The sequence below is a fragment of the Antennarius striatus genome, chromosome 5 (assembly GCF_040054535.1).
Source record: "Antennarius striatus isolate MH-2024 chromosome 5, ASM4005453v1, whole genome shotgun sequence".
Lineage (NCBI taxonomy): Eukaryota > Metazoa > Chordata > Actinopteri > Lophiiformes > Antennariidae > Antennarius > Antennarius striatus.
In genome coordinates this window covers 25,034,353-25,095,300 of record NC_090780.1, presented here as the reverse complement: position 1 = coordinate 25,095,300, position 60,948 = coordinate 25,034,353, and the positions used below count along the sequence as shown (strand labels likewise).

At 42.8% G+C, this 60,948-nt stretch overlaps 9 protein-coding genes across 9 annotated transcripts; 6 read left to right on the top strand and 3 right to left on the bottom strand.

The window, feature by feature from the left end:
• The first annotated feature begins 2,141 nt into the window (after positions 1-2,141).
• LOC137595638 (odorant receptor 131-2-like) lies at positions 2,142-3,409 on the top strand. The gene is made up of 2 exons (XM_068315852.1): positions 2,142-2,288; positions 2,657-3,409. The coding sequence occupies exons 1-2, from the start codon at positions 2,142-2,144 to the stop codon at positions 3,407-3,409; spliced, it is 900 nt and encodes a 299-aa protein (XP_068171953.1).
• A 4,045-nt stretch (positions 3,410-7,454) lies between these two features.
• Positions 7,455-12,677, top strand: LOC137595637 (odorant receptor 131-2-like). The gene is made up of 4 exons (XM_068315851.1): positions 7,455-7,871; positions 8,122-8,224; positions 10,888-11,036; positions 11,898-12,677. Exons 1-4 carry the CDS (start codon positions 7,455-7,457, stop codon positions 12,675-12,677), a joined length of 1,449 nt encoding a protein of 482 aa, XP_068171952.1.
• Positions 12,678-15,159: 2,482 nt separating this feature from the next.
• Positions 15,160-20,029, top strand: LOC137595636 (odorant receptor 131-2-like). Its single transcript, XM_068315850.1, has 4 exons — positions 15,160-15,229; positions 18,497-18,522; positions 18,783-18,938; positions 19,250-20,029. The coding sequence occupies exons 1-4, from the start codon at positions 15,160-15,162 to the stop codon at positions 20,027-20,029; spliced, it is 1,032 nt and encodes a 343-aa protein (XP_068171951.1).
• A 4,621-nt stretch (positions 20,030-24,650) lies between these two features.
• LOC137595635 (odorant receptor 131-2-like) lies at positions 24,651-25,977 on the bottom strand. The gene is made up of 2 exons (XM_068315849.1): positions 25,831-25,977; positions 24,651-25,430 (listed from the first exon to the last, which is right to left on the bottom strand). The coding sequence occupies exons 1-2, from the start codon at positions 25,975-25,977 to the stop codon at positions 24,651-24,653; spliced, it is 927 nt and encodes a 308-aa protein (XP_068171950.1).
• A 5,664-nt stretch (positions 25,978-31,641) lies between these two features.
• LOC137595634 (odorant receptor 131-2-like) lies at positions 31,642-36,681 on the top strand. The gene is made up of 4 exons (XM_068315848.1): positions 31,642-31,713; positions 31,764-31,922; positions 32,051-32,146; positions 35,902-36,681. The coding sequence occupies exons 1-4, from the start codon at positions 31,642-31,644 to the stop codon at positions 36,679-36,681; spliced, it is 1,107 nt and encodes a 368-aa protein (XP_068171949.1).
• A 6,668-nt stretch (positions 36,682-43,349) lies between these two features.
• On the bottom strand, positions 43,350-44,676 carry LOC137595633 (odorant receptor 131-2-like). Its single transcript, XM_068315847.1, has 2 exons — positions 44,530-44,676; positions 43,350-44,129 (listed from the first exon to the last, which is right to left on the bottom strand). The coding sequence occupies exons 1-2, from the start codon at positions 44,674-44,676 to the stop codon at positions 43,350-43,352; spliced, it is 927 nt and encodes a 308-aa protein (XP_068171948.1).
• Positions 44,677-47,721: 3,045 nt separating this feature from the next.
• Positions 47,722-49,909, top strand: LOC137595632 (odorant receptor 131-2-like). The gene is made up of 2 exons (XM_068315845.1): positions 47,722-47,739; positions 49,130-49,909. Exons 1-2 carry the CDS (start codon positions 47,722-47,724, stop codon positions 49,907-49,909), a joined length of 798 nt encoding a protein of 265 aa, XP_068171946.1.
• A 2,473-nt stretch (positions 49,910-52,382) lies between these two features.
• On the bottom strand, positions 52,383-53,709 carry LOC137595631 (odorant receptor 131-2-like). The gene is made up of 2 exons (XM_068315844.1): positions 53,563-53,709; positions 52,383-53,162 (listed from the first exon to the last, which is right to left on the bottom strand). Exons 1-2 carry the CDS (start codon positions 53,707-53,709, stop codon positions 52,383-52,385), a joined length of 927 nt encoding a protein of 308 aa, XP_068171945.1.
• A 3,047-nt stretch (positions 53,710-56,756) lies between these two features.
• On the top strand, positions 56,757-58,974 carry LOC137595630 (odorant receptor 131-2-like). Its single transcript, XM_068315843.1, has 2 exons — positions 56,757-56,774; positions 58,195-58,974. The coding sequence occupies exons 1-2, from the start codon at positions 56,757-56,759 to the stop codon at positions 58,972-58,974; spliced, it is 798 nt and encodes a 265-aa protein (XP_068171944.1).
• Positions 58,975-60,948: the final 1,974 nt, after the last annotated feature.

Sequence of the window (60,948 nt, the reverse complement as noted above, 5' to 3'; positions counted from 1 at the left end):
GAGCAGAAGACGAAATGGTGGAATCTGAAAAAGGAAGAGTGTTGCATGACTTTTAGGAAGGAGTTAAGACAGGCTCTGGGTGGTCAGGAGGTTCTTCCAGATGACTGGACAACTACAGCTAATGTGATCAGGGAGACAGGTAGGAGAGTACTTGGTGTGTCATCTGGACGGAAAGTAGATAAGGAGACTTGGTGGTGGAATGAGGAGGTAGAGGAGTGTATACAGAGAAAGAGGTTAGCCAAGAGGAAGTGGGACACTGAGAGGACTGAGGAGAGTAGACAGGAGTACAGGGAGATGCAGTGTAAGGTGAAGGTAGAGGTAGCAAAGGCCAAACAAGAAGCTTATGATGACTTGTATGCTAGGTTGGACAGTAAGGAGGGAGAGACGGATCTATACAGGTTGGGAAGACAGAGAGACAGAGATGGGAAGGACGTGCAGCAGGTTAGGGTGATTAAGGATAGGGACGGAAGTCTATTGACAGGTGCCAGTAGTGTGATGGGAAGATGGAAAGAGTACTTTGAAGAGTTGATGAACGTGGAAAATGAGAGAGAACAAAGACTAGAAGAGGTGACTGTTGTGGACCAGGAAGTAGCAAAGATTAGTCAGATTGAAGTGAGGAGGGCATTGAAGAGGATGAAGAGTGGAAAGGCAGTCGGTCCTGATGATATACCTGTAGAGGTTTGGAAGTGTCTAGGAGAGGTGGCAGTGGCAGAGTTCCTGACTGGGTTGTTCAACAGGATCTTAGTGAGAAGATGCCTGAGGAATGGAGGAGAAGTGTGCTGGTGCCCATTTTTAAGAACAAGGGAGATGTGCAGAGTTGTGGCAACTACAGAGGAATAAAGCTGATGAACCGTACAATGAAGTTATGGGAGAGAGTAGTGGAAGCTAGACTAAGGGCAGAAGTGAGCATTTGTGAGCAGCAGTATGGTTTCATGCCAAAAAAGAGTACTACAGATGCAGTATTTGCTTTGAGGATGTTGATAGAGAAGTACAGAGAAGGCCAGAGGGAGCTGCATTGTGTTTTTGTAGATCTGGAGAAAGCTGATGACAGGGTGTCCAGAGAGGAACTGTGGTATTGTATGAGGAAGTCTGGAGTGGCAGAGAAGTATGTTAGAGCGGTGCAGGACATGTATGAGGACTGTAAGACAGTGGTGAGGTGTGTGTAGGTGTGACAGAGGAGTTCAAGGTGGAGGTGGGACTGCATCAGGGATCAGCTCTGAGCCCCTTCTTGTTGCTATGGTGATGGACAGGCTGACAGACGAGGTTAGACAGGAATCTCCATGGACTATGATGTTTGCAGATGACATTGTGATCTGCAGTGAGAGCAGGGAACAGGTGGAGGAGAAGCTAGAGAGGTGGAGGTTTGTCCTGGAAAGGAGAGGAATGAAGGTTAGCCGCAGTAAGACAGAGTACATGTGTGTGAATGAGAGGGACCCAAGTGGAAGAGTGAGGTTACAGGGAGAAGAGATCAAGAAGGTGGAGGATTTGAAGTACTTAGGGTCAACAGTCCAGAGCAATGGAGAGTGTGGAAAAGAGGTGAAGAAGCGTGTCCAGGCAGGATGGAACGGGTGGAGGAAAGTGTCAGGTGTGATGTGTGATAGAAGAGTTTCAGCTAAAATGAAAGGAAAGGTGTACAAAACTGTGGTGAGACCAGCGATGTTGTTTGGTCTAGAGACAGTGTCCCTGAGGAAAAGACAGGAGACAGTGCTGGAGGTAGCAGAGATGAAGATGCTGAGGTTCTCTCTGGGAGTGACCAGGAAGGATAGGATCAGGAATGAGTACATCAGAGGGACAGCACATGTTAGAGGTTCTGGAGATAAAGTCAGAGAGGCCAGACTGAGATGGTTTGGACATGTCCAGAGGAGAGATAGTGAATATATTGGTAGAAGGATGCTGAGTTCTGAACTGCCAGGCAGGAGGCCTAGAGGAAGACCAAAGAGGAGGTTTATGGATGTAGTGAAAGAGGACATGAAGGTAGTTGGTGTGAGAGAAGAAGATGCAGAAGACAGGGTTAGATGGAGGACACTGATTCACTGTGGAGACCCTGAAGGGAAAAGCTGAAAGAAAAAGAAGAAGGTCAGTGTGACACTCATATCTATTATTATCAATATCTGTATTTTCTTGTGCTGTATGCTGCAGACATGAACATCACCGCCATTCCTAACTTTCCTGCTCGGTCTCCAGAACCTTTTTCCAAAGTTTTGACCAAGAGTCTTCTGGTTCTACTTCTTGGAGTCTCAATCACCTGCATCAATGCTAGCTTCATTCATGTCTTCAGCAAACACCAGGTCTGATTCTTTTTTAGTGTTGTGTTGCCACAAATAATGAAAATCTGGATGACGCGCTAACATCAGCTCAGTGTGTTGAAACGACATGGTGATAGATGATATCAGATAATAAGAGCTTAGAATGTTGAAACATGTAGGTGAATGTACGAGTTTATGGTGGATATTATTGGACATTAGCTCCATGTTTATGCTGTTCATACATGAGTCAGCTTGGAAACTGCCTCATGTTGCCAACATCTTTTCTTCTAATTTAACCCAACAGAATCCAAGTAAACAGCAAGCTGGGATATTGAAATTATTAGCATAATAGAGAATATATGGGAACTAACGTGAAAATGAAGAGTCTTTTCTGTTCTTTGTGTCTACAGATCTTCTACCTGAATCCACGATATATACTCTTCATCCACCTGGTTCTTAATGACATGATCCAAGTGATGCTGAGCGTCATCCTCTGCGTCATCAGCTACACAATCCACAAAATCAGTTTCTCCATCTGCTGCTTCATCATCTTGATCACTCTCTTTGCCACAGAGAACACTCCTCTGAATGTGGCGTGCATGGCGATAGAGTGCTACATCGCCGTCTGCTTACCTCTACGCCACAGCAGGATCTGCACCATCAAGAACACATTGATGCTGATTGGTCTGATATGGGTGACGAGCATGTCTGTGGTTCTTCCTGATCTGTTTGTAACCTTGGCAACGCGGCCTCTGGACTTCTTCCATTACAAGTATGTTTGTAACAGAGTAAATGCCTTCTCAAACCCCATCCTTGTCAAAAAGAGGAACATTATTTACTCTGTGTTTCTAGTCATTGTTTGGTTCACTATCTTTTACACGTACTTCAGAATTCTTTTCACTGCAAGAGCCGCTAGCAAAAGCAGTAAGAAGGCCAGAAACACCATCATCCTCCATGGTTTCCAGGTGTTGTTGTATATGGCCAAATATGTCGGGCCACAATTACAGGATGTCATACAGCAACACTTCCTGGTCAATTACTTTGATTCTCTGTTTGCTTTTTATATTATCGTGCACGTCCTGCCACGATCCATCAGTCCAATCATCTATGGCGTACGAGATGAGAACTTCAGGAAGTACCTGAAGAGAAACATATGTAAATGAAACTTTATGAAAAACAATTGCTAAATATTTCCCAAAGTGTGAACTCTGATTTATTGCGTGGTTACACAGATCTCAACAACCTGTGCAGGACTTTTTAATTCATTTTAATGATGTGATGAAGTTTAATTAACTTGTTTTTCTCTTTCTTTTATTGCTGTCTTCACAAATATGTTTTATGTCATTATGGTAGTTTACACTAACTTGCATCTTGCTTTGTGTTATGTAGAGTCCACTTAAAATAATCTTATTATCACCATTAATACTCCTGATCCTGGTTGGACATGATTTTTTTTAATAAAATGTATTCAACTGAAATCAAACCAAACCATCATTATTGTAACACTCAAGTCTTTGACATTTAGTTCAAGCTGACTTGTCTTCCTCTGACATGGTTCCATCAACTAGTCTTGGATTCCAGTGCAACCTCTTTGTCAGTCCCAGTCTGTGTCAATAGATACATAAAAAGTAATCCATGCAGTTGTTCTAAAATGGATTATTGCTGCTAAGTTTGTCGAGAAGAAAGGACAATTTTGGTGAAATTTGTAAGACGTTCTCCTGTGACAATTCACTTTTCTTTACAATGAAGTCGTGTTTGAAGTATAACCATACTGGGATCAACAAGCTCTTGTGACACTGCTCCATCTTGTTGAATAAGATTGAACAATGACATCACCAAACCCTAATTTTGAAGAACTAAATGTAGAATATTATTGATATTTCATATTATGGAGGTTTAAAAATTCATCCAAAATAATGAGCCAAGGTTGTCCAGATTCAAACCTATGTCTTGGTAGTGCGGATCATAGATTGAAACCAGGAAATTCTGATGGAGGCCTGCAGCAGTTCTGATGTACAACTTGTTGGTCTGACCTGAGTTTGGAGGAAAACAACTAATTAACTAGTTACCATCTAGTCACCATTCACCGGGTCCCTCTGAAGAGTTCTACCCCAATGGCTGATTTTAGAGATTCTTGGGGTACCAATGATCAGAAGTCTTTGGGCTGAAACCACCAACACCCTGTAGGTCAACAGCACCAATGGTGGTCGTAGTTAACCCGGGCCTCCACCGATCCGGTATGGAAATCATAGATTTGATTTGCATGTTTGATTTTGCAAAAGTTTTACGTCGGATGCCCTTCCTGACACAACCCTCTGTATTTATCCGGGCTTGGGACAGACACTGGCTTATGCACTCTTGCACAAGCCAGTGTCTTACTGTTTTTTCTGAAAATCGTCATTGACAATGAGAGATCGTGGATAACACGGGAGCTAAGCTAACGCAAACAAAAGAAACATGGGATTTTACCGGTAAGACCAAGTTTTTCTCTTGTATTCTCGTGTGTGTGTGTGTGTGTGTGTGTATATACACGAAGCTCTCCGATCACTTAGAAGAGCTAAAGCTACTTTCGTTCACCAAAAAACAGACAATTGCTCTGAATTAGTAATTAACGTGTAACTGGTTATGTGTTCGCTGTGATGCTGGGAATAGCCTCGAGTGGACACACACACACACACACACACACACTACTGAAGTGGACCTTACTAGTTAGCCAAATGCTAACTGAGTTCAACAGCTTGTGAGGAAGTTTCAGTGTGTAGCTCTGAGGTAGGACATTACCTCACAATGCTACTGTATCCTGAACAAACTCCCCCCTCGGCAATTGCCACACCCTCGGGCATGTCAACCAATCAATATTGTCAGTCACTCTGTCCAATCACGGAACGCCATTAGTGACACGTGGCCATTTTAGCAAAATCCGATTATTTTGATTTGGTCCGGGTCATGAATTCCTAAAAGTCCAAATATTTATTGATGCAGGAAGCGTTTATTTACCAGATTCTAGGAGTTGGTAGCGTTAGGGAGGACCACTATGTAGAGACCTGAAAAAGTGTGATTTTTATAGTAGGACCCCTGTTCTGATCCCTGAGAGAACACCTGCTCTGTCGATCACATCTGATGTTGGAAATGTAAAAACAGGCGGCACGGGGGTGCAGTGGGTAGCGCTGTCGCTGCACAGCAAGGCAGGTCCAGGTTCGCGTCCCGCTCCGTGCGGAGTTTGCACATTCTCCCCGTGTCTGCGTTGGTCCTATTTAGGTTCTCCGGATTCTTCTCACCTCCAAAAACATGCACTTCATGTCAATTGGACGATCCCAAATGGACTGTGGGTGTGAGTGTGTGTTTGTTTGGTTGTCTGCGTCTGTATGGATCCAAGTCGTACTGGCGTCGCGCCCTAAGTTTCCCCCACGTCACGCCGTAATGGATGGAAATATAAAATCAGGTCTCAGTATTAGTTTGTATTCCTAGTAAATATAAAAATTCCAGCAAAATGTGACCCACTGGTTGTTGGTACTGAGTGATCCAGGTCCCAGACCCAGCTGCCTCATCTTGATGACATCACATGGAGTGATGTCACTGAATGACTGATGATGAACTCCTGGGGACACAGACTGTCCTCTGATTGGTCATGTGCTCAGCACAGGGGTATAAAGAGACGCCCCCTACCCTGATGTGGAACACTGTAGTCAGGTGAGTACCGCCTCCTGTCATACCTGCACAGACTTCACGCTACACGAGATTCTGTGTGTCATACGTGTTCCTCACCTGTGTCCCAACGATGGCTGGACGTCTCTAAGCTGGAGAATGTTTTCTGTTCCTTTGTTGAAATGTAGGAATGCAGTTCTCTGTCTCTACATTGTGGGAGTTCAAACTACTTCAATCTAAAGGTGGATTAGTGTCTTATTTCACATTAATCTCCTGTTTGGTTTTATGTGTCTGCTCACCAATGAAATGTGTCCTTTACCTTTCAGACCTGTGCTCTGATCGTCCGTCTGAGGTGAGTTCTTTTCTAACTGTGAGGAAATGTTTTGTCTTTATTTCGATAAGCTTTATTTTTATGTTCAATTGAAATGATCATTGCTTATTTTAGCATGAATCAAATGTCAGAAGTATATATTCAGTTACATGATCCTGTATTTGTGACATTTTCTGATGCAACATGAAAGCATTTTCGTCCCCTATTGTCCAACTGCTGTGCTCATCTGTGTTGTGTCTACATTGTGGTTCTTCTGACTGAAAGTCTTCCTGGTTTGATCAGCTGTTGGAAGTGGAGATGAGGTGGTCATTATTTTAAAAGCTTTCTCTTTCTCTGCGGTGCACTAGTGTCACACTAGGAGTGTTATCATGCCTCATGCCCCCAGTCAGCTGAAATCGGCTCCAGCATCCTGCGACTAGATAATGGAAGGATGGAAGTTGTCTGTTAGAAGGTTTCTATTAAACAGAGTCCATTCCTGAGTAATTTAATATTAAGCTACCTAACGCTGGTTTTCCTGCAGGAGTTCCATGATCTGTCCCTTGTTGTGTCTGGATATGAGGGAGTTGTTCTGGGTATCCTTTAACTCACTTATATTCCTTTTCAAATGCAACACATACTAGGGGTCACATCCTGGACCTAATGCTTTCTATGGTGTTTCTTTCAATTGAATGTGTCTAAGCAGAAGAAAAGTGATCTTCAATAAGATGCACTCAGGTGTTTCATGCAGGTGGGGAGATACTGATGGATTGAAGCACAGATAGGAGCAGAGATGAGTGACGAGTCATGTGGTGTCTTTGATAGAACTCACCTGATACCTGTGAGCAGCTCTGGTTCAGATCCATTCTGAGGATCTTTAATTTTTTCTGTCAGTATCAGAAGGAGAATCAGTGCCCCTGAACATGAATGACGGAAATACTTTGATATAACCTCTCTGTTTTAAATAAGAAAATAAACTTAGAGGTTCTCATTAACCTAATTAAATGACACAATTTATTAAAGAAAACTAAAGAGGATGTTAACAGATTCATGTCGATGTACTCCTCCGAGAGCTGCCACCTTATCGTGGTGGGGGAGTTTGAGTGCCTGAATGATCCCAGGAGCTAGCTTGCCAGGGGCCTTATGCTCCTGCTGGGGTCTTCCTTGGCAAACAGGTCCTGGGTGACAGGCCAGACGAAGAGCAGCACAAAAACCCCTATGATGACAAAAAATCAAGCACCGTGACATCGCCCGGTATGGCGCAACCGCTGCCCCACCTTGGAGCCAAGCCCAGGGCTAGGGCTCTTATGCGAATGCCTGGTGGTCGGGCCTTTTCCTACGGGGCCCGGCCGGGGTCAGCCCGAAAGGACGACGTGGGCCCAACCTCTGGTGGGATGGGTGCAGTGTGGATTAGGTGGCAGTTGTCAGCATGGGGCTCAACGACCCAAACCCCAGACAAAGAGTCTGGGGATATTGTCGAGAAGTGGAAAGAATACTTTGAGGATCTCCTCAATCCCGCTACCATGTCTTATACAGAGGAAGCAGAGGCTGAGGTCTCAGAGGTGGAGTCATCCTTCCCCCAAGCTGAAGTCACCAAGGTGGTTGCCAAACTCCTCGGTGGCACGGCACCGGGGGTGGCTGAGATTTGCTCTAAGTACCTCAAGTCTCTGGATGTGCAGGGACTGTCATGGTTGACACGTCTCTGTAACATTGCATGACAGTAAGGGACAGTACCTCTGGATTGGCCCTCTTTTCAAAAAGGGGGAGCGGAGGTTGTGTTCCAGCTATAGGAGGATCACACTCCTCAGACTCCAGGGTACAGTCTATTCCAGGGTACTGGAGAGGAGGATTAGATCTATAGTCGAACCGCGGATTCAGGTGGAACAATGCGGTTTTCGTTCCTGTCGTGGAACACTTGACCAGCTCCACACTCTCCATCGAGTGCTGGAGGGTTCATGGGAGTGTGCCCAACCAGTCCACATGTGTTTTGTGGATCTGGAGAAGGTGTTCGATCATGACCCTCGTGGTATCTTGTGGGAAGTGTTTCGGGAGTATGGGGTTCGGGGCCCTTTGCAGAGGGCTGTCCGGTCCCTGTACGACCAAAGCCAGAGCTTGGTTCGCATTGCAAGACCTGTTCCAGGTGCATGTTGGACTCCGGCAGGGCTGCCCTCTATCACCGGTTCCGTTTTATAATCTTTATGGACAGAATCTGGGGGATCCAGAATCCTGAGGGAGTCCGGTTTGGGGACCAAAGGATCTCCGCTTTTTGCAGACAACATTGTCCTGTTGGCCTCATCAAACCTGGACCTTCAGCTGCACTGGGACGGTTTGCAACTGAGTGTGACGCGAGTGGGATGAGGATCAGTACCTCTAAATCCAAGGCCATGGTTCTCGACAGGAAAAGGGTGGTGTGCCCTCTTCAGGTCGGTGGAGAGTCTTTGCCTCAAGTGGAGGAGTTTAAGTATCTTGGGGTCTTGTTCAGGAGTGAGGGAAGGATGGAACGTGAGACTGACAGACGGATCGGTGCAGCTTCTGCAGTGATGGGGTCGCTGTAGGTCTGTGGTGGTGAAGAAGGAGCTGAGTCGCAAGACGAAGCTCTGGATTTACCGGTCAATCTAGGTTCCTACTCTCACCTACGGTCATGAGCTTTGGGTCATGACCGAAAGGACAAGATCCCGGATACAAGCGGCTGAAATGAGTTTCCTCCGTAGAGTGGGGGGGGGCGCAACCTTAGAGATAGGGTGAGGAGTTCAGTCACCAGGGAGGAGCTCGGAGTAGAGCCGTTGCTCCTCCGCCTCGAGCGGAGCCAGCTGAGGTGGCTCGGACATCTGTTCAGGATGCCTCCTGGACGCCTCCCTGGGGAGGTGTTCCAGGCATGTTCTACTGGGAGGAGACCTCATGGAAGACCTAGGACACACTGGAGGAACTATGTCTCTCGGCTGGCCTGGGAATGCCTCGGGCTCCCCCCGGAGGAGCTGGAGGAGGTGTCTGGGGAGAGGGAAGTATGGGCATCCCTCCTGAGACTGTTGCCCCCGCGACCCGACCGCGGATAAGCGGTAGATGATGGATAGATGAATGTCTATATACATTATTGACCGATATTTATTATTTTAACTGTTCTACCAACACCCTCATGTAAACGAAAACGTTTAACGAACGTTGTTTCAATTCACTTATTCAATCACATGTCTTTACTGTAGTTTTTTAAATTACTTGAATATAAAGTTTAATTTTCAGAGTAATATTGAGATCCATTATTACCGCAGACATGAACGCCACTGCCATTCCCAACTTTCCTGCTCGGTCTCCAGAACCTTTTTCCAAAGCTTTGTCCAAAAATCTTCTGGTTCTACTTCTTGGAGTCTCAATCACCTGCATCAATGCTAGCTTCATTCATGTCTTCAGCAAACACCAGGTCTGATTCTTCTTTAGTGTTGTGTTGCCACAAATAATGAACATCTGGATGACGAGCTAACATCAGCTCAGTGTGTTGAAACAACGTGGTGATAGATGATATCAGGTAATAACAGCTTAGAATGTTGAAACATGTAGGTGAATGTACGAGTTTATGGTTGATGTTATTGAACATTAGCTTCATGCTAGGTGGTTCTGTCATCTGGTCAGGATGTCTCCTGGACTCCTTCGTAGGGAGGTGTTCCAGGCATGTCCAACTCAGAGGAGGCTTGGAGGCAGACCCAGGACTTGCTAGAGAGATTATATATCTCAGTTGTTTTGGGAAGAACCTTGGCTCTCATTGTTTGCTTCTTATAGTTTCCCCTGCCTCACGCCCTAAGCGAGCTGGGATAGGCTTCAGCTCTCCGTGACCCGCGAGAGCAGATTAAGTGGTAAACAGAAAATAGATGGAAGGAAATGTAAAAAAGGGTCACAGTTTTGGTTTGTTTTCTGGGTACGTTTAAAAATCCCAGTAAAGTATGACCCACTGAGTGTTGGTACTGAGAGATACGTGCCCCAGATCCAGCTGCCTCATCTTGATGACATCACATGGGATGATGTCACTGAATTACTGATGATGAACTCCTGAGGATACAAACTCTCCTCTGATTGGAGATGTGTTCAGCAAAGGGGTATAAAGAGACGTCCCCACACCCTGATGTGGAACACTGTAGTCAGGTGAGTACCGCCTCCTGTCGTTTCCACAAGAAGTTTCCTGATCTTCTATCTTTTATTGTGTCTGGATATGAAGGAGTTCTTATCCGTGGTATTCTTTAACTCTTTTATATTCCTTTTGTAATGCATAACATAGAAGGGGGCCACACCCTGGACCTCATGCTTTCTATGGTGTTTCTTTCAGTTGAATGTGTATACAAGGCAGTGATCTTCAATAAGATGCACTCAGCTGTTTCATGCAAGCAAACACTGATGGATTGAAGCCCAGATGGGAGCGGAGACGAGTGACGAGTCATGTGGTGTCTTTGATAGAACCCACCTGATACCTGATAATCATTTCTGTATACATTATTGATCGATATTTATTATTTTATCTGCTAAATGTTCTATCAACATCCTCAAGTAACCACAATCATTTCAGGAACGTTGTTTTAATCCATTCTTTATTCAAACACATGTTGTTATTCTATTCAAACGACTTTAATGTATAGTTTAATGTTCAGAGTGATACTCGGTTCTATTATTTCCAATATCTGTATTTTCTTGTGTTTTATGTTGCAGACATGAACATCACCGCCATTCCAAAATTTCCTGTTCGGTCTCCAGAACCGTTGTCCAAAGTTTTGACCAAGAATCTTCTGGTTCTACTTCTTGGAGTCTCAATCACCTGCATCAATGCTAGCTTCATTCATGTCTTCAGCAAACACCAGGTTTGATTGTTTTGTCTTGATTTGCCCAATAATGAACATCTGGATGAGGCGCTACCATCAGCTCAGTACGTTGAAACAACATGGTGATAGATGATATTAGTTAATAACAGCTTAGAATGTTGAAAGATGTAGGTAGGTGAATGTATAAGGGGTGTCAAACTCAAAGGGCCAAAGGGTCCTTTAAGGGCCAGATGTAACTAATAAATGTAACTAAATGTAACTCAATGTAATGTAAAATAACTATGTAAATACTCCTTAATATTTTACATAACTTGAAATTAATTACTTATTTAAGTTAAACATTATAGTTGCGCAGAAAAATACAGGTTTGCTTGTTGTTCTTTTATAATATAAATCCTTTTGTCAGGTTCTGAAATCCACAAAACTCCATCAATCCAGGATCAAACTATCCAAGAGACTAAAGAAAAATAACATTTAACAGAAGTTTTTTACACATCCATTTTGTTCAAAATGGGTTTTTTTTCAGGTAAAATGGGTTTTATTACTGCATTATGAAAAATGTAGGTTTTGTCAAAGTATATTTTTGACCTATTTATTTTTAAACACTGACATTTCATGGGCCACATAAATTGATGTTGTGGGCCACATTTGGCCCCCAGGCCCCGACTTTGACATATGTGATTTATATTATCCAAAATTAGCTCAATTTTTCCAATTTTTTCCACAATAAGGCAGCCTTTACTTAATATGATCAGTTTGCGAACATTTTTTTTTCTTTTGATTTAACCCCGCATAATGCTAGTAGGCAGCACATTGCGAAGTAGGGATCGTTAGCATAATGAAGAATATATGGGAATTAAGGTGAAAATGAAGACTCTTTTCTGTTGTTTGTATCCACAGATCTTCTACCTGAATCCACGATATATACTCTTCATCCACCTGGTTCTTAATGACATGATCCAAGTGATGCTGACCGTCATCCTCTACGTCATCAGCTACACAATCCACAAAATCAAGTTCTCCATCTGCTGCTTCATCATCCTGATCACTCTCTTTGCCACAGAGAACACTCCTCTGAATGTGGCGTGCATGGCGATAGAGTGCTACATCGCCATACGCTTCCCTCTACGCCACAGCAGGATCTGCACCATCAAGAAAACATTGACACTGATTGGTCTGATATGGATGACGAGCATGTCTGTGGTTCTTCCTGATCTGTTTGTCACCTTGGCAACGCAGCCTCTGGACTTCTTCCATTCCCATTTTTCTTGCAACAGACACGCTGTCTTCCCGAACCCTGTCTTTGTCAAAAAGAGGTACATCATTCACTCTGTGTTTCTAGTCATTATTTGGTTCACTATCTTCTACACGTACTTCAGAATTCTGTTCACTGCAAGAGCCGCTAGTAAAGACAGTAAGAAGGCCAGAAACACCATCATCCTCCATGGTTTCCAGGTGTTGTTGTATATGGCCAAATATGTCGGTCCACATTTGCGGGATGTCATACAACAACACTTCCTGGTCAATATCATAGATTCAATGTTTGCCTTCTATATTATCGTGCACATCCTGCCACGATCCATCAGTCCAATCATCTACGGCGTACGAGATGAGACCTTCAGGAAGTACCTGAAGAAGTACATGTTGTGTAAATGCAGCTTTACGAAAAACAACAGCTAAATATTTCCCGTCAAATAGGGTTAAGTCACCTTAATATCTTCCACAGGACATTTTATTTTACTGATGTGATCAATTTGAATTCTTTGCTTCATTCTCAATTATATTTTCTTTGTATGTTACTTTAAACAAAATGTTGTATTCATCTTTGCCTGATGTAGATATCTGATTTATTAAATACTCTGATTTATTAAAATAAATACAAACCATCATTATCTTAACACTAAAGTCTTTGACTTTTTGTTCAAGCTGACTTTTCTCTCTCTGACATGGTTCCATCAACTAGTCTCAGATTGAAATGCAATCTTTTTTCACCTACAGCAGTAACAATGTAATCAGTCTCATTCCGTGTCCATGCATTCCAGGTAATCCATACGTTTGTAATCTATATATTTGTTTGAGGCTGGATTATTGCTACAAACTCTCAGGCTGCCACAGTAAATTCCTTTTTACTCTCGTTCACTTTTATCTAACAAGAGATCAGATTTTTTTCTCCTTTTCACAGCTCTGCTGTGACTCTTGACTTCCTGTAATCCCAATCGGCATTTCAACTCCGTGCCCCAACTGAACCTAACTCAGCACTTCATGATCACGTCTTGTGAATCGTGCAGAACTGCAGAAAAACAAAAAAGAGGCCTAAGGAATGATGCCTTTAGAGATCCAAAACATTAGATCTTTATCATGGATGCCACTGTTGGATTTCTTCTCAACCTATGTATGATTTGAATTGACAAATAAATATTTTGTACTTATGTACTTTGTAATTTCTTAATAAAGACTCTCTGCGACCGCTAAAGTATGGTGATTGACACCCATCATGGAATGACAGCAGCTGAAGTCATTGAGGAAACCTCTTCCTGGTTCTAATGACGTATCAACTTTAAGTAAAAACTTTGACAACAAAGAGAAATCGACGCTGAGGTCCACCTCATCTCCACATAGATGACACCTTGTTGTCAATGGTGATCACCTGATGATCATTTGTTTTTTCCTCTGCGTAATGAGCCAGATGAAATATCACGCCTCCAGACGACTCATCAAATTACAGTTTGTTCAAAGGTACAATTCTCTGCAGACAGACGATGCTGTGTTCATGCTAGATGCTACATAACAAACGGCCCCAGAGGGCCTGACCTTTACTGATGGGGTCCAATGAGACTAGTGCTAAGTGTGAGTTGTAAACTCACTGAGGAGTACTGGAAATGTCAGGAGGTCCCGAAAGTTTCATCTTGAAAGTATGACTAAGTTAACTGAAAGTTGGTGACATTCCCACCACCAGTATATCTCCCTTCCTTGACATCAGTTTTGGGTTTATTTACAAAAATAAACTTTGTAGACAAGAAAGGACAATTTCTGTGAAATTTGCAAGATATTCTCTTGTGAAAATTCACGTTTCTTTATAATGGTGATGTGTTTGAATTATTGCAATGCTGGGGTCACTGAGCTCTAGTGGCACTGCTCCATTTTGTTGAGTAAGACTCGATGACATCACCAAACCCTGACTGTGAAAGAATAATTTTAAAATATTGTTGATGTTTCATATTTATTTCAAAATTGAAGACATTGAAGTTCAAAAATTCATACAAAAAAATTGAGCCAAGGGGCCTGAAGATGCAGACCTATGTCTGGGTAGATCCTAGACCACAGCCAGGAAACTGTGGAGGAGGCCTGCAGCAGTTCTGACGTAAAACTTGTTGGTCTGACCCGAGTTTGGAGTAGCCTGAGCCGGAGTCCAATCCTGGAATTCAGGCCGGAGTATTAAGGTCTGAGCTCTGGTCGGGCCTTAATACCCGATTTTAAGCCCGAGCCCGAGTTCAAGCCAGAAATTCAATTATGTTTGAGTTGGGTCGAGCTTTAATACCCACGAGCTCGGGTCGGGCTGGATTTTTTAGGCCTTATCTTACCTCTAGTTTGGAGGCCAACAACTAACAGAACCATAGTCACCCTTCACTCGGTTCCTCAGAAGATTAATTTTTTTACTCAGGATGGCTGATTTTAGAGACTCTTGGGGAACCAATGACCAGACGTGTTTGGGCTAAAACCATGTAAAGCTTTTGTCAAACTTTAAACAGGTCAGAAGCCTGGCATGCTGGCATGGTGGGTGTGGATTAAAATAAATCAGGCAGTCGGATCCATGTCAGGTTGAACATAAAGATTATGTAAAGTAACCCTGATTCCTTGACCCTATGCCAAACTCTAATCCGTACAATTACACTATGTTGGGGAGGAATGGAGAACAACAGGTTGCGGTGGTTTCTTGATAAAAAGGATCTACGATGAATTTATTTCATTATCTTCCATGTGACACAGATATAAATATCAGCTTTTAGGAGAGATTGCTTCAAATGATGACTCAAGAGACTTGAGACAAGAGAATACCAACTGCAGGCCAGAAAGCAAGGGGAAACCTTCAGGCACAGAAAGTGAAGACCAGCTGGACTAAAAAGCCTCAGGCTAATCAGCCTGATGAGGCACATGTGTGGAGATGCAGCACAGGTGTGGAGACAAGGCTCTGCCCACAGGCTCGGACCTGCCTCCTGCCTCACCCCAACAGGGCAAGACAAAGAGAATCATAACAAACAAGGAGAAACTGTCAATTTGCCACTTTCTACATTCCAAACCTCATTTTTGATCATGAGCTCTGGGCAATAAAGGAACGAATATGATCACCTGTAAAAGTGTCTGAAATGAGTTTTCTCTACAAGATGGCGATGCACAACTTTAGAGGTAGTTAGAGATAGACATCTGGAAGAGGATGAAGGTAGAGCTGCTTCTCCTCTACATCAAGCGGAGTCAGGTTAGGTAATGTAACAGAATAAAAGATATCACTATAGGACAAATAACAGGTTCAGACAACAGCCCTAATTTTGGGGTTGAAAACCCCTTTAATTACCGGAGGTTCAATCATTCACTGCTAGTGGACACTACAAGAAATACAATATGCTTCATCTTATTATTTTTCCCTTCATGATAATGGGGCTGTCTCTTCCTAAACATTATAGGATGCGGGAAAGGCCACAATAAGGGGAAACATCATCTCCATAGGATCCAGGCTAAAGAAATAAAGGCTAGCAATAAAGCTAGAATTAGAAAAATATATAGAAAATAGAGAAAGAATACAAACAAGGGAAGGTTTTTTTAAATGTTAAAGGAAGTTAGATTAAAACTGAATGACACGCTAACATATAAAGCAGAAGGTGCTCTTAGGTTCATAAACAGAAATATTATGATATGGGAAATAAAGCTAGTAGACTTTTAGCATTCCAGTTGTGGAAAACCCAGTCCAGCCGTGTAATCCCTAGAATTATACACCCAAAGACTAATCAGATTGAGACACACCCAACAAAAATATCACGTGCTTTTGCAAAATATTATGAACACCCATACAAATGTCAGGAAGTGGAATCTAAAAAAGATAACATACAGGACTTTTTGAAACCTCTTAATATGATCAAATTAGCATCTGAAGAAATAAATGAACCAATTACATAAAATGAATTTAAAGCAACTATGATTGGATTAACAGGAGAATATTATAAAGTTTTTTGTGAATAACCTCTTCCCAATATTGAGTAAAGTATATAATTACATATCGGATTCAGGAGACACCCCCAAATTGTGGCCTGAAACCATTATAACAGTTACACATAAAAAGGGGAAAGATGCCTTACAATGTAATAGCTAACACCCCATAAGACTTTCATGCATAAATTACAAAATACTAACTTATATTTTGGCGACCAGAATGCAAAAAAATTATTAAAAAATTGATTAAACCAGATCAAACAGGTTTTATTTTAGGCTGCCATGGAATAAATAATGTTAGGGATGCTTTAAAATTGCATTCCACAACAACAAAAGATAAACAGCCCTCAATGCTTTTCAGCTTGGATGCTAAAAAGGCCTTTGATAAAGGCAACAAACACTGTTGGAAATGGGTTTTGGAGAAAAAATTTACCAATTGGTAATCACTGTTGTGATTGTTTTGAGGTAGACAGGCGTGAGACACGGAGATTCATTATCTCCCATCCTGTTTGCTCTCAGTATAGAGCCCTTAGCAGAGGCCATAGGGCAAAAAGCAGAAGTACAAGGCCTAACAGATGAAAAAGGGTCACCTCACAAAATTGCCCTTTTTGCTGCTGGTCCAAACAAGGATTTAGATATTTAGATATCACACTTCTTCCCACACAATCAGATAATGCTAATTATGACAAATTGATAACACAAATAAAAAATGACTCGACACGCTGGGGGATTCATCCTCTCTATCTCAATTCAGGAGGCAATAAAAATTAATTTGCTCCCCCAACTTATTTTTATATTCCAGTCTCTTCCGGTAAGTGTTCCAATCTACATCTTTAATATATTAAACAAAATAATTTCCAAGTTTATTTGGCAGAATAAAAAGCCAAGGATAAGAATTAAAACTTTTCTTTTGGGAAAATAAAGAGGAGGCCTCAACTAACTGCAGTAGTCCCATGGGTCACAAAGGATGGGGAAACGGTGGGGATGAAAGTAGAACAGAATACAAATAAGGATACAGCTTTGGCAATATTGCCTTAATATTAAATCTATCAATAAATATGAGATGATAACTATGAACTGGAAGGATGCGAAACCACCGACAGTAACTCAGTGGAGCTAAAGACTAAAACAAGTCTACACGGTGGAACAGATGACTGCAAGACTGCAAATGACGATGGACATATTTAATCGGAGATGAAACTGTGTTAAAAAATATCCAGGTGTTAATTAAATGATAACAGATGTAAAACAAAAAACCTGTTATATATCTGACCTCGCCCTGGAGAAGAAAAAAATGAAAAGTCGGTTCATAGACTAATGTGTGGGAATATTTTGAACGTCTGTCTGTTCATCGTTCAATACCTGAGGGCTCGGGTTGGGTCGGGCTGGATTTTTTTTGGACTTGGGCTCGGGCTTAAGATCTTGCCTCTAGACTCAGCCTCAAAATGTCAATACTGTATTTACTTTCGGGTCGGGCTTAGCTTTTGCTAACTTTTTTAATAAATTTATATTTATATATTATGTATCTCAAACGATCTGTGGATATTAAACTAAGGAATACCTTTATAAAATGAATAATTTAGGTAAAACAGAGAAGGCGCTGTATGGTAATTGCTGTTCAATTACTAAACAAGAGTGGAGGTAAGATCTTAAGCCCGAACCTGAGTCCAAGCCTGACTTTGGGCCGGGTTGGGCTCAAAATGTCAATGATAATGTTCAAGTCGGGCTTTAATACCCATAGGCTTGGGTCAGGCTGGATTTTTTAGGCCCGATCTTACCTCTTCTTAGTAAATATAAAAATCTTAGTAAAATTTGACCCACTCAGTGTTGGTACTGAGAGATCCCAGTGTCAGCTGCCTGATAGTCTTTTTCTTTATGGTTCATTGACAACATCACATGAAGTGATGTCACTGAATGACTGATGATGAACTCCTGGGGACACAGACTGTCCTCTGATTGGTCATGTGCTCAGCACAGGGGTATAAAGAGACGTCCCCTACCCTGATGTGGAACACTGTAGTCAGGTGAGTACCGCCTCCTGTCATACCTGCGCAGACTTCACGCTACACGAGCTTCTGTTTGTCATACGTGTTCCTCACCTGTGTCCCAACGATGGCTGGACGTCTCTAAGCTGGAGAATGTTTTCTGTTCCTTTGTAGGAATGCAGTTCTCCGTCTCCACATTGTTGGGGTTCAAACGACTTTAAGGTAAAGGTACATTAGTGTCTTAATTCACATTAATCTCCAGTTCAGTTTCACATGTCTACTCGCCAATGAAATGTGTCCTTTACCTTTCAGACCTGTGCTCTGATCGTCCGTCTGAGGTGAGTTCTTTTTTAGTTGCGAGGAAATGTTTTGTCTTTATTTTGATGAATGTTATTTTTCACACATTATTTTTTAAAATTGTTGTATATTTAACAAAAAATCAACTGCCTTTAGTACATATACATTAATTAATTCATTGTTTATTTAATCACATCTCACTGCTGTCATTTTTAAATTACTATAATATACAGTTTTGATTTGTGTTCAGAGTGATATTCATATCTTTTATGACCAATATCTGTATTTTCTTGTGCCTTAGGCTGCAGACATGAACACCACCGCCATTCCCAAATTCCCTGGTCGATTTCCAGAACCTTTGTCCAAAGCTTTCACCAAGAATCTTGTGGTTCTACTTCTTGGAGTCTCAATCACCTGCATCAATGCAAGATTCATTCAGGTCTTAAGCAAACACCAGGTCTGATTATTCTTTAGTGTTGTGTTGCCTAAAATACTGAATATGTGGATGACTCAATGCTGAAACAAAATGGTGCGAGATGAAAGTATCTAACTTTAACCCACAATATTTGAACATGAACAACATCCCATTTTGGGATCATAAAGTGTATATATATATATATATATATATATATATATATATATATATATATATATATATATATATATATCTGAGCTGACAATGGCTCCATATTTCCAAGTTGTTAACATGAAACAGCCTTCAGTTGTCTTCTGAAAAGAAAGACTCTTCTCGGTTCTTTGTATCCACAGATCTTCTACTTGAATCCACGATATATACTCTTCATCCACCTCGTTGTTAACGACATGATCCAAGTGATGCTGAGCCTTATCCTCTTCGTGATGAGCGCCAACCTCCACAAAATCAGTTTCTCCATCTGCTGCATCATCATCCTGATCACTCTCTTTGCCACAGAGAACACTCCTCTGAATGTGGCGTGCATGGCGATAGAGTGCTACATCGCCGTCTGCTTACCTCTACGCCACAGCAGGATCTGCACCATCATGAAAACCTTGATGCTGATTGGTCTGATATGGGTGACGAGCATGTCTGTGGTTCTTCCTGATCTGTTTGTCACCTTGGTAACGGAGCCTCTGGACTTCTTCCATTCACAGTTTGTTTGTAACAGAGTAAATGCCTTCCCAAACACCATCCTTGACCAAAAGAGGTACATCATTCACTCTGTGTTTCTAGTTATTATTTGGTTCACTATCTTTTACACGTACTTCAGAATTCTGTTCACTGCAAGAGCCGCTAGCAAAGACAGTAAGAAGGCCAGAAACACCATCATCCTCCATGGTTTCCAGGTGTTGTTGTGTATGACCACATATGTTGGGCCACAGTTACTGGTTGTTGTCCAGCGATGGTTCCTGCTCAATTACTTTGACTCAATGTTTGCTTACTATATTATTGTGCACGTCCTGCCGCGATCCATCACTCCAATCATCTACGGCGTACGAGATGAGACCTTCAGGAAGTACCTGAGGAGGAACATAATGTGTGAATGTAGCTTTACGAAAATTACCCGCTAAATATTTCCCACACAAGAAAGTTAAACTCTAATTTGTTACGTGTTTTGTCAGACCTGAATACCCTCCGCAAAACAATTTCGGTCCTTGTAATGATGTGATCAAGTTTAATCAACCTGTTTTCTATTTAATTCTTTGTTTCATACAGTAATACATTTTCGCTGTCTACTTTTGTTTCCTCAAAATGTTGTATTGTATTGTGCTTGTCATAAAGGGTCAAATAAAAATAATCATTTTTATCGATTAATGATCATGAACCTGCCTGGACATTATTTAAAAAATGTGTTTCATAAAAACAGAAGCCATCAGTATTTGAACACTAACATGTTTGACTTTTTGTTCAAGTGGAATTTTCTCCATGAAACATCTTATATTGAATTCAAGGTCACTTTCGGTATGAAAAAGATATATATATAAAAAAGAGTCCATGTATATGTTCTATGGCAATAGTAGACAACCTTTATCACAGAAAAAAACATTTGAACTCAGTTTCCACGGAAAAGAAAACACTGGGAGATGTCATTTTTGAATTATCCACGTAGCAAACAAAAGCAAAAAAATGCCATCATTACAATCTTACCAGATGATTTTTGGGCAGAATAAAAGTCATTAGCTTCTGGTGCTATCATGACATCAAGGATCTAGGATGAATGTTTTTCACTGTCTTTCCTGTGACACAAGCGTAATGGGGCAGATTTTGGAATGGGCTACTTCAGAGGAGATATTAGGTTGAGGTTCAAGTGCTGCCGGGAACATTTCTATTATATAATGGAAATGACCAAAAAACACCCAGCACAACTTTTAGTTCTTGTCTGTTACATAATTTTCTGAACACAAAAGTACAAAGCAAACACAACACGCAGATAACTGTAACTGATCATGTGAGGCTGAGTCAGGCTACTGGTGAGCTCTTTCTTCAACGACAGTCAAAGCCAAACACTATAAAGATCACGGTAAATGATCGTTCGAGGCCCTTTCCCAGAGGTTTGTTGCAGTGTCCGCTGAGAGCCCAGTGCTGCATCCTCACCAACTTTATAAACTGCTGAACTCCTTCAGTAATTCTTGTTTGGACTACAATTTGTCTCATCATTGAAGATACACTTCTCAACCAAACTTGGAGAACCGAGAAGGGCTTTGTTCGGTGTAAAACCCTAATAAACTGGTTTCATGACCCGTGACTCCAGAGAGGTGACGTTCTCCATGGGAACCAGGCGGTATCTGACTACACATACAAAGGTAAGCAGAAACTTTTTCTAAAATTCTGCCAGATAGCCTGCCAGGTTTATCATGCGAGTCTTTGCAAATGTTGTTACATATAGGCCCCAGTTCAACAAATAAGCCCCAGTTCAACTGGCTCTAAAAGGTTGAAAATCCCAAGACCGCTCAGCGTCGTAGGCACAAAAAGATCTGGAAGGATCTTATTCCTGAAGGATCAGGGGGGACTATAAACAGAGAAGTGAGAAAGTGAAATAAGAGTGTAAAAGAGAAATAGTGTGACCACAACGTCAGGTCAAAAGCAGCATTTTGGGTTCAAAATCCTGTATGTGACACAATATAGATCTGTCTACAGCAAATATTTCAAAAATTGGGATTTGCGATCTCGCTGTGACAAAGTTTCAGCCTCTCGCGTAGTAAATTCAATCAACCAGAGAACAATTCAAAGTCTAAAAAGGCGATAAAGACTTAGATGCCCCAAGGCTTAAGTGCTGTTTCATTCCACTGAAACAGCACTTACCAAAGTTGTGAATGATCTCCTATTAAATCTGGACTCTGATACCACTTCTGTTCTCCTTCTTTTGGATCTTAGTGCAGCATTTGATACTATAGATCACTGTATACTCCTTGACCGACTGGAGAGACAGTTTGGTGTCTGTGAGTTAGCTCTGGCTTGGTTAAAATCTTATCTATCTGATAGGACACAATGTGTCTCCTACAATAATAAAACTTCTGCCTTCTCCGACGTCAAATATGGCGTACCTCAGGGGTCTGTCCTTGGTCCTCTACTATTCTCCCTGTATGTTGCACCTCTTGGTCAAATTATACGCAGCTTTGGAATAGGTTTCCACTGTTATGCGGATGACACACAACTTTATATGCCTATAAAAGCAGATGATCGATCTGAATTGAGTAAACTAGAGGCCTGTCTTTCTGCTGTGAATAGTTGGATGTCCAGTAATTTCCTGCTCCTAAACCCAGACAAAACTGAAATGTTAATCATTGGCCCTGCACGACATAGAAACCAATTTCAAAACCTAACAATATCTGTAGATAACTGTCTTATAACCCATAGTTCAACAGTCAAGAACCTAGGAGTAACGTTAGATTCGACTCTTGCCTTTGACAAGCATAGTAAAGAGGTGACAAAGATCGCCTTCTTTCATCTACGTAATATTTCCAAAATTAGGTCCTCTTTAGCCATGGCTGATGCAGAAATTTTGATTCATGCCTTTGTGTCCTCTAGACTTGACTATTGTAATGTTCTGTTATCAGGGTTGCCTCGGTCTAGAACTAGGGGCCTTCAGATGGTTCAGAACACAGCAGCAAGAATATTAACTGAAACTAGAAAATTTGACCATATCACCCCAGTTTTGGCTGCATTACACTGGCTCCTGATTCATGTTAGATCCGATTTTAAGGTACTCTTACTAACATACAAAAGCCTTAATGGGCTTGCACCAACCTATCTGTCTGATCTTGTTAAACCTTATACGCCGACTAGGGCTCTCCGCTCTCAGAATACTGGTCTCTTGTGTGTTCCTAGATTTAAAAAGAAGTCAGCTGGCCAGAGGGCCTTCTCCTATCGTGCCCCTTTCTTGTGGAATAACCTCCCTATAAACATTAGACAGTCTGAATCTGTAAATGTCTTTAAATCTAGACTCAAAACATATCTGTTCGACCTAACATATAAGTAATATCGGGGATGGCGGTCTCAATGTTTAGGTTTAGCCTAGTCCTGCCGACGAGTCATAGGATTTCTTAGTTAGGCCCCTGCCTCCCATTAATTCTCTGCTATTCTGGTCCCTCTAGCACCACTCTCGCCCCTGCTATCTCTGCTATCTCTGTCTCTCTTCCTTCTTCTGCTGTTCTCTCTCACAGGCCTTTGTGTGGTGGATCATCGGCAATCGGCTACCTCTGTCTGCTTCCATGGCTGGCGATAGCACAAGCTGTACAGTGGTCCTGTTTCACCATCCACTAGGGGAGTGCTGGTTCTGCCTCATTTGGTTCTGCTGTGGTTTTGGGGTTTTGCCAGAGTAACCTTGACTTTAACTGTTTTGAGCTGAATGACTTAGGCACTGTCTGGTCTGTCCTCAGAGTGGTGGATCCTCGGCAATCGGTGACCTCTGTGTGCTTCATCGGCTGGTGGTGACTCGCTCTACTGGATGGATCGGCATGCCTTTGTTATACATTTATTGTTACTGTTATTGTTACTGTTATTATTATTGTGTTGTTAATCTGTACATGCGGTATCTATTGCTTCGTCTGTCCACTCCTGGAAGAGGGGTCCCTCCTCTGCAGTCTTCCTGAGGTTTCTCCCATCCATTTTTTCCCCTGTTAAAAGGGTTTTTGGGGGGAGTTGTTCCTTATCCGATGCGAGGGTCGCACTGCTTGCAGTGCACAAAGGTCAGAGGGATATCGTCCATGTGCAGATTGTAAAGCCCTTTGAGACATTGTTTGTGAATCTGGGCTATATAAAAATAAATAAACTTGAAACTTGAAGGCTCCAAGACAATAAAATTAGGCCACGTCACTTAAAAGGTGTTCCAAGCTTTGGCTTTGGAGGCTCAATATGCACACTGGGATACTGCATCGGTATTTGGAGACGATGGTAATCATAAATAAACCTGATATTTTGAACAGCACTGTTCTGGTGGGGTAATAGGGTCCAAAGACTTCTTCAAGGTATGACCAGACATGAATGTGGTTTATGATGTAAGGTTCGACTGGGATAAGGAATTTCAGTATATATTAAGATCTTATAGTGAGTCAGAACAGGGATCTGAAAAAGGGGGGAAATATGATCTCTTATCAGCTAAACTGACCAAAGTCTGCTGGAACAACTACAGAGTTCAGGATTTATTGTGAGACCCTGAAAATAAGGAACAATGATCGACGGTAGAACAAATGCATGGGCCTGTTTTGCAACTGTTGACACAGAGTGAGACTGATTTCTGTATTGTTAAGTAGGTGAAAAAGGTCGTCCTTGAATCTAATCTAAGACCATTTAATGGAGAAAATGTCAGAGTGAGAAAAGTCAGTGTGAACAGAAAGTCAAAGACTTAAGTGTTGAAATACTGATGGTTTCTGTCTTTATTTCAGATAAACACATTTTATTAACAAACCATGTCCAATCAAGTCATCAGCAGTAACGGTGATAATATACTTTTTATTTTTAATGGACTTGTGCCGTTGCAAACAAAGATAAAATACAATAGCATTTTATGTTAACTACCACGCACAAAGAAAATGTACTTGTGAATAAAGCAATGAATTAAATAAAATAAAAATATATATTCAAATTGATCACATCATCAAAATACATGAAAATGTTGTGTGAAGGTTATTAAGGTCTGCGGAAACACATGACAGATGACACTTTACACTTAACCCTCTTGAAAGGGAATGTTCAGCGGATGCTTTTTGTCGAGCTGTAGTTACACAACAAGTTCTTCTTCAGGTACTTCCTGAAGGTCTCATCTCGTATACCATATACCATTGGACTAATGCATCGTGGCAGGATGTGCACGATAACATAGAAAGCAAACAGTATCTCGACATAATTAAGCAGGAACCATCGCCGGAGAGTATCTACTAACTGTGGCCTTACATATTTGGCCATACACAACAAGACCTGGAAACCATGGAGGATGATGGTGTTTCTGGCCTTCTTACTGTCTTTGCTAGCGGCTCTTGCAGTGAACAGAATTCTGAAGTACGTGTAGAAGATAGTGAACCAAATAATGACTAGAAACATAGAGTGAATGATGTCCCTCTTTTTGGTGAGGACAAGGTTTGGGAAGACAGTTTGTCTGTTGCAAGCAAACCGAGAATGGAAGATGTCCAGAGGCTGCGTTGCCAAGGTAACAAACAGATCAGGAAGAACCACAGACATGCTCGTCACCCATATCAGACCAATCAGCATCAAGGTTTTCTTGATGGTGCAGATCTTGCTGTGGCGTAGAGGTAAGCAGACGGCGATGTAGCACTCTATCGCCATGCACGCCACATTCAGAGGAGTGTTCTCTGTGGCAAAGAGAGTGATCAGGATGATGATACAGCAGATGGAGAAACTGATTTTGTAGAGGGTGTAGCTGATGATGAAGAGGATGACACTCAGCATTACTTGGATCATGTCATTAAGAACCAGGTGGATGAAGAGTATATATCGTGGATTCAGGTAGAAGATCTGTTGATCCAAAAAACAGAAAAGAGTTTACATGCAGTTTATGAGATTTATTCTTTTCATGCTAACAATGTCAACTTCCTAACTTGCCACCCACGACTATCATGTGGGGTTAAATCACAAAGACTGGCCATGTGGAGCTAAAGGTAACTCATGATTGAAAAATTTGGACTTATGGATCTAACATTAACTGATTTCAGCTAATAACAGGTTGAAATAGCATTAATTGTCGTAAGGTACTTTCAGGTGTCTATCTCTAAGATAGCTATGTTGTTTCAACATTCTGACCTACAGTTAGCTCATGTCAGCTAGCAACATGTTGTCTCAACATTCCGAGCTGATGTTAGCTCATCATCCAGATGTTCATTATTTGTAGCAACACAACAACAAAGAAGAATCAGACCTGGTGTTTGCTGAAGACATGAATGAAGCTAGCATTGATGCAGGTGATTGAGACTCCAAGAAGAAAAACCAGAAGATTCTTGGGCAAAGCTTTGGAAAAAGGTTCTGGAGACTGACCAGGAAAGTTGGGAATGTCAGTTGAGTTCATGTCTGCAGCTTAAAGCACAAGAAAATACAGACATTGGTAACCACCAGTGATGTGCGTTGAGGTTCATAGCGGTGAGGCCAGACAGAGTGACGTATTGGCCATTAAATTTGCAGCCTGACATTAAAAACTAGAGGATATTAAGCTCCGACGTTCTTCTTTTCCTTTCAGCTTTTCCTTCAGGGGTCTCCACAGCCAATCAGTGTCCTCCATCTACTCCTGTCTTCTGCATCCTCTTCTCTCACACCAACTACCTTCATGTCCTCTTTCACTACATCCATAAACCTCCTCTTTGGTCTTCCTCTAGGCTTCCTGCCTGGCAGTTCAAAACTCAGCATCCTTCTACCAATATATTCACTATCTCTCCTCTGGACATGTCCAAACCATCTCAGTCTGGCCTCTCTGACTTTATCTCCAGAACCTCTAACATGTGCTGTCCCTCTGATGTACTCATTCCTGATCCTATCCTTCCTGGTCACTCCCAGAGAGAACCTCAGCATCTTCATCTCTGCTACCTCCAGCTCTGTCTCCTGTCTTTTCCTCAGTGACACTGTCTCTAGACCAAACAACATCGCTGGTCTCACCACAGTTTTGTACACCTTTCCTTTCATTTTTGCTGAAACTCTTCTATCACACATCACACCTGACACTTTCCTCCACCCGTTCCATCCTGCCTGGACACGCTTCTTCACCTCTTTTCCAGACTCTCCATTGCTCTGGACTGTTGACCCTAAGTACTTAAAATCCTCCACCTTCTTGATCTCTTCTCCCTGTAGCCTCACTCTTCCACTTGGGTCCCTCTCATTCACACACATGTACTCTGTCTTACTGCGGCTAACCTTCATTCCTCTCCTTTCCAGGACAAACCTCCACCTCTCTAGCTTCTCCTCCACCTGTTCCCTGCTCTCACTGCAGATCACAATGTCATCTGCAAACATCATAGTCCATGGAGATTCCTGTCTAACCTCATCTGTCAGCCTGTCCATCACCATAGCAACAAGAAGGGGCTCAGAGCTGATCCCTGATGTAGTCCCACCTCCACCTTGAACTCCTCTGTCACACCTACATCACACCTCACCACTGTCTTACAGTCCTCATACATGTCCTGCACCGCTCTAACATACTTCTCTGCCACTCCAGACTTCCTCATACAATACCACAGTTCCTCTCTGGACACACCTATCAGAGAGGAAGTTCCGACGTTGGTCTTGTTTTATTAATTCAATCTTGTTTTGATTGATTGGTTGTCCAATCTGAGGTGGGGCTCAAATATTGGTGCTTCACCGTGTGTCCTAAATGATCTTTAACTAGTCAGTCAGGCTGCTAATATTGTAACGGGTCAGAGGTAGGACCCACGTACAGCACAGACTGAGACCAGAGCAGTAATAGTCCAACAGTTTATTCTGGGGTTCGCACAGAATGGCAGCAATATTCCAGACAAACAGTCTCCGTAACCAGGAATCCCAGGTGACAGGTATCAGACAAGGAACGAGCAGGCAGAGTAGTCAACGACAGAAGGCTGGTCAGTTTACCGGGGCAGAGACGAGGAAGACGGGTCGAAGACAGGCAGGGTCGTAACCGAGGAGGCAGTCCGGAGATTAACACGAGAGAGCTATGCATGACACAAAGACAATCTGGCAGAGACTCAGAGGAATGGGAGGGTATATGTACTGAGCAGGCAGGTGCTAATCAGGTGAGGAAACACAGGTGAAGGCAGTTGCACTGATGAGTTTGGAGTGGAAGGCAGGTAGAGCTGGGCGGATGAGGGGAAAACCAGGAGCGGATTGTGACAGGACCCCCCCCTTCAAGGGACGGCTCCAGACGTCCCAGACTGAGCGGGGAGGGAGGGGGGAGGCCGGAGGGGGGCTAAAACTCCTCCGAGACAGCGGAGGCCACATCGTCGTCTGCAGAAACGGAAGACGAGCCGGAGGAAGCGTCCACATCCGAGCCACCATGTTCCGGCGGGTCGGCAGGCCCATCAGCAGCAGGTCCCCCAGGGGACGGGATGAAGGATGGAGCAGGCTGGTCCGGATGCAGGCGGTGAAAGTCTGCGATGAGCCGAGGATCCACGATGAACCGGGCCGGAATCCAGGAACGATCCACCGGACCGTAACCTTCCCAGTCCACCAGATACTGCATACCACGTCCACGGCGGCGAGAGCGCAAGAGGCGCTTGACAGCATACACAGGACCACCATCGACAAGCTGAGGAGGAGGAGGGGGTGGTGTAGGGGGAACAAGAGGACTCACCCGGACAGGCTTGATTTTGGAGACGTGGAAAGTTGGGTGGATCCTCATGGACCCTGGAAGCTGCAGGCGGACCGCTTCCGGGTTAATGATGCGAGTGATGGGGAAGGGCCCCACAAACCTGGGAGCCAGCTTGCGACTCTCCACCTTGAGGGGCAGGTCACGGGTGGAGAGCCAGACCCTCTGGCCGACCTGGTAGGCGGGAGCAGGCTTGCGGCGCTTGTTGGCGGCGGCAGCGTAGCGGTCAGCAGACTTCAGGAGGGCGGTGCGTGCTCGTTCCCAGGTGCGCCGGCAACGACGGACAAAGGCTTGAGCCGACGGGCAGGCAGCCTCCCTCTCTTGGTGAGCAAAGAGTGGCGGCCGATACCCATAGGCACACTGGAAGGGGGAAAGGCCCGTGGAGGAGCAGGTGAGGGTGTTGTGGGCATATTCCACCCAGATGAGTTGCTCCGACCAGGAAGCAGGATTGTCAGCCGTGAGACAGCGAAGCGTGGTTTCCAGGTCCTGGTTAGCTCTCTCAGTCTGCCCGTTGGACTGGGGGTGAAAACCAGAGGTGAGGCTGACCGAGGACCCCAGCAGACTGCAAAACTCCTTCCAGAAGATGGACGTGAACTGGGGGCCCCGGTCAGAGACGATGTCGGTGGGCAGACCATGGAGCCGAAAGATGTGTTGGAGGACCAGACTGGCAGTCACTTTGGCAGAAGGAAGCTTGGGAAGGGGAATGAAGTGTGCCATTTTGCTGAACCGGTCTACCACTGTGAGGATGGCAGTGTGACCCCTGGAGGGGGGTAGACCGGTAACAAAGTCCAGGGAAATGTGTGACCAAGGGCGATGAGGGACAGGCAGGGGGTGCAGGAGGCCGGCTGGTGGGTGACGAGGAGTCTTATTCTGGTTACAAACAGGACACGCGTTGACGTAGCCACGGACATCCTCCTCCAGCGAAGGCCACCAAAAGCGCTGCTGCAGGACATCACAAGTGCGCTGAATGCCTGGATGACAGGTGAGCCGGGAGGCGTGCCCCCACTGGAGCACATCGGAACGGAGCCTAGCCGGAACAAACAGGCGGTCAGGAGGACAGGAACTAGGACCGGGCTGATCCTCAGCGGCTGCTCGCACCCTCTCCTCGATCTCCCAGGTGACGCAAGCGACGAGGCAGGAGGCTGGAATAATGGTGGAGGGTTCAGGTCTTTCATCCGGGCTCTCAGGAAATCGGCGGGACAGTGCATCTGGCTTGGTATTACGGGAGCCTGGCCGATAGGACAGCGTGAAATTAAATCTGTCAAAGAACAGTGACCAGCGGGCTTGCCTTGAGTTCAGTCTCTTGGCCGAGCGAATATATTCCAGGTTGCGGTGATCAGTCCACACAATGAATGGCACATTGGCCCCCTCTAGCCAATGGCGCCACTCCTCCAAGGCTGCCTTTACCGCCAGAAGCTCCCTGTTACCAATGTCATAATTCCTCTCTGTGGGAGTGAGACGGCGAGAGAAAAAGGCGCAGGGATGGAGCTTCTGGTCTTTGGCGGCGCGCTGGGACAGGATCGCCCCCACCCCCACGCTGGATGCATCCACCTCCACAGTGAACTGGCGCTCTGGATCGGGAATCTGGAGGATGGGGGCAGTGGAGAAACGAGTCTTGAGGGTGTCGAAGGCTCCTTGAGCTGCATCGGTCCAACGGAAGGAGGTCTTGGATGAGGTGAGGGCCGAGAGGGGAGATGCAATGGAGCTGAAACCTCTGATGAAGCGCCGGTAGAAATTGGCAAAACCCAAGAAACGTTGCAGTTGCTTGCGTGTCTCCGGGACCGGCCAGGAGGTTACAGCCGAAACCTTAGCAGGGTCCATCCTTATGCAGTCTTTGGCAATAATGTACCCCAGGAAGGAGACTGAGGGTACATGGAACTCACACTTCTCCGCCTTGACGAAGAGGGCGTTGTCCAGGAGGCGGCGGAGGACGGATCTGACGTGGACGACGTGCTCCTCCTGGCTGCGGGAAAAGATCAGGATGTCATCCAGATACACAAAGACGTACTTATTCAACATGTCTCGGAGCACATCGTTCACCAGGGCTTGGAAAACTGCAGGGGCATTTGTCAAACCGAAGGGCATCACACGATACTCGTAATGCCCTGTCGGGGTGTTGAAGGCAGTCATCCACTCATCTCCCTCCCGGATGCGAACCAGATGATACGCATTCCTCAGATCGAGTTTTGAGAACACCGTCGCCCCCTGGAGCAGTTCAAAAGCCGTGGAGAGGAGCGGGAGGGGGTAGCGGTTCTTAACCGTGATATCATTAAGTCCACGATAGTCTATGCAGGGACGCAGTGTTTTATCCTTCTTTTCTACGAAAAAAAATCCTGCGCCAGCAGGTGAAGAAGAGGGGCGGATGATCCCTGCCGCCAAGGAGTCTTTAATGTATACCTCCATGGCTTTTCTCTCAGGGGCAGAGAGAGAGTACAAGCGTCCCTTGGGAGGTGATGTGCCCGGTAGTAAGTCAATCGCACAGTCATAAGGGCGGTGTGGCGGCAGGGAGGTGGCTTTAGCTTTGTTAAATACCTCTTTTAGGCAGTGGTACACAGCTGGAACCCCAGTGAGGTCAGGAGCAGGAGTAGAAGCAGGAGCAGAAGAAGCTGACGACGCCTCGAGACAGGTCCGCTGGCAGGTCGCGCCCCACTCCCGAACGGAGCAGGTTGTCCAGTCGATGTTAGGATTGTGCAGGCGGAGCCAGGGGTACCCCAGAATGACGGGCTGGTTAGGTGTGGACAGAAGCAGAAACTGGATGCTCTCACCGTGCCCCCCTGGCAGGAGCATGCGCACCGGGTTGGTTTGAGACGTTACCCTCCCCAGCACATGTCCGTCCAGGGCTCTGGCTGCAATGGGCGACGGCAGCGGCTCCGGGCGTAGTCCCAGCTGAAGAGCGAGGTTCTCGTCCATGATGCTCCCATCAGCCCCAGAATCCAGGAGGGCGGCGATGGAGTGGGAACCAGAAGGCAGCAGGAACTTGGCGGTGATGCTTGGCCTTTCAGAGGAGGCGGGATCAGCGATGGAGCTCACCAGTATGCCTCCGTTCACTGGTGAGCTCTGGCTTTTACTGGGCACCGGCTGACGAAGTGTCCTGGCTGACCGCAGTACATACAGAGGTTCAAGCGCTGTCTTCTCTCCCTCTCCTCAGGTGAGAGGCGGGTGCGGCCAAGCTGCATCGGCTCCGGATCCCCCTCACACACAGGGGTGACTGAGGCAGACAGGAGAGAGGTCGGCGCCGCTGTAGGCTTGGAGCGAGGAGGACTGCGGGGACGGGCAGGGCGTGGCTGGAGCTCAGAGCGTCTTTCTCTCCGGCGTGCCTGGATGCGCAGATCAATGCGGGTGGCGAGTTCAATGAGGCGCTCCAGTGTTGACGGCAGCTCATAAGCGACCAGCTCGTCCTTGATGTATCCAGCCAGGCCCCGCAAAAAAACATCACGGAGGGCGACCGGGTTCCAGTCACACAGAGGGGCCGTAGTACGAAAGTCTATAGCGTAATCCGTGACTGAACGGCTGCCCTGGACCAGATCCAGCAGTTCTCGTCCGGCGTCGGCCCCCAGAGGTCCGGTACCAAAAACCTTCCGGAGCTCGTCGGCGAAGGACTGGAAAGAGCGACAGGCGGGAGTCCCTCTCTGCCACTCCGCAGTGCCCCACAGACGTGCCCGCCCGGTGAGGTGATTGACGGTGTAAGCCACCTTAGCCTCCTCCGAGGAGAAGGTGAGCGGCTGGAGGGAGAAAAGGATGGAACAGTTGCAGAGAAAGGCGTTGCAGGTGGCAGGATCGCCGTCATAACGCTCCGGTGCTCCCACGTTAGGCTCCCGGATCGAAGGCGGAACGGCGGCGACACCCGCTGAGGCGGACGGCGGAGCAGCAGCGCCCGCCGAGGCAGGTGACGAGAACGTGGCTCCCGGTGAGACAGACGGTGTTGGCCCCAGGGCCTGGGTGCGGGCGTGGAGACTTGCTACATCACACCGAACTTGTGCCAGAACCTGCTGGTTTTCTGCTGCAGCCGCAACAGAATTCGCAACCAGCTGGTTAAGCATGTCCTCCATCCGGGAGATCCGGTGATCAACCTGTGCTGGATCCATTTATGGCCAGATTGTACTGTAACGGGTCAGAGGTAGGACCCACGTACAGCACAGACTGAGACCAGAGCAGTAATAGTCCAACAGTTTATTCTGGGGTTCGCACAGAATGGCAGCAATATTCCAGACAAACAGTCTCCGTAACCAGGAATCCCAGGTGACAGGTATCAGACAAGGAACGAGCAGGCAGAGTAGTCAACGACAGAAGGCTGGTCAGTTTACCGGGGCAGAGACGAGGAAGACGGGTCGAAGACAGGCAGGGTCGTAACCGAGGAGGCAGTCCGGAGATTAACACGAGAGAGCTATGCATGACACAAAGACAATCTGGCAGAGACTCAGAGGAATGGGAGGGTATATGTACTGAGCAGGCAGGTGCTAATCAGGTGAGGAAACACAGGTGAAGGCAGTTGCACTGATGAGTTTGGAGTGGAAGGCAGGTAGAGCTGGGCGGATGAGGGGAAAACCAGGAGCGGATTGTGACAAATATACTGCCAAATACGACACCCTGTTTGATTCGTAGAACTCACTTTAATGTCGGTGCCTCACCGCCGTGAACCTCACTGTACGTCACTGGTGATAACAGATTGGAATATCACTCTGAACACAAAAGAAAACTGTATATTAAAGTCATTTAAAAAACAACAGTAGTGAGATATAATTAAATTAACAATGACTGAAAGCATAGAGCTATGTACATACATATATATCTGTTCAATTGCATGTATGTAATGACAAAACATTTAGCAGGTACAACAGTAGATATCAATCAGCTTTACAGATATAGATCAGCCAAGGACATTTTCAATCTCTTTATTGCCTTGTGACACTGGATTAGGTTAATTATCTTTCATTTAATTTGAGCTCCATTTTTAAAGGACTGTAGGAGATTAAAAAAGATACCCAGGATAAGAACTCCCTCATATCTAGAGACAATAAAAGACAGGTGATCAGAAAACCCTTGAAGAAAACCAGTTAGTTAGGTAGCCTAAATATTAAAATACTCAGAAGATGACTTTGTCTGTTTAACAGAAAACCTTCTAAGGAAGAGAAACCCTTTAAAATTATGGCCACCTCACCTCAGAATCCAACAGCTGATTAAACTAGGAAAAAGTTTCAGTCAGAAGAACCCAGTGATGATTAAAGCAGATAAACACAGCAGTGGGACAGTAGGGGGGAAGCAATGAGTTCATGTTTCATCATGAAATGTCACAAACACATAAACAGCACTAAAGACATAAATATGTAAGTGTATATGCATTAATGACATTTTATTAATGCTAAATAAGCAATGATTATTTTAAATAAAGCATAAAAATAATGCTCATCAAAATAAAGACAACTTTTTCTCACAGGTAGAGAAGAACTCACCTCAGACGGACGATCAGAGCACAGGTCTGAAAGGTAAAGGACACATTTCATTGGTGAACAGACACATGAAACTGAACAGGAGATTAATGTGAATTAAGACGCTAATCCACCTTTAGATTGAAGTAGTTTGAACTCCAACAATGTAGAGACAGAGAACTGCATTCCTACATTTCAACAAAGGAACAGAAAACATTCTCCAGCTTAGAGACGTCCAGCCATCGTTGGGACACAGGTGAGGAACACGTATGACAAACAGAAGCTCGTGTAGCGTGAAGTCTGTGCAGGTATGACAGGAGGCGGTACTCACCTGACTACAGTGTTCCACATCAGGGTGTGGGGACGTCTTTTAAAGCCCCTGTGCTGAGCACATCACCAATCAGATGACAGTCTGTGTCCCCAGGAGTTCATCATCAGTCATTCAGTGACATCACCCCATGTGATGTCATCGAGATGAGGCAGCTGATAGCGGGACCCGGATCTGTCAGTACCAACACTCTGTGGGTCACATTTTATTAAGATTTTTATATTCAGTAAGAAAACAGTATCAATTTCTGACCTGGTTTTACATTTACAACATCAGCACCCCCTAGTGGTGGTTTCTGCCACGACCAGTTGTTTTCAACTATCTGTATAATTCATTCTCTTTTTAATACAACTCAAAACTTCTTTGAGGTTTTTTTAATTTATTATTCCATTGGCTTCAGAGGCTCAATATGTACACTGGGATACTGCGTTCAGCATTTGGAGGTAGTAGGAATCACAAATAAACCTGACATATGAAACAGCAGTGTTCTGGTGGGGTTATAAGGTAATATTAGTTCTTCAAGGTATGACCAGACATGATCTCGAAGTACGACGTAAGGTTCAGTAAGGAAAAGGAGTTTCACTACATGTTAGGATCTCATAAGGAATCAGTACAGGGATGTGAAAATGGAAAACAAAAATATGATCTTATATTAGTTAAAATTACGGCCAGCAGACGTTTTCCTTCTGTTTCCTGTTGTCGCTCTCTCTCTAACTCAAACTCTCACTGACTCTCCAATATTAAAATGACGAGAGGAAAAGAAAAAACGGAGGAGTATGAAAGCAAAAATGTGAAAGATAATCTAGACCTGATCTTCTCTTCTATGGAAAAGTTGAGGAGTGACCTCAAAGAAGCCTTTCAGAAAAGTATGACGAAAAGTTAAAACTGGTGCTAGACGCCATGGAAGAAATGAATTGTGAATGATGTGATAATCAGAATCTCACTAAAAGGAAGGATGATATTGCTAAAAAAGCTCGACAACTGAAGAAGAATGGGCTGATTGACAACCCCTGGACCAACAACTGCAGGATCTTCATCAGAACAAAGGGGGTTTCTCCAGAGCAGATGAAAATAACGATGATCAGGAGTGAAGAACCGTTGGTGAAATAAGATGGACAACAGTTGTTATTCCTCCAAAGACCAGTACAACAGAATCACTTCAATAGTGGGAGGTCTACACCAGTTTTGGGACACGTCAAGGATCCGTACAACAGTTGAAAAACCATTCAACATCATCAGTGTCAGAAAAATGGATTAATGTTATCATGTCTGAAAAAAAGAAACGAAATAAATTCAGGATTTATGGTGAGACCCTGATAGTAATAACAATAATCAACTCTACAGTAAATGGATTTTTTGCAATTGTTGACACCAAATGAGACTGATTTTTGCAATATTGAGTAGGTGAAAAAAGTTGTCCTTGAATCTGATCTAAGACCATTTAATGGAAAAATTGATTAAACCAGATCAAACAGGCTTTATTTTAGGCTGCCATGGGATAAATAGTGTTAGGGAGGCTTTAAAATTGCATTCCACAGCAACAAAAGATAAACAGCCCTCAATGCTTCTCAGCTTGGATGCTAAAAAGGCCTTTGATAAAGGCAACAAACACTGTTGGAAATGGGTTTTGGAGAAAAAATTTACCAATTGGTAATCACTGTTGTGATTGTTTTGAGGTAGACAGGCGTGAGACACGGAGATTCATTATCTCCCATCCTGTTTGCTCTCAGTATAGAGCCCTTAGCAGAGGCCATAGGGCAAAAAGCAGAAGTACAAGGCCTAACAGATGACAGTATATATATATCTATCTGAGCTGACAATGGCTCCATATTTCCAAGTTGTTAACATGAAACAGCCTTCAGTTGTCTTCTGAAAAGAAAGACTCTTCTCGGTTCTTTGTATCCACAGATCTTCTACTTGAATCCACGATATATACTCTTCATCCACCTCGTTGTTAACGACATGATCCAAGTGATGCTGAGCCTTATCCTCTTCGTGATGAGCGCCAACCTCCACAAAATCAGTTTCTCCATCTGCTGCATCATCATCCTGATCACTCTCTTTGCCACAGAGAACACTCCTCTGAATGTGGCGTGCATGGCGATAGAGTGCTACATCGCCGTATGCTTACCTCTACGCCACAGCAGGATCTGCACCATCATGAAAACCTTGATGCTGATTGGTCTGATATGGGTGACGAGCATGTCTGTGGTTCTTCCTGATCTGTTTGTCACCTTGGTAACGGAGCCTCTGGACTTCTTCCATTCACAGTTTGTTTGTAACAGAGTAAATGCCTTCCCAAACACCATCCTTGACCAAAAGAGGTACATCATTCACTCTGTGTTTCTAGTTATTATTTGGTTCACTATCTTTTACACGCACTTCAGAATTCTGTTCACTGCAAGAGCCGCTAGCAAAGACAGTAAGAAGGCCAGAAACACCATCATCCTCCATGGTTTCCAGGTGTTGTTGTGTATGACCACATATGTTGGGCCACAGTTACTGGTTGTTGTCCAGCGATGGTTCCTGCTCAATTACTTTGACTCAATGTTTGCTTACTATATTATTGTGCACGTCCTGCCTCGATCCATCACTCCAATCATCTACGGCGTACGAGATGAGACCTTCAGGAAGTACCTGAGGAGGAACATAATGTGTGAATGTAGCTTTACGAAAATTACCCGCTAAATATTTCCCATACAAGAAAGTTAAACTCTAATTTGTTACGTGTTTTGTCAGACCTGAATACCCTCCGCAAAACAATTTCGGTCCTTGTAATGATGTGATCAAGTTTAATCAACCTGTTTTCTATTTAATTCTTTGTTTCATACAGTAATACATTTTCGCTGTCTACTTTTGTTTCCTCAAAATGTTGTATTGTATTGTGTTTGTCATAAAGGGTCAAATAAAAATAATCATTTTTATCGATTAATGATCATGAACCTGCCTGGACATTATTTAAAAAATGTGTTTCATAAAAACAGAAGCCATCAGTATTTTAACACTAACATGTTTGACTTTTTGTTCAAGTGGAATTTTCTCCATGAAATATCTTATATTGAATTCAAGGTCACTTTCGGTATGAAACAGATATATATAAAAAAAAGAGTCCATGTATATGTTCTATGGCAATAGTAGACAACCTTTATCAAAGAAAAAAACATTTGAAATCAGTTTCCACGGAAAAGAAAACACTGGGAGATGTCATTTTTGAATTATCCATGTAGCAAACAAAAGCAAAAAAATGCCATCATTACAATCTTACCAGATGATTTTTGGGCAGAATAAAAGTCATTAGCTTCTGGTGGAGGGAGGGAGTTAAGACAGGCTCTGGGTGGTCAGGAGGTGCTTCCAGATGACTGGACAACTACAGCTAATGTGATCAGGGAGACAGGTAGGAGAGTACTTGGTGTGTCATCTGGAAGGAAAGTAGATAAAGAGACTTGGTGGTGGAATGAGGAGGTACAGGAGTGCATACAGAGAAAGAGGTTAGCTAAGAAGAAGTGGGACACTGAGAGGACCGAGGAGAGTAGACAGGAGTACAGGGAGATGCAGTGTAAGGTGAAGGTAGAGGTAGCAAAGGCCAAACAAGAAGCTTATGATGACTTGTATGCTAGGTTGGACAGTAAGGAGGGAGAGACTGATCTATACCGGTTGGCAAGACAGAGAGACAGAGATGGGAAGGACGTGCAGCAGGTTAGGGTGATTAAGGATAGGGATGGAAGTCTATTGACAGGTGCCAGTAGTGTGATGGGAAGATGGAAAGAGTACTTTGAAGAGTTGATGAACGTGGAAAATGAGAGAGAACAAAGACTAGAAGAGGTGACTGTTGTGGACCAGGATGTAGCAAAGATTAGTCAGGATGAAGTGAGGAGGGCATTGAAGAGGATGAAGAGTGGAAAGGCAGTTGGTCCTGATGATATACCTGTAGAGGTATGGAAGTGTCTAGGAGAGGTGGCAGTAGAGTTTCTGACTGGGTTGTTCAACAGGATCTTAGATAGTGAGAAGATGCCTGAGGAATGGAGGAGACGTGTGCTGGTGCCCATTTTTAAGAACAAGGGAGATGTGCAGAGTTGTGGCAACTACAGAGGAATAAAACTGATGAGCCATACAATGAAGTTATGGGAGAGAGTAGTGGAAGCTAGACTAAGGGCAGAAGTGAGCATTTGTGAGCAGCAGTATGGTTTCATGCCAAAAAAGAGTACCACAGATGCAGTATTTGCTCTGAGGATGTTGATAGAGAAGTACAGAGAAGGCCAGAGGGAGCTGCATTGTGTTTTTGTAGATCTAGAGAAAGCTTATGACAGGGTGCCCAGAGAGGAACTGTGGTATTGTATGAGGAAGTCTGGAGTGGCAGAGAAGTATGTTAGAGCAGTGCAGGACATGTATGAGGACTGTAAGACAGTGGTGAGGTGTGCTGTAGGTGTGACAGAGGAGTTCAAGGTGGAGGTGGGACTGCATCAGGGATCAGCTCTGAGCCCCTTCTTGTTCGCTATGGTGATGGACAGGCTGACAGACGAGGTTAGACAGGAATCACCATGGACTATGATGTTTGCAGATGACATTGTGATCTGCGGCGAGAGCAGGGAACAGGTGGAGGAGAAGCTAGAGAGGTGGAGGTTTGTCCTGGAAAGGAGAGGAATGAAGGTTAGCCGCAGTAAGACAGAGTACATGTGTGTGAATGAGAGGGACCCAAGTGGAAGAGTGAGGCTACAGGGAGAAGAGATCAAGAAGGTGGAGGATTTTAAGTACTTAGGGTCAACAGTCCAGAGCAATGGAGAGTGTGGAAAAGAGGTGAAGAAGCGTGTACAGGCAGGATGGTACGGGTGGAGGAAAGTGTCAGGGGTGATGTGTGATAGAAGAGTTTCAGCTAAAATGAAGGGAAAGGTGTACAAAACTGTGGTGAGACCAGCGATGTTGTTTGGTCTAGAGACAGTGTCACTGAAGAAAAGACAGGAGAAAGAGCTGGAGGTAGCAGAGATGAAGATGCTGAGGTTCTCTCTGGGAGTGACCAGGAAGGATAGGATCAGGAATGAGTACATCAGAGGGACAGCACATGTTAGAGGTTTTGGAGATAAAGTCAGAGAGGCCAGACTGAGATGGTTTGGACATGTCCAGAGGAGAGATAGTGAATATATTGGTAGAAGGATGTTGAGTTTTGAACCGCCAGGCAGGAGACCTAGAGGAAGACCAAAGAGGAGGTTTATGGATGTAATGAGGGAAGACATGAAGATAGTTGGTGTGAGTGAAGAGGATTCAAAGGACAGGGCTAGATGGAGGAAATTGATTCGCTGTGGCGACCCCTGAAGGGAAAAGCCGAAAGGAAAAGAAGAAGAAGCTTCTGGTGCTATCATGACATCAAGGATCTAGGATGAATGTTTTTCACTGTCTTTCCTGTGACACAAGCGTAATGGGGCAGATTTTGGAATGGGCTACTTCAGAGGAGATATTAGGTTGAGGTTCAAGTGCTGCCGGGAACATTTCTATTATATAATGGAAATGACCAAAAAACACCCAGCACAACTTTTAGTTCTTGTCTGTTACATAATTTTCTGAACACAAAAGTACAAAGCAAACACAACACGCAGATAACTGTAACTGATCATGTGAGGCTGAGTCAGGCTACTGGTGAGCTCTTTCTTCAACGACAGTCAAAGCCAAACACTATAAAGATCACAGTAAATGATCGTTCGAGGCCCTTTCCCAGAGGTTTGTTGCAGTGTCCGCTGAGAGCCCAGTGCTGCATCCTCACCAACTTTATAAACTGCTGAACTCCTTCAGTAATTCTTGTTTGGACTACAATTTGTCTCATCATTGAAGATACACTTCTCAACCAAACTTGGAGAACCGAGAAGGGCTTTGTTCGGTGTAAAACCCTAATAAACTGGTTTCATGACCCGTGACTCCAGAGAGGTGACGTTCTCCATGGGAACCAGGCGGTATCTGACTACACATACAAAGGTAAGCAGAAACTTTTTCTAAAATTCTGCCAGATAGCCTGCCAGGTTTATCATGCGAGTCTTTGCAAACGTTGTTACTTATAGGCCCCAGTTCAACAAATAAGCCCCAGTTCAACTGGCTCTAAAAGGTTGAAAATCCCACGACCGCTCAGCGTTGTAGGCACAAAAAGATCTGGAAGGATCTTATTCCTGAAGGATCAGGGGGGACTATAAACAGAGAAGTGAGAAAGTGAAATAAGAGTGTAAAAGAGAAATAGTGTGACCACAACGTCAGGTCAAAAGCAGCATTTTGGGTTCAAAATCATGTATGTGACACAATATAGATCTGTCTACAGCATATATTTCAAAAATTGGGATTTACGATCTCGCTGTGACAAAGTTTCAGCCTCTCGCGTAGTAAATTCAATCAACCAGAGAACAATTCAAAGTCTAAAAAGGCGATAAAGACTTAGATGCCCCAAGGCTTAAGTGCTGTTTCATTCCACTGAAACAGCACTTACCAAAGTTGTGAATGATCTCCTATTAAATCTGGACTCTGATACCACTTCTGTTCTCCTTCTTTTGGATCTTAGTGCAGCATTTGATACTATAGATCACTGTATACTCCTTGACCGACTGGAGAGACAGTTTGGTGTCTGTGAGTTGGCTCTTGCTTGGTTAAAATCTTATCTATCTGATAGGACACAATGTGTCTCCTACAATAATAAAACTTCTGCCTTCTCCGACGTCAAATATGGCGTACCTCAGGGGTCTGTCCTTGGTCCTCTATTATTCTCCCTGTATGTTGCACCTCTTGGTCAAATTATACGCAGCTTTGGAATAGGTTTCCACTGTTATGCGGATGACACACAACTTTATATGCCTATAAAAGCAGATGATCGATCTGAATTGAGTAAACTAGAGGCCTGTCTTTCTGCTGTGAATAGTTGGATGTCCAGTAATTTCCTGCTCCTAAACCCAGACAAAACGGAAATGTTAATCATTGGCCCTGCACGACATAGAAACCAATTTCAAAACCTAACAATATCTGTAGATAACTGTCTTATAACCCATAGTTCAACAGTCAAGAACCTAGGAGTAACGTTAGATTCGACTCTTGCCTTTGACAAGCATATTAAAGAGGTGACAAAGATCGCCTTCTTTCATCTACGTAATATTTCCAAAATTAGGTCCTCTTTAGCCATGGCTGATGCAGAAATTTTGATTCATGCCTTTGTGTCCTCTAGACTTGACTATTGTAATGTTCTGTTATCAGGGTTGCCTCGGTCTAGAACTAGGGGCCTTCAGATGATTCAGAACACAGCAGCAAGAATATTAACTAAAACTAGGAAATTTGACCAAATCACCCCAGTTTTGGCTGCATTACACTGGCTCCCGATTCATGTTAGATCCGATTTTAAGGTACTCTTACTAACATACAAAAGCCTTAATGGGCTTGCACCAACCTATCTGTCTGATCTTGTTAAACCTTATACGCCGACTAGGGCTCTCCGCTCTCAGAATACTGGTCTCTTGTGTGTTCCTAGATTTAAAAAGAAGTCAGCTGGCCAGAGGGCCTTCTCCTATCGTGCCCCTTTCTTGTGGAATAACCTCCCTATAAATATTAGACAGTCTGAATCTGTAAATGTCTTTAAATCTAGACTCAAAACGTATCTGTTCGACCTAACATATAAGTAATATCGGGGATGGCGGTCTCAATGTTTAGGTTTAGCCTAGTCCTGCCGACGAGTCATAGGATTTCTTAGTTAGGCCCCTGCCTACCATTAATCCTCTGCTATTCTGGTCCCTCTAGCACCACTCTCGCCCCTGCTATCTCTGCTATCTCTGTCTCTCTTCCTTCTTCTGCTGTTCTCTCTCACAGGCCTTTGTGTGGTGGATCATCGGCAATCGGCTACCTCTGTCTGCTTCCATGGCTGGCGATAGCACAAGCTGTACAGTGGTCCTGTTTCACCATCCACTAGGGGAGTGCTGGTTCTGCCTCATTTGGTTCTGCTGTGGTTTTGGGGTTTTGCCAGAGTAACCTTGACTTTAACTTTTTTGAGCTGAATGACTTAGGCACTGTCTGGTCTGTCCTCAGAGTGGTGGATCCTCGGCAATCGGTGACCTCTGTGTGCTTCATCGGCTGGTGGTGACTCGCTCTACTGGATGGATCGGCATGCCTTTGTTATACATTTATTGTTACTGTTATTGTTACTGTTATTATGATTGTGTTGTTAATCTGTACATGCGGTATCTATTGCTTCGTCTGTCCACTCCTGGAAGAGGGGTCCCTCCTCTGCAGTCTTCCTGAGGTTTCTCCCATCCATTTTTTCCCCTGTTAAAAGGGTTTTTGGGGGGAGTTGTTCCTTATCCGATGCGAGGGTCGCACTGCTTGCAGTGCACAAAGGTCAGAGGGATATCGTCCATGTGCAGATTGTAAAGCCCTTTGAGACATTGTTTGTGAATCTGGGCTATATAAAAATAAATAAACTTGAAACTTGAAACTTGAAGGCTCCAAGACAATAAAATTAGGCCACGTCACTTAAAAGGTGTTTCAAGCTTTGGCTTTGGAGGCTCAATATGCACACTGGGATACTGCATCGGTATTTGGAGACGATGGTAATCATAAATAAACCTGATATTTTGAACAGCACTGTTCTGGTGGGGTAATAGGGTCCAAAGACTTCTTCAAGGTATGACCAGACATGAATGTGGTTTATGATGTAAGGTTCGACTGGGATAAGGAATTTCAGTATATATTAAGATCTTATAGTGAGTCAGAACAGGGATCTGAAAAAGGGGGAAAATATGATCTCTTATCAGCTAAACTGACCAAAGTCTGCTGGAACAACTACAGAGTTCAGGATTTATTGTGAGACCCTGAAAATAAGGAACAATGATCGACGGTAGAACAAATGCATGGGCCTGTTTTGCAACTGTTGACACAGAGTGAGACTGATTTCTGTATTGTTAAGTAGGTGAAAAAGGTCGTCCTTGAATCTAATCTAAGACCATTTAATGGAGAAAATGTCAGAGTGAGAAAAGTCAGTGTGAACAGAAAGTCAAAGACTTAAGTGTTGAAATACTGATGGTTTCTGTCTTTATTTCAGATAAACACATTTTATTAACAAACCATGTCCAATCAAGTCATCAGCAGTAACGGTGATAATATACTTTTTATTTTTAATGGACTTGTGCCGTTGCAAACAAAGATAAAATACAATAGCATTTTATGTTAACTACCACGCACAAAGAAATTGTACTTGTGAATAAAGCAATGAATTAAATAAAATAAAAATATATATTCAAATTGATCACATCATCAAAATACATGAAAATGTCGTGTGAAGGTTATTAAGGTCTGCGGAAACACATGACAGATGACACTTTACACTTAACCCTCTTGAAAGGGAATGTTCAGCGGATGCTTTTTGTCGAGCTGTAGTTACACAACAAGTTCTTCTTCAGGTACTTCCTGAAGGTCTCATCTCGTATACCATATACCATTGGACTAATGCATCGTGGCAGGATGTGCACGATAACATAGAAAGCAAACAGTATCTCGACATAATTAAGCAGGAACCATCGCCGGAGAGTATCTACTAACTGTGGCCTTACATATTTGGCCATACACAACAAGACCTGGAAACCATGGAGGATGATGGTGTTTCTGGCCTTCTTACTGTCTTTGCTAGCGGCTCTTGCAGTGAACAGAATTCTGAAGTACGTGTAGAAGATAGTGAACCAAATAATGACTAGAAACATAGAGTGAATGATGTCCCTCTTTTTGGTGAGGACAAGGTTTGGGAAGACAGTTTGTCTGTTGCAAGCAAACCGAGAATGGAAGAAGTCCAGAGGCTGCGTTGCCAAGGTAACAAACAGATCAGGAAGAACCACAGACATGCTCGTCACCCATATCAGACCAATCAATATCAATGTTTTCTTGATGGTGCAGATCTTGCTGTGGCGTAGAGGTAAGCAGACGGCGATGTAGCACTCTATCGCCATGCACGCCACATTCAGAGGAGTGTTCTCTGTGGCAAAGAGAGTGATCAGGATGATGATACAGCAGATGGAGAAACTGATTTTGTAGAGGGTGTAGCTGATGATGAAGAGGATGACACTCAGCATTACTTGGATCATGTCGTTAAGAACCAGGTGGATGAAGAGTATATATCGTGGATTCAGGTAGAAGATCTGTTGATCCAAAAAACAGAAAAGAGTTTACATGCAGTTTATGAGATTTATTCTTTTCATGCTAACAATGTCAACTTCCTAACTTGCCACCCACGACTATCATGTGGGGCTAAATCACAAAGACTGGCCATGTGGAGCTAAAGGTAACTCATGATTGAAAAATTTGGACTTATGGATCTAACATTAACTGATTTCAGCTAATAACAGGTTGAAATAGCATTAATTGTCGTAAGGTACTTTCAGGTGTCTATCTCTAAGATAGCTATGTTGTTTCAACATTCTGACCTACAGTTAGCTCATGTCAGCTAGCAACATGTTGTCTCAACATTCCGAGCTGATGTTAGCTCATCATCCAGATGTTCATTATTTGTAGCAACACAACAACAAAGAAGAATCAGACCTGGTGTTTGCTGAAGACATGAATGAAGCTAGCATTGATGCAGGTGATTGAGACTCCAAGAAGAAAAACCAGAAGATTCTTGGGCAAAGCTTTGGAAAAAGGTTCTGGAGACTGACCAGGAAAGTTGGGAATGTCAGTTGAGTTCATGTCTGCAGTTTAAAGCACAAGAAAATACAGACATTGGTAACCACCAGTGATGTGCGTTGAGGTTCATAGCGGTGAGGCCAGACAGAGTGACGTATTGGCCATGAAATTTGCAGCCTGACATTAAAAACTAGAGGATATTAAGCTCCGACGTTCTTCTTTTCCTTTCAGCTTTTCCCTTCAGGGGTCACCACAGCCAATCAGTGTCCTCCATCTACTCCTGTCTTCTGCATCCTCTTCTCTCACACCAACTACCTTCATGTCCTCTTTCACTACATCCATAAACCTCTTTGGTCTTCCTCTAGGCCTCCTGCCTGGCAGTTCAGAACTCAGCATCCTTCTACCAATATATTCACTATCTCTCCTCTGGACATGTCCAAACCATCTCAGTCTGGCCTCTCTGACTTTATCTCCAGAACCTCTAACATGTGCTGTCCCTCTGATGTACTCATTCCTGATCCTATCCTTCCTGGTCACTCCCAGAGAGAACCTCAGCATCTTCATCTCTGCTACCTCCAGCTCTGTCTCCTGTCTTTTCCTCAGGGACACTGTCTCTAGACCAAACAACATCGCTGGTCTCACCACAGTTTTGTACACCTTTCCTTTCATTTTAGCTGAAACTCTTCTATCACACATCACACCTGACACTTTCCTCCACCCGTTCCATCCTGCCTGGACACGCTTCTTCACCTCTTTTCCACACTCTCCATTGCTCTGGACTGTTGAGCCTAAGTACTTCAAATCCTCCACCTTCTTGATCTCTTCTCCCTCTAACCTCACTCTTCCACTTGGGTCCCTCTCAGTCACACACATGTACTCTGTCTTACTGCGGCTAACCTTCATTCCTCTCCTTTCCAGGACAAACCTCCACCTCCCTAGCTTCTCCTCCACCTGTTCCCTGCTCTCACTGCAGATCACAATGTCATCTGCAAACATCATAGTCCATGGAGATTCCTGTCTAACCTCATCTGTCAGCCTGTCCATCACCATAGTGAACAAGAAGGGGCTCAGAGCTGATCCCTGATGCAGTCCCACCTCCACCTTGAACTCCTCTGTCACACCTACAGCACACCTCACCACTGTCTTACAGTCCTCATACATGTCCTGCACTGCTCTAACATACTTCTCTGCCACTCCAGACTTCCTCATACAATACCACAGTTCCTCTCTGGACACACCTATCAGAGAGGAAGTTCCGACGTTGGTCTTGTTTTATTAATTCAATCTTGTTTTGATTGATTGGTTGTCCAATCTGAGGTAGGGCTCAAATATTGGTGCTTCACCGTGTGTCCTAAATTATCTTTAACTAGTCAGTCAGGCTGCTAATATACTGCCAAATACGACACCCTGTTTGATTCGTAGAACTCACTTTAATGTCGGTGCCTCACCGCCGTGAACCTCACTGTACGTCACTGGTGATAACAGATTGGAATATCACTCTGAACACAAAAGAAAACTGTATATTAAAGTCATTTAAAAAACAACAGTAGTGAGATATAATTAAATTAACAATGACTGAAAGCATAGAGCTATGTACATACATATATATCTGTTCAATTGCATGTATGTAATGACAAAACATTTAGCAGGTACAACAGTAGATATCAATCAGCTTTACAGATATAGATCAGCCAAGGACATTTTCAATCTCTTTATTGCCTTGTGACACTGGATTAGGTTAATTATCTTTAATTTAATTTGAGCTCCATTTTTAAAGGACTGTAGGAGATTAAAAAAGATACCCAGGATAAGAACTCCCTCATATCTAGAGACAATAAAAGACAGGTGATCAGAAAACCCTTGAAGAAAACCAGTTAGTTAGGTAGCCTAAATATTAAAATACTCAGAAGATGACTTTGTCTGTTTAACAGAAAACCTTCTAAGGAAGAAAAACCCTTTAAAATTATGGCCACCTCACCTCAGAATCCAACAGCTGATTAAACTAGGAAAAAGTTTCAGTCAGAAGAACCCAGTGATGATTAAAGCAGATAAACACAGCAGTGGGACAGTAGGGGGGAAGCAATGAGTTCATGTTTCATCATGAAATGTCACAAACACATAAACAGCACTAAAGACATAAATATGTAAGTGTATATGCATTAATGACATTTTATTAATGCTAAATAAGCAATGATTATTTTAAATAAAGCATAAAAATAATGCTCATCAAAATAAAGACAACTTTGTCTCACAGGTAGAGAAGAACTCACCTCAGACGGACGATCAGAGCACAGGTCTGAAAGGTAAAGGACACATTTCATTGGTGAACAGACACATGAAACTGAACAGGAGATTAATGTGAATTAAGACACTAATCCACCTTTAGATTGAAGTAGTTTGAACTCCAACAATGTAGAGACAGAGAACTGCATTTCTACATTTCAACAAAGGAACAGAAAACATTCTCCAGCTTAGAGACGTCCAGCCATCGTTGGGACACAGGTGAGGTACACGTATGACAAACAGAAGCTCGTGTAGCGTGAAGTCTGTGCAGGTATGACAGGAGGCGGTACTCACCTGACTAGAGTGTTCCACATCAGGGTAGGGGACGTCTCTTTATACCCCTGTGCTGAGCACATCACCAATCAGATGACAGTCTGTGTCCCCAGGAGTTCATCATCAGTCATTCAGTGACATCACTCCATGTGATGTCATCGAGATGAGGCAGCTGATAGCGGGACCCGGATCTGTCAGTACCAACACTCTGTGGGTCACATTTTATTAAGATTTTTATATTCAGTAAGAAAACAGTATCAATTTCTGACCTGGTTTTACATTTACAACATCAGCACCCCCTAGTGGTGGTTTCTGCCACGACCAGTTGTTTTCAACTATCTGTATAATTCATTCTCTTTTTAATACAACTCAAAACTTCTTTGAGGTTTTTTTAATTTATTATTCCATTGGCTTCAGAGGCTCAATATGTACACTGGGATACTGCGTTCAGCATTTGGAGGTAGTAGGAATCACAAATAAACCTGACATATGAAACAGCAGTGTTCTGGTGGGGTTATAAGGTAATATTAGTTCTTCAAGGTATGACCAGACATGATCTCGAAGTACGACGTAAGGTTCAGTAAGGAAAAGGAGTTTCACTACATGTTAGGATCTCATAAGGAATCAGTACAGGGATGTGAAAATGGAAAAAAATATGATCTTATATTAGTTTAAATTACGGCAGTCTTCTGGCCGGCCTTCTGTTTCCTGTTGTCGCTCTCTCTCTAACTCAAACTCTCACTGACTCTCCAATATTAAAATGACGAGAGGAAAAGAAAAAACGGAGGAGTATGAAAGCAAAAATGTGAAAGATAATCTAGACCTGATCTTCTCTTCTATGGAAAAGTTGAGGAGTGACCTCAAAGAAGCCTTTCAGAAAAGTATGACGAAAAGTTAAAACTAGTGCTAGACGCCATGGAAGAAATGAATTGTGAATGATGTGATAATCAGAATCTCAATAAAAGGAAGGATGATATTGCTAAAAAAGCTCGACAACTGAAGAAGAATGGGCTGATTGACAACCCCTGGACCAAACAACTGCAGGATCTTCATCAGAACAAAGGGGGTTTCTCCAGAGCAGATGAAAATAACGATGATCAGGAGTGAAGAACAGTTGGTGAAATAAGATGGACAACAGTTGTTATTCCTCCAAAGACCAGTACAACAGAATCACTTCAATAGTGGGAGGTCTACACCAGTTTTGGGACACGTCAAGGATCCGTAGAACAGCTGAAAAACCATTCAACATAATCAGTGTCAGAAAAATGGATTAATGTTATTATGTCTGAAAAAAAGAAACTAAATAAATTCAGGATTTATGGTGAGACCCTGATAGTAATAACAATAATCAACTCTACAGTAAATGGATTTTTTGCAATTGTTGACACCAAATGAGACTGATTTTTGCAATATTGAGTAGGTGAAAAAAGTTGTCCTTGAATCTGATCTAAGACCATTTAATGGAAAATAAGATTAAACCGGATCAAACAGGTTTTATTTTAGGCTGCCATGGGATAAATAGTGTTAGGGATGCTTTAAAATTGCATTCCACAGCAACAAAAGATAAACAGCCCTCAATGCTTCTCAGCTTGGATGCTAAAAAGGCCTTTGATAAAGGCAACAAACAATGTTGGAAATGGGTTTTGGAGAAAAAATTTACCAATTGGTAATCACTGTTGTGATTGTTTTGAGGTAGACAGGCGTGAGACACGGAGATTCATTATCTCCCATCCTGTTTGCTCTCAGTATAGAGCCCTTAGCAGAGGCCATAGGGCAAAAAGCAGAAGTACAAGGCCTAACAGATGACAGTATATATATATATATATATATATATATATATATATATATATATATATCTATCTGAGCTGACAATGGCTCCATATTTCCAAGTTGTTAACATGAAACAGCCTTCAGTTGTCTTCTGAAAAGAAAGACTCTTCTCGGTTCTTTGTATCCACAGATCTTCTACTTGAATCCACGATATATACTCTTCATCCACCTCGTTGTTAACGACATGATCCAAGTGATGCTGAGCCTTATCCTCTTCGTGATGAGCGCCAACCTCCACAAAATCAGTTTCTCCATCTGCTGCATCATCATCTTGATCACTCTCTTTGCCACGGAGAACACTCCTCTAAATGTGGCGTGCATGGCGATAGAGTGCTACATCGCCGTATGCTTACCTCTACGCCACAGCAGGATCTGCACCATCATGAAAACCTTGATGCTGATTGGTCTGATATGGGTGACGAGCATGACTGTGGTTCTTCCTGATCTGTTTGTCACCTTGGTAACGGAGCCTCTGGACTTCTTCCATTCACAGTTTGTTTGTAACAGAGTAAATGCCTTCCCAAACACCATCCTTGACCAAAAGAGGTACATCATTCACTCTGTGTTTCTAGTTATTATTTGGTTCCCTATCTTTTACACGTACTTCAGAATTCTGTTCACTGCAAGAGCCGCTAGCAAAGACAGTAAGAAGGCCAGAAACACCATCATCCTCCATGGTTTCCAGGTGTTGTTGTGTATGACCACATATGTTGGGCCACAGTTACTGGTTGTTGTCCAGCGATGGTTCCTGCTCAATTACTTTGACTCAATGTTTGCTTACTATATTATTGTGCACGTCCTGCCTCGATCCATCACTCCAATCATCTACGGCGTACGAGATGAGACCTTCAGGAAGTACCTGAGGAGGAACATAATGTGTGAATGTAGCTTTACGAAAATTACCCGCTAAATATTTCCCACACAAGAAAGTTAAACTTTAATTTGTTACGTGTTTTGTCAGACCTGAATACCCTCCGCAAAACAATTTCGGTCCTTGTAATGATGTGATCAAGTTTAATCAACCTGTTTTCTATTTAATTCTTTGTTTCATACAGTAATACATTTTCGCTGTCTACTTTTGTTTCCTCAAAATGTTGTATTGTTTTGTGCTTGTCATAAAGGGTCAAATAAAAATAATCATTTTTATCGATTAATGATCATGAACCTGCCTGGACATTATTTAAAAAATTGTGTTTCATAAAAACAGAAGCCATCAGTATTTTAACACTAACATGTTTGACTTTTTGTTCAAGTGGAATTTTCTCCATGAAACATCTTATATTGAATTCAAGGTCACTTTCGGTTTGAAACAGATATATATATAAAAAAGAGTCCATGTATATGTTCTATGGCAATAGTAGACAACCTTTATCACAGAAAAAAACATTTGAACTCAGTTTCCACGGAAAAGAAAACACTGGGAGATGTCATTTTTGAATTATCCACGTAGCAAACAAAAGCAAAAAAATGCCATCATTACAATCTTACCAGATGATTTTTGGGCAGAATAAAAGTCATTAGCTTCTGGTTGCATCATGACATCAAGGATCTAGGATGAATGTTTTTCACCCAGCACAACTTTTAGTTCTTGTCTGTTACATAATTTTCTGAACACAAAAGTACAAAGCAAACACAACACGCAGATAACTGTAACTGATCATGTAAGTCTGAGTCAGGCTACTGGTGAGCTCTTTCTTCAACGACAGTCAAACCCAAACACTATAAAGATCACGGTAAATGATCGTTCGAGGCCCTTTCCCAGAGGTTTGTTGCAGTGTCCGCTGAGAGCCCAGTGCTGCATCCTCACCAACTTTATAAACTGCTGAACTCCTTCAGTAATTCTTGTTTGGACTACAATTTGTCTCATCATTGAAGATACACTTCTCAACCAAACTTGGAGAACCGAGAAGGGCTTTGTTCGGTGTAAAACCCTAATAAACTGGTTTCGTGACCCGTGACTCCAGAGAGGTGACGTTCTCCATGGGAACCAGGCGGTATCTGACTACACATACAAAAGTAAGCAGAAACTTTTTCTAAAATTCTGCCAGATAGCCTGCCAGGTTTATCATGCGAGTCTTTGCAAATGTTGTTACATATAGGCCCCAGTTCAACAAATAAGCCCCAGTTCAACTGGCTCTAAAAGGTTGAACATCCCAAGACCGCTCAGCGTCGTAGGCACAAAAAGATCTGGAAGGATCTTATTCCTGAAGGATCAGGGGGGACTATAAACAGAGAAGTGAGAAAGTGAAATAAGAGTGTAAAAGAGAAATAGTGTGACCACAACGTCAGGTCAAAAGCAGCATTTTGGGTTCAAAATCCTGTATGTGACACAATATAGATCTGTCTACAGCAAATATTTCAAAAATTGGGATTTGCGATCTCGCTGTGACAAAGTTTCAGCCTCTCGCGTAGTAAATTCAATCAACCAGAGAACAATTCAAAGTCTAAAAAGGCGATAAAGACTTAGATGCCCCAAGGCTCCAAGACAATAAAATTAGGCCACGTCACTTAAAAGGTGTTTCAAGCTTTGGCTTTGGAGGCTCAATATGCACACTGGGATACTGCATCGGTATTTGGAGACGATGGTAATCATAAATAAACCTGATATTTTGAACAGCACTGTTCTGGTGGGGTAATAGGGTCCAAAGACTTCTTCAAGGTATGACCAGACATGAATGTGGTTTATGATGTAAGGTTCAACTGGGATAAGGAATTTCAGTATATATTAAGATCTTATAGTGAGTCAGAACAGGGATCTGAAAAAGGGGGAAAATATGATCTCTTATCAGCTAAACTGACCAAAGTCTGCTGGAATAACTACAGAGTTCAGGATTTATTGTGAGACCCTGAAAATAAGGAACAATGATCGACGGTAGAACAAATGCATGGGCCTGTTTTGCAACTGTTGACACAGAGTGAGACTGATTTCTGTATTGTTAAGTAGGTGAAAAAGGTCGTCCTTGAATCTAATCTAAGACCATTTAATGGAGAAAATGTCAGAGCGAGAAAAGTCAGTGTGAACAGAAAGTCAAAGACTTAAGTGTTGAAATACTGATGGTTTCTGTCTTTATTTCAGATAAACACATTTTATTAACAAACCATGTCCAATCAAGTCATCAGCAGTAACGGTGGTAATATACTTTTTATTTTTAATGGACTTGTGCCGTTGCAAACAAAGATAAAATACAATAGCATTTTATGTTAACTACCACGCACAAAGAAAATGTACTTGTGAATAAAGCAATGAATTAAATAAAATAAAAATATATATTCAAATTGATCACATCATCAAAATACATGAAAATGTCGTGTGAAGGTTATTAAGGTCTGTGGAAACACATGACAGATGACACTTTACACTTAACCCTCTTGAAATGGAATGTTCAGCGGATGCTTTTTGTCGAGCTGTAGTTACACCACAAGTTCTTCTTCAGGTACTTCCTGAAGGTCTCATCTCGTATACCATATACCATTGGACTAATGCATCGTGGCAGGATGTGCACGATAACATAGAAAGCAAACAGTATCTCGCCAGAATTAAGCAGGAACCATCGCCGGAGAGTATCTACTAACTGTGGCCTTACATATGTGGCCATACACAACAAGACCTGGAAACCATGGAGGATGATGGTGTTTCTGGCCTTCTTACTGTCTTTGCTAGCGGCTCTTGCAGTGAACAGAATTCTGAAGTATGTGTAGAAGATAGTGAACCAAATAATGACTAGAAACATAGAGTGAATGATGTCCCTCTTTTTGGTGAGGACAAGGTTTGGGAAGACAGTTTGTCTGTTGCAAGCAAACCGAGAATGGAAGAAGTCCAGAGGCTGCGTTGCCAAGGTGACAAAGAGATCAGGAAGAACCACAGTCATGCTCGTCACCCATATCAGACCAATCAGTATCAATGTTTTCTTGATGGTGCAGATCCTGCTGTGGCGTAGAGGTAAGCAGACGGCGACGTAGCACTCTATCGCCATGCACGCCACATTCAGAGGAGTGTTCTCTGTGGTAAAGAGAGTGATCAGGATGATGATACAGCAGATGGAGAAACTGATTTTGTAGAAGTTATAGCTGATGACAAAGAGGATGACGGTCAGCATCACATGGATCATGTCGTTAAGAACCAGGTGGATGAAGAGTATATATCGTGGATTCAGGTAGAAGATCTGTGGATCCAAAAAACAGAAAAGAGTTTACATGCAGTTTATGAGATTTATTCTTTTCATGCTAACAATGTCAACTTCCTAACTTGCCACCCACGACTATCATGTGGGGTTAAATCACAAAGACTGGCCATGTGGAGCTAAAGGTAACTCATGATTGAAAAATTTGGACTTATGGATCTAACATTAACTGATTTCAGCTAATAACAGGTTGAAATAGCATCAGTTGTCGTAAGGTACTTTCAGGTGTCTATCTCTAAGATAGCTATGTTGTTTCAACATTCTGACCTACAGTTAGCTCATGTCAGCTAGCAACATGTTGTCTCAACATTCCGAGCTGATGTTAGCTCATCATCCAGATGTTCATTATTTGTAGCAACACAACAACAAAGAAGAATCAGACCTGGTGTTTGCTGAAGACATGAATAAAGCTAGTATTAATGCAGGTGATTGAGACTCCAAGAAGAAAAACCAGCAGATTCTTGGCCAAAGCTTTGGAGAAAGGTTCTGGAGACCAACCAGGAAATTTGGGAATCTCAGTTGAGTTCATGTCTGCAGCTTAAAGCACAAGAAAATACAGACATTGGTAACCACCAGTGATGTGCGTTGAGGTTCATAGCGGTGAGGCCAGACAGAGTGACGTATTGGCCATTAAATTTGCAGCCTGACATTAAAAACTAGAGGATATTAAGCTCCGACGTTCTTCTTTTCCTTTCAGCTTTTCCCTTCAGGGGTCACCACAGCCAATCAGTGTCCTCCATCTAACCCTGTCTTCTGCATCCTCTTCTCTCACACCAACTACCTTCATGTCCTCTTTCACTACATCCATAAACCTCCTCTTTGGTCTTCCTCTAGGCCTCCTGCCTGGCAGTTCAGAACTCAGCATCCTTCTACCAATATATTCACTATCTCTCCTCTGGACATGTCCAAACCATCTCAGTCTGGCCTCTCTGACTTTATCTCCAGAACCTCTAACATGTGCTGTCCCTCTGATGTACTCATTCCTGATCCTATCCTTCCTGGTCACTCCCAGAGAGAACCTCAGCATCTTCATCTCTGCTACCTCCAGCTCTGTCTCCTGTCTTTTCCTCAGGGACACTGTCTCTAGACCAAACAGCATCCCTGGTCTCACCACAGTTTTGTACACCTTTCCTTTCATTTTAGCTGAAACTCTTCTATCACACATCACACCTGACACTTTTATCCACCCGTTCCATCCTGCCTGGACACGCTTCTTCACCTCTTTTTCACACTCTCCATTGCTCTGGACTGTTGACCCTAAGTACTTCAAATCCTCCACCTTCTTGATCTCTTCTCCCTGTAACCTCACTCTTCCACTTGGGTTCCTCTCATTCACACACATGTACTCTGTCTTACTGCGGCTAACCTTCATTCCTCTCCTTTCCAGGACAAACCTCCACCTCTCTAGCTTCTCCTCCACCTGTTCCCTGCTCTCACTGCAGATCACAATGTCATCTGCAAACATCATAGTCCATGGAGATTCCTGTCTAACCTCATCTGTCAGCCTGTCCATCACCATAGCAACAAGAAGGTGCTCAGAGCTGATCCCTGATGGAGTCCCACCTCCACCTTGAACTCCTCTGTCAGACCTACAGCACACCTCACCACTGTCTTACAGTCCTCATACATGTCCTGCACTGCTCTAACATACTTCTCTGCCACTCCAGACTTCCTCATACAATACCACAGTTCCTCTCTGGACACACCTATCAGATAGGAAGTTCCGACGTTGGTCTTGTTTTATTAATTCAATCTTATTTTGATTGATTGGTTGTCCAATCTGAGGTGGGGCTCAAATATTGGTGCTTCACCGTGTGTCCTAAATGATCTTTAACTAGTCAGTCAGGCTGCTAATATACTGCCAAATACGACACCCTGTTTGATTCGTAGAACTCACTTTAATGTCGGTGCCTCACCGCCGTGAACCTCACTGTACGTCACTGGTGATAACAGATTGGAATATCACTCTGAACACAAAAGAAAACTGTATATTAAAGTCATTTAAAAAACAACAGTAATGAGATATAATTAAATTAACAATGACTGAAAGCATAGAGCAATGTACATACATATATATCTGTTCAATTGCATGTATGTAATGACAAAACATTTAGCAGAAACAACAGTAGATATCAATCAGCTTTACAGATATAGATCAGCCAAGGACATTTTCAATCTCTTTATTGCCTTGTGACACTGGATTAGGTTAATTATCTTTCATTTAATTTGAGCTCCATTTTTAAAGGACTGTAGGAGATTAAAAAAGATACCCAGGATAAGAACTCCCTCATATCTACAGACAATAAAAGACAGGTGATCAGAAAACCCTTGAAGAAAACCAGTTAGTTAGGTAGCCTAAATATTAAAATACTCAGAAGATGACTTTGTCTGTTTAACAGAAAACCTTCTAAGGAAGAGAAACCCTTTAAAATTATGGCCACCACACCTCAGAATCCAACAGCTGATTAAACTAGGAAAAAGTTTCAGTCAGAAGAACCCAGTGATGATTAAAGCAGATAAACACAGCAGTGGGACAGTAGGGGGGAAGCAATGAGTTCATGTTTCATCATGAAATGTCACAAACACATAAACAGCACTAAAGACATAAATATGTAACTGTATATGCATTAATGACATTTTATTAATGCTAAATAAGCAATGATTATTTTAAATAAAGCATAAAAATAATGCTCATCAAAATAAAGACAACTTTTTCTCACAAGTAGAGAAGAACTCACCTCAGACGGACGATCAGAGCACAGGTCTGAAAGGTAAAGGACACATTTCATTGGTGAACAGACACATGAAACTGAACTGGAGATTAATGTGAATTAAGACGCTAATCCACCTTTAGATTGAAGTAGTTTGAACCCCAACAATGTAGAGACAGAGAACTGCATTCCTACATTTCAACAAAGGAACAGAAAACATTCTCCAGCTTAGAGACGTCCAGCCATCGTTGGGACACAGGTGAGGAACACGTATGACAAACAGAAGCTCGTGTAGCGTGAAGTCTGTGCAGGTATGACAGGAGGCGGTACTCACCTGACTAGAGTGTTCCACATCAGGGTAGGGGACGTCTCTTTATACCCCTGTGCTGAGCACATCACCAATCAGATGACAGTCTGTGTCCCCAGGAGTTCATCATCAGTCATTCAGTGACATCACCCCATGTGATGTCATCGAGATGAGGCAGCTGATAGCGGGACCCGGATCTGTCAGTACCAACACTCTGTGGGTCACATTTTATTAAGATTTTTATATTCAGTAAGAAAACAGTATCAATTTCTGACCTGGTTTTACATTTACAACATCAGCACCCCCTAGTGGTGGTTTCTGCCACGACCAGTTGTTTTCAACTATCTGTATAATTCATTCTCTTTTTAATACAACTCAAAACTTCTTTGAGGTTTTTTTAATTTATTATTCCATTGGCTTCAGAGGCTCAATATGTACACTGGGATACTGCGCTCAGCATTTGGAGGTAGTAGGAATCACAAATAAACCTGACATTTGAAACAGCAGTGGTCTGGTGGGGTTATAAGGTAATATTAGTTCTTCAAGGTATGACCAGACATGATCTCGAAGTACGACGTAAGGTTCAGTAAGGAAAAGGAGTTTCACTACATGTTAGGATCTCATAAGGAATCAGTACAGGGATGTGAAAATGGAAAACAAAAATATGATCTTATATTAGTTAAAATTACGGCCAGCAGACGTTTTCCTTCTGTTTCCTGTTGTCGCTCTCTCTCTAACTCAAACTCTCACTGACTCTCCAATATTAAAATGACGAGAGGAAAAGAAAAAACGGAGGATTATGAAAGCAAAAATGTGAAAGATAATCTAGACCTGATCTTCTCTTCTATGGAAAAGTTGAGGAGTGACCTCAAAGAAGCCTTTCAGAAAAGTATGACAAAAAGTTAAAACTAGTGCTAAACGCCATGGAAGAAATGAATTGTGAATGATGTGATAATCAGAATCTCACTAAAAGGAAGGATGATATTGCTAAAAAAGCTCGACAACTGAAGAAGAATGGGCTGATTGACAACCCCTGGACCAAACAACTGCAGGATCTTCATCAGAACAAAGGGGGTTTCTCCAGAGCAGATGAAAATAACGATGATCAGGAGTGAAGAACAGTTGGTGAAATAAGATGGACAACAGTTGTTATTCCTCCAAAGACCAGTACAACAGAATCACTTCAATAGTGGGAGGTCTACACCAGTTTTGGGACACGTCAAGGATCCGTACAACAGTTGAAAAACCATTCAACATCATCAGTGTCAGAAAAATGGATTAATGTTATCATGTCTGCAAAAAAGAAACTAAATAAATTCAGGATTTATGGTGAGACCCTGATAGTAATAACAATAATCAACTCTACAGTAAATGGATTTTTTGCAATTGTTGACAACAAATGAGACTGATTTTTGCAATATTGAGTAGGTGAAAAAAGTTGTCCTTGAATCTGATCTAAGACCATTTAATGGAAAAATTGATTAAACCAGATCAAACAGGTTTTATTTTAGGCTGCCATGGGATAAATAGTGTTAGGGAGGCTTTAAAATTGCATTCCACAGCAACAAAAGATAAACAGCCCTCAATGCTTCTCAGCTTGGATGCTAAAAAGGCCTTTGATAAAGGCAACAAACACTGTTGGAAATGGGTTTTGGAGAAAAAAATTACCAATTGGTAATCACTGTTGTGATTGTTTTGAGGTAGACAGGCGTGAGACACGGAGATTCATTATCTCCCATCCTGTTTGCTCTCAGTATAGAGCCCTTAGAAGAGGCCATAGGGCAAAAAGCAGAAGTACAAGGCCTAACAGATGACAGTATATATATATATATATATATATATATATATATATATATATATATATATATATATATATATATATATATATATATATATCTGAGCTGACAATGGCTCCATATTTCCAAGTTGTTAACATGAAACAGCCTTCAGTTGTCTTCTGAAAAGAAAGACTCTTCTCGGTTCTTCGTATCCACAGATCTTCTACTTGAATCCACGATATATACTCTTCATCCACCTCGTTGTTAACGACATGATCCAAGTGATGCTGAGCCTTATCCTCTTCGTGATGAGCGCCAACCTCCACAAAATCAGTTTCTCCATCTGCTGCATCATCATCTTGATCACTCTCTTTGCCACGGAGAACACTCCTCTAAATGTGGCGTGCATGGCGATAGAGTGCTACATCGCCGTATGCTTACCTCTACGCCACAGCAGGATCTGCACCATCATGAAAACCTTGATGCTGATTGGTCTGATATGGGTGACGAGCATGTCTGTGGTTCTTCCTGATCTGTTTGTCACCTTGGTAACGGAGCCTCTGGACTTCTTCCATTCACAGTTTGTTTGTAACAGAGTAAATGCCTTCCCAAACACCATCCTTGACCAAAAGAGGTACATCATTCACTCTGTGTTTCTAGTTATTATTTGGTTCACTATCTTTTACACGTACTTCAGAATTCTGTTCACTGCAAGAGCCGCTAGCAAAGACAGTAAGAAGGCCAGAAACACCATCATCCTCCATGGTTTCCAGGTGTTGTTGTGTATGACCACATATGTTGGGCCACAGTTACTGGTTGTTGTCCAGCGATGGTTCCTGCTCAATTACTTTGACTCAATGTTTGCTTACTATATTATTGTGCACGTCCTGCCTCGATCCATCACTCCAATCATCTACGGCGTACGAGATGAGACCTTCAGGAAGTACCTGAGGAGGAACATAATGTGTGAATGTAGCTTTACGAAAATTACCCGCTAAATATTTCCCACACAAGAAAGTTAAACTCTAATTTGTTACGTGTTTTGTCAGACCTGAATACCCTCCGCAAAACAATTTCGGTCCTTGTAATGATGTGATCAAGTTTAATCAACCTGTTTTCTATTTAATTCTTTGTTTCATACAGTAATACATTTTCGCTGTCTACTTTTGTTTCCTCAAAATGTTGTATTGTTTTGTGTTTGTCATAAAGGCTCAAATAAAAATAATAATTTTTATCGATTAATGATCATGAAACTGCCTGGACATGATTTATTTAAAAAATGTGTTTCATAAAAACAGAAGCCATCAGTATTTTAACACTAACATGTTTGACTTTTTGTTCAAGTGGAATTTTCTCCATGAAACATCTTATATTGAATTCAAGGTCACTTTCGGTATGAAACAGATATATATAAAAAAGAGTCCATGTATATGTTCTATGGCAATAGTAGACAACCTTTATCACAGAAAAAAACATTTGAACTCAGTTTCCACGGAAAAGAAAACACTGGGAGATGTCATTTTTGAATTATCCACGTAGCAAACAAAAGCAAAAAAATGCCATCATTACAATCTTACCAGATGATTTTTGGGCAGAATAAAAGTCATTAGCTTCTGGTGCTATCATGACATCAAGGATCTAGGATGAATGTTTTTCACTGTCTTTCCTGTGACACAAGCGTAATGGGGCAGATTTTGGAATGGGCTACTTCAGAGGAGATATTAGGTTGAGGTTCAAGTGCTGCCGGGAACATTTCTATTATATAATGGAAATGACCAAAAAACACCCAGCACAACTTTTAGTTCTTGTCTGTTACATAATTTTCTGAACACAAAAGTACAAAGCAAACACAACACGCAGATAACTGTAACTGATCATGTGAGGCTGAGTCAGGCTACTGGTGAGCTCTTTCTTCAACGACAGTCAAAGCCAAACACTATAAAGATCACGGTAAATGATCGTTCGAGGCCCTTTCCCAGAGGTTTGTTGCAGTGTCCGCTGAGAGCCCAGTGCTGCATCCTCACCAACTTTATAAACTGCTGAACTCCTTCAGTAATTCTTGTTTGGACTACAATTTGTCTCATCATTGAAGATACACTTCTCAACCAAACTTCGAGAACCAAGAAGGGCTTTGTTCGGTGTAAAACCCTAATAAACTGGTTTCATGACCCGTGACTCCAGAGAGGTGACGTTCTCCATGGGAACCAGGCGGTATCTGACTACACATACAAAGGTAAGCAGAAACTTTTTCTAAAATTCTGCCAGATAGCCTGCCAGGTTTATCATGCGAGTCTTTGCAAATGTTGTTACTTATAGGCCCCAGTTCAACAAATAAGCCCCAGTTCAACTGGCTCTAAAAGGTTGAAAATCCCAAGACCGCTCAGCGTCGTAGGCACAAAAAGATCTGGAAGGATCTTATTCCTGAAGGATCAGGGGGGACTATAAACAGAGAAGTGAGAAAGTGAAATAAGAGTGTAAAAGAGAAATAGTGTGACCACAACGTCAGGTCAAAAGCAGCATTTTGGGTTCAAAATCCTGTATGTGACACAATATAGATCTGTCTACAGCAAATATTTCAAAAATTGGGATTTGCGATCTCGCTGTGACAAAGTTTCAGCCTCTCGCGTAGTAAATTCAATCAACCAGAGAACAATTCAAAGTCTAAAAAGGCGATAAAGACTTAGATGCCCCAAGGCTTAAGTGCTGTTTCATTCCACTGAAACAGCACTTACCAAAGTTGTGAATGATCTCCTATTAAATCTGGACTCTGATACCACTTCTGTTCTCCTTCTTTTGGATCTTAGTGCAGCATTTGATACTATAGATCACTGTATACTCCTTGATCGACTGGAGAGACAGTTTGGTGTCTGTGAGTTAGCTCTGGCTTGGTTAAAATCTTATCTATCTGATAGGACACAATGTGTCTCCTACAATAATAAAACTTCTGCCTTCTCCGACGTCAAATATGGCGT

Excerpts from the sequence above, each read along its gene's own strand:
- LOC137595638 (XM_068315852.1), top strand. The coding sequence starts at position 2,142 with ATGAACATCACCGCCATTCCTAACTTTCCTGCTCGGTCTCCAGAACCT. Across the intron at positions 2,289-2,656 it reads ATGTCTTCAGCAAACACCAG|ATCTTCTACCTGAATCCACG; the intron begins GTCTGATTCTTT and ends TTGTGTCTACAG.
- LOC137595637 (XM_068315851.1), top strand. The coding sequence starts at position 7,455 with ATGGCGCAACCGCTGCCCCACCTTGGAGCCAAGCCCAGGGCTAGGGCT. Across the intron at positions 7,872-8,121 it reads AGTACCTCAAGTCTCTGGAT|CTCCACACTCTCCATCGAGT; the intron begins GTGCAGGGACTG and ends ACACTTGACCAG. Across the intron at positions 11,037-11,897 it reads ATGTCTTCAGCAAACACCAG|ATCTTCTACCTGAATCCACG; the intron begins GTTTGATTGTTT and ends TTGTATCCACAG.
- LOC137595636 (XM_068315850.1), top strand. The coding sequence starts at position 15,160 with ATGCAGCACAGGTGTGGAGACAAGGCTCTGCCCACAGGCTCGGACCTG. Across the intron at positions 15,230-18,496 it reads TCCTGCCTCACCCCAACAGG|ACCTGTGCTCTGATCGTCCG; the intron begins GCAAGACAAAGA and ends TTTACCTTTCAG. Across the intron at positions 18,523-18,782 it reads GCTCTGATCGTCCGTCTGAG|GCTGCAGACATGAACACCAC; the intron begins GTGAGTTCTTTT and ends CTTGTGCCTTAG.
- LOC137595635 (XM_068315849.1), bottom strand. The coding sequence starts at position 25,977 with ATGAACTCAACTGACATTCCCAACTTTCCTGGTCAGTCTCCAGAACCT. Across the intron at positions 25,431-25,830 it reads ATGTCTTCAGCAAACACCAG|ATCTTCTACCTGAATCCACG; the intron begins GTCTGATTCTTC and ends TTGGATCAACAG.
- LOC137595634 (XM_068315848.1), top strand. The coding sequence starts at position 31,642 with ATGTATCCAGCCAGGCCCCGCAAAAAAACATCACGGAGGGCGACCGGG. Across the intron at positions 31,923-32,050 it reads CCGGTGAGGTGATTGACGGT|GCTCCCGGATCGAAGGCGGA; the intron begins GTAAGCCACCTT and ends CTCCCACGTTAG. Across the intron at positions 32,147-35,901 it reads TGACGAGAACGTGGCTCCCG|ATCTTCTACTTGAATCCACG; the intron begins GTGAGACAGACG and ends TTGTATCCACAG.
- LOC137595633 (XM_068315847.1), bottom strand. The coding sequence starts at position 44,676 with ATGAACTCAACTGACATTCCCAACTTTCCTGGTCAGTCTCCAGAACCT. Across the intron at positions 44,130-44,529 it reads ATGTCTTCAGCAAACACCAG|ATCTTCTACCTGAATCCACG; the intron begins GTCTGATTCTTC and ends TTGGATCAACAG.
- LOC137595631 (XM_068315844.1), bottom strand. The coding sequence starts at position 53,709 with ATGAACTCAACTGAGATTCCCAAATTTCCTGGTTGGTCTCCAGAACCT. Across the intron at positions 53,163-53,562 it reads ATGTCTTCAGCAAACACCAG|ATCTTCTACCTGAATCCACG; the intron begins GTCTGATTCTTC and ends TTGGATCCACAG.